Source organism: Anopheles cruzii, chromosome 2 (genome assembly GCF_943734635.1).
Source record: "Anopheles cruzii chromosome 2, idAnoCruzAS_RS32_06, whole genome shotgun sequence".
NCBI lineage: Eukaryota > Metazoa > Arthropoda > Insecta > Diptera > Culicidae > Anopheles > Anopheles cruzii.
The window spans coordinates 42,200,763-42,259,074 of record NC_069144.1 but is presented as its reverse complement, the minus strand read 5'-3'; the positions used below and the strand labels follow the sequence as shown (position 1 = coordinate 42,259,074).

The following is a 58,312-nucleotide window of genomic DNA, read 5'->3' as shown; positions in this document are numbered from 1 at the left end:
TCAGTTTTTCAACAGATCAAATGCTACCGGCATCCCTCCGTGAACCATATCGGTATGCGATGTTTGCAACGTGACAAACAGTTCGATAACAAGACAAATCTTATTTAGTTCGTACATTATAGTGTTTTCGCTAACAATTTTATTGGAATTGACTCAAAATGCGACCAAAGGTTGGGGCTAACACCAGCTTCTTGTATCTGACGGTAGTGCCTAGAAGCATACGACTAGCATTAACGGTCCGAATGGCTCCCCGGAGCATATGTACGGCCCACGGGCTGCCGGAGTAAGGATGTCGCGTATCCACTTCTTGGGGGGGCGTTGGTAATAAAATGATGGATTGATTTCTTGCTCCTGCAGCATTCCGCCCGCACCGGCCGCAGGATGTCTCTGCGGCATCCTCTCTGCGGCAGCGTGCGGCGTATCTTCGGCGTGCACGTATCCCCAAACACGCTCCCCGGCACTGCGCCATCCGCTGCGGGGACCCACCCCGCCCCGCGTGACCTGATCCCTGGCTTCGGTGAAGCTTGAAGCTCCGATAAGCTGCGCCCGTCCCGTCCGAGTCCTGGCGATGCATGCATGCTACATTATCAATCATAACGACCGACCGGTGCGGGCCGGCAGCGCGGCAACATAAAAGGGTTATTAAACTTTTATTCCATTTCATGCCCTTGATTAACCAGCTGGCAGAACAGCTCTGCCAAACGGGACGTGCTTACTGGGGGGGGGCCACCGATGATGATCGGCCGATGACGGTGATGGTGCCGACCGTTGACGCAGTCGATAATGTTACCGGCCAAAAGGGTCAAAAAGCTCGCACCCAGGGGGTGACGCCTTTTACCCATCGCCCACCGGTGATGGATTGGAGCTATGGGAAGATTATGGAGCCGTTATCAATGGGGGCCGTATTTATGCTCGGGGTGCTCCTGCATCGATTCATTAGAGATTTCGCCGCGCTGTTGCGTTATGTTCCGGGTGGCACCCGGTCAGCCGCCCGGTTTTACGGCCGGCACTCGTCGGCGCGCTGTGAAAGTTTTAAGCGCTTGGCCGGGCTTTACGACCTTCCGGGAGGCGGCCGCCCGAACTTTATGCGCTTTTATTAGATTGAATCAGCGGACGTGGCACATTTCACCAAACATTGTGCCCGTATACCATAGGGTGAGCTGGCACGCACGAGATGGCACAAAATGCACACACAATGTTTATACTCAATAAGAGTGTTTTATGTGCTACACACACTCTTTTCTAGTTTGCATAAATCTTCGTTAAAATTGTCACCAAAATGACGATGAGATTCAGAGAGCTATTCCGAGCTGGGAAATGAGGTTCTTAAGGAAGAGCTTCTTGGTGAGGAAGTTCTTGTGTCTGCATTAAATTGGGTCCCCAACAATATACAAGGTGTTTCGATACAGGGTGATACAGGGTACATTACGATCTAAAGACTGAAATGTCAAATATTTCCGACATTTGTGTGTGAAGTGAATTTTGACAAATTACTTAAATTCTAAAACGTCAATGTATTTAGTGCCATTTTAGTCATGGATCAATTTACGATAAAACAACGGACTGAATTTGTAGCGCTCTACATTGAAAATAATATTTCAACTGTTTAAACTGTGAAAACTGTGCGTGCTTATTGTTGCGCAATTTCTTCGGAATTCTTTCCGTGGGGCTATTTGAAGAGTAAGCCAACCGAAGACCATTGAAGAACTGAAAGCTAACATCACAGTGAAAATTGATGTTATTGAACCCGAAATGTTTTCAAAAACCATTAAAAACGCCCGAAAAAGGGCCACTTTTTGTATGTCTAATGGAGGCGGTCCCTAAACAAATCTTGTTCATTTGTCAAAATCGACCAAAATAAGGCGGAGTTATTTGACATTTCAATCTCTTGGTCGTAATGAAACACCCTGTATTTCCAAGCTTCCGATCAGATCAAAACCATTCGATCAGAATTCAGTCGATCGTTAGAGCTACTCTCTAACCGATCGTTTGAACTTATTGAGCCACGTATTAAATGGACCCTGTCCCTCAAGTGGAACCGTTTAATAAAACAATCTCCCGACATTACTTCACGAGACAATGGCAATCCCACAATCAACCAATCCGACCGCCCAAACGATGCCGGATCGGTTTATTGGCCACCGGGAAGCGGGAACAAAAACAGATCCTTCACGTGATAAACTCCCGCTCCCGCAGTGTGTAGGGTAATAAATATAATTATTCTATTTTATTACGCGTCTGCCGGCGGCGGTGGAATGCGCTTCTTTCTAGGCCACCGATTGCTTTCGGCACCGGCCACCCGGAATCGGTACCCGACTCGGTGGCCCCCAATCATTAATTCTCCGTCACTTAACGTCCAGAGGACCGAGCCCCACAACCGGATGGTAATCAAGCGCACAGACTCCACAGGAAACTGGTCCACAGCACGGTCCAACGGTTGCGCCCGACCCCGTCCCAAAAATGGGGGGCTCTTTTTTCATCACACGCAGAGAGACACAGAAACTAAACCCCACAAAGCGGATATTCCCCAATCTACGTGTGCGTTGGAACGATAAAGAAAAACGGCACGTTCCAGACCCCGGATCGTAAACGGCTTCAACGGCCCGAGAGAACCAGATCCAAGCTCATCTTAATTACAGACTCCAGACCCCCGAATACCCAGAATGGAAACCCCGGCCACCGATCGACCAACGACAAACCGACGGACGGCGTACATCCATTTCCAATTCCAAGGCGCATCCGTCTCGATTCTTCAAATCCCATTCTTCCCGATTCTTCGGTTGATCCGACAAAAACCGTACGCCGTAAAGCTGCCCGTGGCGTGACGTTACGCTACACCGCAATGGGTTCCAGAGGAAAAACACAACCCAACAAAAGCTGCAACAGCAAGAGCACTGTGCCTTCCTCAAACCATCAGCCATTGACGAGCGTCTGATCGAGGTAGAGTCCGACACACGAATGTGGATGCGTCGGATGGGTCGTATGAAGACAAAAAGCGGCCCGAGCAATCGAGCCACACAAGGACCCATCGTGCCGTGAAAAGTGGCGTGAAAAAGCGGTTAATTATGGTGCGGTCCACCTTGATCGTTCGGCTTTCGGGCTGGTCCGAAATCACGGACACCAGAAGGAAAGGTAGCCGCTGATTGGGAACCCTCCACAAGAGGGATGTTTGGGGGTTGAACTCAAAAATGTACCCATTACCTACCTCTCGAAATGTGGATTACGTCCGCTAGTTACTCTGGAACAGTTGGCAGTTACGGAGCGTGGAGAAAAGGGCATCTTCCTCGTGCGCCCGGCCTCGTGTAGCACGTGTAACACCACCCTCTAATTCCTGGGCGAACGCGCGTGTACGCTGGCCCCGACGCACGTTTCATACCGTGCCGCCATCTGGAACCACACCGCTGGACCCGGACTGGCGTCCAGTCCCGTCCCGGATTCTTCGGTATTTCGGTTGAATGCAAGTTAACGACCCGCAGGAACACTTGTTCCGCTCCTTCGGCAAGCGCTTTCAATTACAATGGCACACAACACTTCACGAACACTAGAATTCACGTCGCAAACCACGCACTTCCGGCCCCGTGGACGCCACTTCTCACGGTTTTCAACACAACAGCCACACACAGCCGTTGGATCAGCTTTTTCTTTCGCACCTTCAAGACCCGCACTTGCCGACTTCCGTGGCTTCAATCAGCCATCATTTCGGCACACTTTTTCGGGGAAGTAAAATCACCGCAAATAGCAACACAACAAATCTGGTAGAACCAGCATTCACAACGAAGCAATGGTCTTGAGCCACTCTCACTGCACACCGATGTGGCCCGGAGTAATTACGTAACCTCACTTTTTGTTGGGTACCAGCACCTGCACCACGGACGACGTTGAATGCTGCTCCGCTGAGGTAGTGCAACACAACGTCTACTAGATCACGTCATCACAGAGCAAACACCTCCAGGCGTAACGCGTAACTTTGAACTAAAATTAAACTCATCTCTCCGGCGCTCTTCTCTCCCGCTCTCTTTCTCTCTCTCTCTGTCTCGGTCAACAGCTGAAGGTGCAATGGACTTTCATTCGCGCACACACACACACACACACATGGGCACGTGCAGTCAGTATGCTGCCTGAAGTGCTAGGAACTACCTGGCCGGCCACCGCGGAACTTCCGCTATAAATAGCACCACCACGACCACCGTTCTTTATTTATCTGCCACTTGGCTTCCGTTCCGTTCCGTTCCGTTCCGTTCCGTTCCGCTAACGGAGGCTACTTCGGGGAGGGATGCGCCGTCGGTGTCGGTTGCCCTGGAAATGACATTGGAGAAAGGATTAAGAGATTTATAACGATGCTGGCCGAGCGGTAAGGGATTCCGTGCTCCAGAACCGTTCGTCCCCGCAATTGCAAGGGACGACCTTTATTTTTTGTGGGGAAGTTGGCAGCGTCCCCCACTATTTCCGATTCGGCTAAATTCATCCGAAACCGTTTGCGGATCGAATCCGGATTAAAACCGATACAGATCCGCGATCGGTCGGGATTATGGCGGTGCATCGGTGTCGGTGGATCGGACAATGGTGGAAAGTACCCCCCCTGGAAGAAACAATGATCGGGCTGAACTCTCCGGCCGCGGCCCCGGAATCATCATAAATCGTCCTCGGAAAGCTCGTCCTCACTTCGCATTTCTTCGTGCGTGCCTCTCGCGACTCTCGAACTTCCGATTGCTTATCGCCATCTGCAGACGATGGTCATTCCCTGCCGATGGCTTATACAGGACTATTCACACACACACACACACACACACACACATACACACACACCACGACACTCGGGCTCGGGATAAATACTTCTGCAGTGGCAGCGATATGGTCAGAGAGGGTTCACTTCCACAGCACAGTTGGCGATGAAATGGCTTCCTTGGCGTCTTTTGGTGCCAGCAAACCGACAAAATGGTTCCCAAGAGCGGAAACGGAGGCGTCCCGTTCCCCTCGAGTTGCAATCCACTCCAGACAAGGGGGGGAGCACCCACCAGATATTGCTGACACGCTCCGGTGGCACGCGTTTGCCACCGACTGACTGACTGACTGACTGGCACGGACTGGAAATGTCACCCGTCGTACGGATTCCGGCAACACACTGGCCGACATTGGCGACCGCCGACCGGGGAGGCCCTTGACACACATACAGCCACAGTGGTGAAGGACGCGCGCGTGCGGAGGTCCCGAGCTTGGCGCGTGGAAAACTCGCGCGAGCTTTCCCAGCATCCGAACCGACCGAACCGAACTCCAGCCGTGCGCCAACTGAGAGTGTGCTTCAATGGTTTCAAGTGATGGCGCTATTGGTGTGTGTGTGTGTGGGTGTGTTTGTGTGTGTGCAGGAGTCCCATCGCGATCCTCTCCCCATTACGCTCGCCTCGCCATTTCCAAATCCCTCTCTCATCGCAGCGCTCCGGTTTGATTTTTCTCCAAGAGAAAGAGAGAGAAAGAGAGCTACCACGCACACACACACAGTGATGGCACTTAAGGACGCGGTCGTGTAACAAACGAACACCACCGGCATGCGCCGGTGTGCGTGTCTAGCGAATCGGAACCGACCCGTCGCCACCAGCAAGCCAACATCCCCAACATGCTAAGGATCCCTGTCAGGTGGCCTGGAGCAGGAGCTTCTTCTTCTCCTTCTGGGGCCGTCTTCGGCCGGTGGTTGGCCGGTGTCACCGTGGCACCGTTATCACTCGCGAGCACACTCACGTTGCCGTGTCACCGGCTTCCGCCTGCTAATCCTTCCCCGGAAACGACCGAAACGTGTGTCAATTGCGTGCACAATGGCGAGTAGTCTGGTGACCTTGAAAGTTTCCTTTGAACCACGCTTCGCCGGTGTGCCGTTCCGGATCCGGCCACCTAGTGCGAGGACACGGAACAAATAATTAGACACCGTACTGGGTGAGCGATGGGCGATGATCCGAAAAGCATCGCATCCGGCTCGTGTTTGATGCATCTTTAATTCCCGGCCCGACATCTTCCTTCGGCCCGTTCCGAAAATAAAACGGCCCGAGCAGCGTGACGCCACGGCTGGGATGTGGAAAGTAAAAAACACGAGTCGTGGAAAATTGTGAAACGATAACCACGATGCGTGAAGCAGAAGTTGGTCACGAAAGGTTATCGCGTCTACGAGTGAGCGTGTGACATGGTAATCCACAGCCGAAAGAAAGGATAAAACAAGGCAAGTGTGAGTTTGAGCGCGTGTCAGTGTGCGTGAGAGAGAGAGAGAGTGGACGAAGAGAAACTCGCGCCATCCAACGGTGGCACGGATAAAGGATATTTGAGGGGCACGGGATCGGAGCGAAAGCGTAAACGCGCGACGATACCCTTTCTCTACGCTCTACGCTTTATGTTGGTCACTTGATGCCCGCTATATCGCCGTGAGCCGTCTGCCTGAGGTCCGCGATACGCATTGAGTGTTATGTTTGTGAAACATTGAGTCACACTGTTTTATTTTAAAAATAAAAAATTCATAAAAAGTAAGCAAAAACCAATCAAGGAGAGTGATGCCTTTTTACAGACTTCGCTCGGACGCCTTCCAGTCGAAGGTAGTCAGCAAAATATTGCACAACATATACAGTGGAAAGCACAAAAGAAGTTTAGCCACTAACTTTACTTAGTTAAATATTCGACTAAAATAAGGCAGCAATCAGTTAAATAATCAGGGATTATGGACACGATGGTCGTATTCATCATATTAAAACTGGTGCACGCAAGAAATCAACACCAAAAAGGAGTTGATTAATGTTTACTGAATATTTCTTCCACAAACTTTTCCGCCAATCCGCCTAAAATATTCACCAAAAACTAAAATCAGAAGATAAAAAACTGCATTCCGTTCCTGTCATTCGACGTAGTCAAAACGCACACAAATGTGACATTGTTTTCAAAAAAATTCTGCATCTAACCAAGGCCAATTCCAAAAGAGATCGGTATTTTACTATCGGATGCTTTAAAACCCCGCCTTTTTTGAAAAAAGCTGCTCTGGACCGATGAGCTTTGGATATGTTTCAACTATCGTTTGGAGGAGTTGAGAGAAGTTGAACTTTTCTGCTATGTAGGGTCTAAAGCAACATTACAAAACAAATTACAACGGTCATGCTGATTCGCTTTTCCTGGTCATGGTGATTGGAAAGCTGGCTAAAACTTAACGAAACAAAAAATCATTAAATAAGGAACAAGTCTTATTGGTGAAGAATTCATCGTCCAACAGGATAGCTCAGCAATCCATAAGCCATAAGTAGTCATGCAGTATCTCGTGGATGATTAAGGATATAAAGGATATAGGCTGCTAACCTCGTTGTCCAGACCAGTCAATTATTGAGAACATATGGCCATTTATGAACCCTGGAGTATGTGAAAAAACCCCACTCGATTTATCAGAATTAGCTAAATTAATCCAAACAATCTGGACCAAAATAATTCCTGACAACTGTAGAAAGGACCACATGACAAAAGCAGTTCGAAACAGTGTTGGTATTGGGTTTGGTTGGATTTCAACAGCATAGCAGAAGCATTCGTACCACTCGTTGTACAATATAAATAAACTCTATTATTAGAAGAGTGCCCGGCGATCCGCTCTTTCATCCAGCATCCGCGGGGCAAAAGCCATAAACTTGTGTTGGTTTAAAAATAGCGAAAACTTGCAAACTTTAACGCTGATGGAACCGCCAAACTTACTTATTGCTTGTCCGCGTTCCCCAGGATCGATTTGCAGAAAATAAATTGAGTCCGATTCCGATAACTCAAGCACCAAACACGCAAAGGCACCCGTCCGTGTGGCGGGTGGAAAACTTCGTCCCCGAAGAAGTTAAAGCGCCACCGGCGGTTTCTACCGGAACGTTTGTAATGGATCCACCAGCAATGCCTGCACAGGTTGGACACGCTTGGCCACTACCAATCGGACCCGTGCTGAGCTATCCTGAGTTTTGTGACTCTTCTTCTCGCCACTGTCCCTTCCTTTTTTCTTCGCTTCTGATACATTTGTGTTCTTCGTTTTCGGTGGCGATGTTGGCGCAACACCACCAAATGCCCGGTCAACAGGACCGACCGGGCAGAAACAGCAACAACGGCGGTCTGCAGCATTCTTCATGCAGATATCCGTCCGATGGGATTTTCTTTCGCCTTTCGCCACTCAAAACGAGCGGCCCCAAGGGGCGGCGCCGGCTAAGCGCAGCGAAGAAAGCGAAGGACGAGAAAATTGTTTCGCTTCTCCGTGCCGGCCGTTCCGCCGGCAGCCTCCAGCAGGTCACGAGCCGCTCGGACACGGACCCGTTCTCGGTGCAGTGCTAAGTGGACCACGACACGGCACGGCCAGCCCCGGACTCCCGGCGATAGAAGCGTGATCCTTTTCGGCTGGTTTTTTTTCTTTTCTTTCGGCACAAGAATTAGTGTATCGTGCGGTCACGCGTGTCTCGAGATTGAATAATGGCGAACGCGGGCGAACGAGAAGGCGATAGAATTAGCAACCGATACCGAGAAAACCACCCACTGGCCGAGAAATTTTGCCCCCAGTTTCGGTGAAACGGTGCAAGGAACGTGCCGTGTGGCCACAGCACCGACACTCGCACATTATCGCACACTAAACGAAGAAGGAAGGGGGCTACGGCGTATCGCCGGCCGGTCATACGTGAGCGAGTGTAAATTTTCGCCTAACAGGGCGCAATGCTCCACACACACACTGGGGTGGAAATTCTTTTCCTTGAACGAATCGAACGAATCGCTTCGTTCGATTTGCCCAAGAATCCGGACCGGAAAGTGTCCCACCGAAATCCTGCGCTGGCCTGGCGCCTTCGATACAGTTTCGACGTGTGCGTCGGCAGCTTGATTGATGGGTGGCCAGGCGCGTGGTGAAGAGGAATCCCTTTCCGACAAAGTGAGAAACCGCACCGAGGCGTGACGAAGACACGTTCCTTACACGGCTAATCATGCAGTGTGCCGTTTTTTGGGACGGTCGCAACGCGCTCCGGCTCCGAGGACGGCAACTTTATCACATTTCTCGTTTTTCGGTATTGCTGCATTCAGCCGAGGGAAAAACCGTCGATACGCTAGCGGAACGCTTAGTGAATGTTAACAACGAAACATTGCTGCAGAGGCCGAAGCAGCGCCCGTTATTAGATCGGTATCGATCAGTAGGCAGCTTATGCAAGTATGCTGCAGTACCATTATGCTGCACCCCGGCTTGGGCTCGAATTGGGGCCACAAAGTGCTCAAACACCGCGATGCTAACTTTCATCGTTGCATAACTTCTTAAAAGGGTTGGAAAATTTATCAACACGACGGAAGCTTCGTTGCAGAATCGTTCGTGCCAACAATCCCGTGTACGAAGCGGGAAGTTTTGTGAATGCCGACCAAAAAACCGTTCCCCCTGACTGGCGCGGTGTAAATGGAAAATAAACCCCCCTCTTTGGACGGGCGACTGGCCCACCGTGTCCGAGTGTCCTTCCATTTTCAGTCAGATTAAACCGTTTGAATAAACTGTGACGGGCATTGTTCTGCAAACCAACACCGGAGCGGGAAAAACGAAGCAAACGAAGCCTTCAACAGAACCGTTGTGAACTATATCACAATAAACTATCAGCGAGTGGCCGCGCACACACAAACACACACACCGCCACATCGAAAAGGACCTTCAGGGCGACCCCGCGCGATGCGAAAAGTTCGTCTCGGACTGGGCCCGTGAAGTGATGTTTTATTTTATGTTACTCCGGCCGTCTGTATTTCGGTATCCACCCGCCCGTCCTTGGAGATTGCAGTCCATGCGTAAAAGCCCTCGTCCTCGATGGTACGCACAGAGGGTCAGCGAGGCAGAGAGCGACCACCGGTTAAGGGTTCGCAGTGAAGCGGTTCGGATGTCCCGCACCGTCCGAAAGCACATAATTTGTGACCGTGGTCTTTCTGCTGCGGTTCCGGACACCGCGCACCGCACAGTTCGCACCTTTTGCGTCCTGTCCTTTCACTTTCGCTGCGCGGCGCCCAGGAAAAAAAGGAAACAAAAGGAAAACCGCTAAAGAAAATGCGGTAAGCAATTTGGGCAAATCCGGCAACTCCACGGTGCCGCAAAACAAAACTAAATCGAGCCAGCCCACCAGGGCTCCTTCACTCCCCACGCCCGGGGGCAACCCTCTTGGGTGGCTGCCGCAGACAATCGGGTTTTATTTTTATTTTTGCTTTGGGCTGGCAGCAAAAATTCAAACCAAAAATTGTTTTCCACAACGCGCGCGCTAAATTTCCATTTCGCCGTGCCGTGCGATGCATCAAAACGGCACGAAATTACTTACCAACTTCAGGGGAACCAAACTTATGGGGCGATTGAGCTGCTTAGCCCGAGGAGCCCGGAGCCCGGATTGTCAATCGCCACCCGGGGGGCGAGTCCAAGTTCATCCTTCGGGGCTCGCAAGTAAGCAGTAAATAGAATTACGGCACCCACTTGCCACAGAGTGGTGACAAAAAACCACCGGCACCGTCGGCGCGCAAAACTTCATCATCCCGGATCCCAGCCCAGCAGCCCAGGACGATCTTACGGGGCCATTTGTGCCGTTTGACGAAGGACGCACACCCACCGCTCGGTCGCTCGCTCCAAACTCCGAAAAGGGCCAAACTTTCGGTGACTTCGGTAGCTTTTTGTTAGTTAAATAATTTATGGTGCCACTGTGTGTGTGTCCGTGGGTCGTGCAGTGCGGTGTTTGCCGGAGTACATTCCGTAAACACACAGCACAAAAGCGAGCCCGAGGTCGGAGTTTATGCAGTACGGTGCGGTTATTTAGTTGGCGATTGAGTGAACAACCTGCCATCCTGATCCTGCAGTGGCTGCGCCCCCTATTGGGAACGTGGAGCTTCCGTGTTTTTTTGCTTTCCGCCTCAACACAAACCATGTATAAATGCGGCTGCGGCTTAATAAACAGTAATGTTCATAAACACAACCAATATGCTGGCGCTGACCGCTCGAGGCACACTTTCTAAAACAACAGCCAACATTGATACCGAAACCGCTCGCTCAGCGCCGAGCAAACATACGGGCCCTAGGCCGCCATCAGAAAGCCAAACATCAGACTCCGGTCCGGGTGCGTGGGTAGTATTTACGCACCGGAAATGATTTACCGTAATCGCTAATCCTGCAATTGCACCACGAGGGCACCCGACGGCCCACGAAACGGGGGACGGGCGGAGCCATAAAGCCGATTTAATAATGCCGGAAGCCGTGCCACGCCGCGAGAAGCTCGAATCGATTTAGAGTTGCAGCGCGGGCCGCGGATGAACGGTTGCGACAGGATAATTCCACGTCATTCAGCGCCCGTTCGTGGCGCTGTCTTGGCGCTTCCTTTTACGTGCGTCGCGTCGCGCGTAACGATATTTATGAGCCCCGAGCACCGAGCGCCACGCCGGGAGCCCCGAACCAAGGATGTAAAGAATGAGTTTCCAGCCGTGGGTTTTGCGAGCGGGCGCTAATTTAATCAAAGACAACGAGTTATCTACTGGAACGGGCGCTCCGGCACGGGGTTTCGAAGAAAAGCCCACTAGACGGAGGTGCCATAATCATCCCTCATTCAGGCCACTCGGCTTCAGTTCGCTCGCTCGCTCTCGGTCTCTCCTTGGCGTTGGTGCTTTCGTGGCGGGCTGAAGATTTATTCAACTCGTTTCCATAACTCACGCGCCATACATCATCGTGCGTAAGAGCCCATCGTGATACTGGCGCGCGATATAAATTCAGCGCCACCACCGGAAACTCCGCACCGACTGGGGGGCACGAAAGGATACCGGGCTTCCGAAAGGGCGCCCAGCCACGTCGGACATCTTTACGATGGCAACCTTTTCTTGGGCCGACCCCGGAACCCGGCGCGCAGAACAAAACCATCCGCCCGCAAGGATGTCGCCTCCGTCGTCGCACGCGGTACCGCGTACCGTTTCCGGCCCGGCCCGGCCCGGAAAACCACGCGCGAGTTCGACGGAAGCGTTTGATGAACAGATTCCGTCGGCGCTGAAAATGGGCTGCCGGTGTGGGGCTTTCCGGCCCGGACCCGGACAACGGGCACTGCAGATAAACCATCATCAAAGGGCCGAACCGGTGGTCGGCTGGGGGGGGAGCGGGGTGCGCCTTCGAGCGATAAGACGAAGCGAAAACATTCACCCCGAGCAATAAAACTTTTACAATGTGGTTTTCTTAATTGGGTGCGGAGTACACGGGATCTCTGCAATTTCCTCCCGCGCCACAGATCCCGCACACACACGTACACGCACACATGTGGAGCCCGGGGCTGAGAAAGTGTGTCTAATAAACTCGCCCATCGCTCGCGCACAGCTCGTATCTTCCACTTGTCCGTCCGATGCACGGCTCCATCGTAATCGGCTCCTCTAAAATACGGCGTGAAAAAGGAGCGCTTCGCTTCCATTTTCCCTCGTTCCCCTCGCACACACGCGCTGTAGACGCAAACTACGCAAACAGCTTATCCGGCAGGCCGGTGATCGATGGAGACGCATGGTGGCCCACACTTCCGATGGAGGCGCCTGGTGAGTCTGAAGCTTGCGGGAAACTTGTTAGAAATAAAATATCCTTTCCATCGCCCAAAAATTGAAGCACCGACTCTAGGCACCCGCCTTGCCCGCCGCCAGTGTGCCGTATAATGTCGTTACAGACACACACACAAGCACACCCGCACGCGTTCTATGCATGCCGAAGCCGAACCGTCCTACTTCTCGAAACTGGGTGCCTCTCAAACGCCCGATAAACGATGCGGCCTGTTTCAGCTTCCCCCCTTGCTCTCTATATCTCCCCCTGCATGTGTCTCGTTCCCTGAGGCCAAAGTAAGACGTGTGTCTTGCATAACGGCTCTTGTCCTTTTGCGCGTCTCGAAGATCGCGCCACGGAGGATGCCGAGCTAGGCTGGGCTGTGCCGCCACAAATTCTCTAGTAAAGGGCTAACGGCGGGGACCGGGGCTGTGTGAACATTGTGTTCACTTCCCGCAGCCAACCGAGCCGGGGATAGGGTGGCCGAACGGCGGTGGGAAAATCATTGCTCCGCTGATGAAAAAGCGTACAGAAAACAATAAAAAGGATATTAAAAATCCTGCTGCCGCTGCTGCTGCTACTGGTGCTGAAAAGTAGTAAAACAGGAAGACAGGCTGCCGGCTCGTCCACCGACCGCCGAGGAAGAAGCCGCTTACGTGCCGTTTCGCCGAGAGACGAAACAAGGAGGCCTGCGCCCTCCGCCAAAACAAGCCCCGAACGGAGCGCCAAAAGGAGCCGAAATTCCGGCTTCACCATCAGCTCCAGTGGAGCACTGGAGCAGCGAAAAGCTGACACATAAATCACAGGACTTTTAGTTCTTTAATTTATCTGTCCATCCTCGGCTAACCTCCACGGACCTCCACGCCCCCGAGGTTCTGGACGAGGATGGCACGACGGACACGTCCTGCCGAGCGAATTGCAATGCCCGTGCCCCGACCGTGGCGGAGGGAAAATTGAAATAGGTTCACGTAACAATCGTTACGGTTTTTCATCATCAACACGAGCACGGGATGGGCGGCCCGGCTTTTTCTGCCATCCCGCCCGCTGCCGAGGCCGTGGTCTAAGCCGGGGCATCGAATGGCTTTCTGGGTTGCCTATCAACAATCATCAGCTGGTTGGTCGGCTGGCGGCGCCTTTATGAACATTGACGTGAGACAAATAAATTTATTATTACTTGTTTCGCCGGCACCCGCCCCGTCCGCAAAGGACACATGCCACCCGGCGGCCGACAACGGCAACGACGACGATGGCGATGGGCAATAGATGCCATGTCTTGTGCGATTGTCTACGAAGCAATTGTGGGGCGCGCGCGCGCGATCACCACGTCTTATGAGGGAGAGTTTGACAATTTGGACGGCATGCTGACTTTCGTACGCCGTCGGTTCGGTTGAAAAGCCCAATTTGGTGACATAAATGTTGCTTGAGGGGCGAAACGGTTCCGTTCAAGCAGCAGCGTGAGGCAGTAAATGGTCGCCAGATATTTTATAAGAAGTAAAACAGTATACTAGGCTGTGTATAAAGTTTTGCGGGTCGATACCAGAGGGCGCTGCTACGGGCGTAATTTTTTTTTTGCTATATTGGTACACTCTTCATATGAACGTATGTGAAGTTTCATTACAATCGGTCACTTACTTTTATTTTTACAAGCCTTTTAGTGTCGACAGTATTTTTGTCACGTCACAGTATTTTTTACAGCTGCTATGACGTCATCATTTGATGAAAAACGCTTTCCGCGCCCGATTTTTTTAGGTCTGAAAACTGATGGAAGTCGCTAAGAGCCAAATCTGGTAAATACGGCGGATATTCCAACATTTCGAACTCGAATTCAAGGATTTTTGCCATTTTCAAAATGCTCTTGTGACACGGTGCATTGCCCTGATGAAAGAGGTTGTCTTTCTTCTGCAAACCGGGTCTTTTTTCACGAATTTTCGCTTTCAGTTGCTCTAAAATGTTACAAAAATAATCAAAATTTATTGTTTTATCAATTTGCAAGTAATTTGCTAGCAAAATTCCATTCGCATCTCTCAAAACTGATCCTAACATCTTTTTTGACAATTTCTGGACGAACTCGTTTCGGAACCGAAGAAAAAGGTTCAAACCACTCCTTAACCTCTTGTTTTGATTCAGGATCATAGTGATAGACTCAAGCCTCATCAATAGTGATGATTCAATGCACAAAATCCACTTTATCCTATCTAAAACACTCTAAATGTTGTCAAGAAAGATGCATTCGAATGCGTTTGTAGCAAATGCGGCACCCTTGTTGCAAACAGCTTTCTGAAACCCAAAACTTCAGTCAAAATATTGGTTATACTGCTCAATGTATTGGCTAGGGATTGTACTCAATTTCTATCAGTGATTGGACGATTTTCGAAAACGATATCTTATATTGTTTAACGATTTCTGGTTTTGTGTCTGTTTTTTTACGTTTTTGACATGGATCGTCTTAAAGGCTACTACGACCACATTTAAACTCATAACTACCCCTTTTAACCACCTAATTGAAGGTGAAGAGTCCTTACACACTTTCAACATTCGTTCATAATTTTCCTTCGCCTTTAAACCTTTCAAAAATAAAAAATTAATCACTGCATGACACTTGATTTTTTTCATTGTAAAAAATACTGTGACATGTCGATACTAAATGGCTTGTGAAAAAAAAATTGAGTGACCGATTGAAATGAAACTTCACATACGTTCATTTGAAGAGTGTACCAATATCACAAAAAAAAATCATGCTCGTAGCAGCGCCCTCTGGTATCGACCCGCAAAACTTTATACACAGCCTAGTAAAGTATTGGCTATTATGTTGTATCTGGACTTTGAAAAGGTAATGAAATGAGCATAATTATCGGAATGAACTTCATTCGCAGATTATGATTTCTCCCTTTTTATCTTAATATTCTAACAACATACACGTGGGTCCCACAAGGTGTCCATTACTTTTCCTATAGTCTCAGACGAAAGAATTCTTCGCCTTTTAAATAAACTCATTACTCATCCAATTTCGACTTCCTCGCAGGAAACGAAATGCTGCTCCGCCAATACGTGTCCCAACGATGAAAATGAAAGATATTCGGAAAGAGCCAAGTCTGGTGAATAAAGCGGGTAGGGATAGCAGCTCCCATCCAAGTTACTTGATAGTATCCTGAACCTGTTTTGCTTTATAGCTCATGGAGACGCCAGGTTTAGCTGTGCCCCACCAGGCGTCTCCATTTCGGACAAGAGAAACATTTTGGTCGTCAGGTTTTAGGAGCTTGTGATGCATCATCACTTTTTGGTGCATCAGAAAGTCCTTTTTTAAAGTCCTCCGACGCTCTTTCCTTGTTAACTCAAAATCGCGATTTTGAAATTTTTAAACCATTTAAAGCACTGCGATATTTAAAAAACTAGTCCCGACATAGTTGGTGCGATTCTTTTCTTCAAGAGGTAGCAGAGAAATAATAATCCCCGCAAAACGTCATTTTCAGGCACAAAAGTTGATATGGTCTAACCCTTTCAAAGATCGGTTGCAAACTGATTTATTTTATTTTTTTTGACCTGAACTCAATTACCTGATGTCAAAACAAGATAATGTTGCCAAAAAAGCAACACTACAAGGTCCAAATCGGCAGGACAAGCCATCTTTTTAACAGTCCGAATCTTAAGGAATACTCCTGTAATGCTTTTTCTATTGTATTGTTTGTCTGTTACAGCACTGTGTAGTATACTTTAGTTGCCCGCCAGGCAAGTGTTTCAATTCCCAAAGGTTGCACATTTATGAAAGATGTCTTGGAATCGGATTACCCCAAGTGTTAGACCCAGCAAATATTGTTGCTTTTTCGAAACACTAAACGTCACGCATACTCTTACGGTTGTGACTGTTTCACAAGCAACAGAATCGCAGGGCCAGCACATTGTAAGCATTACAATGAATATGCCCACCGATCTTTACTCGCGTGCCCTTAATGGACTTAGTCAATGGCCACTTTGGGCCGTAGCACAGAAGGAACCCTCTGCCACCGGAAATAGCAGCACAGCACAGACAGTACCAGTCAATGAGGCACACTAATCGTTGAAGTTTTCGGTTTCTTATTTTAATTCAATTGCTTCCACCATTAAGCAACCCTAAGGTCGGTTGGCGGCAGGCGGATGAAATGTGGCCGCCGGGAGTATTATCCATATTTCATGCCACTCTTAAAGCTGGCCAACAGTCGGCCAATGCGGCCATTAGAGGCTCATTAAAGTTGTAGCCCTCGTTGTAATAAACCGTGCAAACTTTAGAAGCCGACCCAAGCGGACCGGCAACCAACTATCAACAGCATCGGCACCATCTTCTGGTGGCGCGCAGGGTCATGATCGGAGAGGTCGGAAGGCTCGGTGCCGTGGCGTTAGAATGTGATTAATTACCGGTGGTGCGAGTCGGTCGGCGTTCGCGCTCACCCCGGTCCGGAAGGTCATCGCGATCAGCACCGGGCACGGGACGTGATCTTCCCGATGGACGGAGCAAAGCGCGGGCTAATGATTGATGTTCAGACGTGATAATTCTCAACACAGACACACACACACACATCAACACGCACACAGTATCGTTCGTGCTGATGAGGACAGTCCGAAGCACTTCCGGGAGAAAAAGTTGCTCCGTCGGCTGGGTAAGAAAACAGTCTCTAAAGGATCCACATCCTGTCGGACGGTGCGATAGTTTAAGGACGGAAATCATCGCTTAAGAACCACGACACGCAGCCGCCGTGCGGCAACAGTTTTCCCTGCGCAAGGATGCCATCAACCCATCAGACGGGGCGCTCATTCAATCTATGTTAATGGTTTGTTCTCGAGCATTTGGTGCGTTTTTTCCCGCTCCGTAGAGTGACAAAATTGATGGATGATGTCCAGCTCGGTTTCCAAATGTTCCTCTCCATTAGCTACAAGCCCACGGAGTGAGTTAAGCAGCGAACCCTCCGGGACAGGAAAAAAGCTTAATTGGCGAATCCGTTTACGTTTTGTCACCAGCTCGTAAGTAGCTGGTGGGACCGTTCGCACTAAGCTCTTACTGGCCGGCCGGACATGATTGACCATATGTTGAGCATATTCTAATACATCCGTGTCTCGTCGTAGGTTTCGCCCTGGGCTTCGCCTTACGCTATAAAACCCGCGAATGGCCAGCCACCATAATCATAAAGTCCAAAGCCACTCGAATCGAACCATAAACAATGGTTGTCACCGGCAGCCGCATAGCCTTGGGTTGGGTGTAAAATATTGTAACTTTGAAGAGATTTTTCTAACCGCAACACACGCCTCAACACATCAACACTTCAGCCCGGCTCAAGCTCAAGCACTGCTCCGGCGAGCGAGCGGCCGCTGTGAAGAGCACTCTAAAACATCATTTAACATAATACGTACCGGCGGCACTCCAGTGTGGAGCCGACACCACTCGGCGAAGTAAATGATACATTTTAATAAAGAGCCCAAGCCGGGGAAAGAGACAGAGAGTCGGGGCGCGTGCAGCGAGAGAATAAATTGTCATCGAATAATCCACGGCAACGGCGAGCGTGGAAGGAAGTGATTTAAAAATTACACCATGGAGGATATCCGCCGTAAGACTGTTCGTTCGCCGCCGCCGCCACCGTACCATGCGACCGTGAATGTGGAAAGTTTTTCAATTAAAACCATGGCCACCGTACGCCATGCTCGGTAGCTAGGAACCAGTTGGAACCATCGCCGCACTGATCATCATGAACCAGTGATGGAACAGAATCCAACAGCTTACGGGCCGCGTGATCCGGATCCGGTGTACCTTTGAAGACTTTTGTCGGTGAAACTTTCGCCACCAACCAACAGTACGGGAACGATGCTCGTGTGGGAATGTTGAAAACAAAAATTAAACTCACATCCTCGTAAGTGTCACCGCATTTGAGGCACGCAGTCCTAGAGCTCATTCCGAGGACATGCCGAATAACGGCGCACCGCTACGCACCGATTGGTGGAAAAGTTTCAAAGTCTCGCACGCCACCCAAGGGTATCACTCAATCACCCACCGCACACCTCAAGGACACCGCCCGGGGGAGGGGGTCTGGGGTAATCCGGAGTTAGCGGCAGCATTCCGGTGACTGTTCCGCCGCCCTTGGATTATTGAATTTTCTTTCCAGTGTGCTGGCCCGAGAGAGCGCGAGCTGTCGGAGAAGCCGTTTTACGCTGGTGTGACACGTTCCAGCAGACTCACGGTGGCACCGTGAGGACCTTATCGCGTTCCACACATCTGTTTCACCCCCGAAGCCGAGGCGCTGGACGGTGGCAGCGTAGCGCAAATGCTTTTGAATAAAACATCAGGTCACAGAGGCGAAAGCGAATGGTTTTCTAATTTTCGCTTACCACCATCCGGCCGACCGGAGCCCGACCCCCCGGGTGTGTCCGGGTTGATCCTGTCGGGACGGCGTCCTGGCACCGGGCGCCCGGGACACAATAAACGGCCCGTGTCTTTCTATTTTTTTTTTGCACTGTCTTAACTTCTGGAACTCTCATTTGAAGATGAAGCAAACGAAAAAAAACAGCAAACAAACGGCCGTCGTCACCGACGTAAACGATGTGCGCCGGGCACGGCCACGGTGCCCGATATCATCCGCCAACATCTGAAGGATGAACTGTGTGGCGGGTCGCCCGTCCCCGGATCAGCATAATTGCGCGCGGCACATTGTTGTGTAGCAGCACTTTCTGGAGACCCCCGGGAGTGAAGCACAATCCGATGACGGAAAATTGTTTCTCCATTCCTTTTACTCTCTCTCTCTCTCTGCTGCTCGGGCTTACATTGCGCCGTGGCAGATAGTGTTCCTGGAGGCGGATTAATGTACACCTTCAAGGTGGAACTTCCCTCTAAGACGGTGACCTTAAATCTTCAACAGACCGTGACGAAGAAAACTTTAGACCAGATTTGCCAATACTTAATGGACTCTTGCCTAGCGCCCAAGTAAGGTCTAACCCCCAATCGGTCGTTCGGGTTGATCCGGGGACACACCGTGGGGTTTGAGCTCCACGGTGTTTTGGTTGGTAATTAAATCGATTACTCCGCCCGTTCCGGCCACCGTTGTGCTCTGGTCCTTGGCGACCCAAAACAAAAAAAAAGAGAATAATACCGGAACCACAACGACCGCACGACGAGCACCGCCATTGAGAACGGTCGGACGCTATCGAGATAAAATCAATTAAGTGGTCCTCACGCCTTGCAGTGTCCTTGTTGCACACACTCACCCACAGAGACACTGCTTTTTGGCACCTCCAGAGTTCATCATCCTGTAGCCGCGGAGAAGGACGGGACGGCACGGCACAAGGGCACCCGGACACCCGGAAACGTCAACAAACACACACACACACACACGCGCGCACACGCACCCGCGCAACACACAGGCACACTTCAAATGGTAAGGTTGTTTGACATTAACGATGCGATGATGATACTTCATTATTCTTATTATCCTTTCCCTATCAAAATAATGGTCCAGGGTGTCGGGTCCCCGCCCGCCCGCCTGCCACTATAACCCTCGGTCACGGGGACATCCTTTGCTGTGGTGACAGACACGGTGCGCGGATGTTGATGTCCTTTTTACCGTCACTCTTTCTCTCCCTCTCTCGCTCTCTCGCTCCCTCTCTCTCTCTCGCTTTATGGTTCGCTTCACCAGCTCGCAGGTTCACCTTGGCCGAAGGGCTCTGTGGTCGTTATACCAACAATTCCAAACACAAACAATGAGCCACAATGTCCCCAACGCCAGCGCGCAAAACAGCGGGTTGGGCAAAGACGAAAATAAAAAAACACAGCCCAAGGAAGGCAAACGGATAACTCGATTACGTTCCGTCGACGACGGTCCCTGTGTGTGTGTGTGTGTTGGTGGACTCTGTTGAACAGAATACTTGTTGTATTTCGTTGGGCCGTGCTGCGTCGCCACTTTAGGTGGAAAAGAGTTGGAACCACCTCCGGCCGGAAGCTTCTATCCTTAGCGCCCAACGACCACCTGAAGGGTAACTACAAAGCGCTGCCGACACCAAATATTAATCACGGTCACCGGTTTTGGGCTACTGCAGCATGCGGGTGGCCACGGACACGATCCTCATCCGCCGTGAGCAATTCGCAGGGCGAAAGGTAGACTAGAAAGGATTCTCCGGCTCCTTGGACTGGCTACAGCCAGCCCGGACCCGGACTGCAGGGTTCCAGGACTGCACCAGACCAACAACCACCAGCCGTTTGCTGACCAATCGATAAAATAATTTAACGGAGAGATTAAGGAATATGGTACCGGGCGTGTGTGTATGTGTGTCCACCGGCGTCCTATTTCGTCTCACTTTACTGGCCATTGCTTACTTCGATTTATCGGCTCCATGCTTTGGCACTGTTTGAAGGTTAGCTCGGTTCACCTTTCTCACCAACAACTCACCATCGCACACGCTCCGTTTCAGGGTTTCAGCTTTGGTCAACGGCGGGGCACATACAAAGGACTGCCGTTCGATTGCACTGATTGGGGGGCGGAGGGGGGAGCCCAAGGATCCGTCACACGCGCGATTCGTCGACACTGGCCATCGTTTTGTTGGCCAATGTCAGACTGATGGAAACACACACACCGGATCCGTGCGATGGCCCGGATTTTGTTCTTCTTGCTTTTGTTGCCCAGCGCACGGTCAGCCAGAGCCAGCCACTAGCGTAACGGGGGGGGAGTCTGCAGAAATTAATCGCTGCAGCACTCTGGCAGCACTTCTTCGGTTCACCGTCGCACGGCGCTCGGAGAACGGGAACGCTTGCTCGCCACGCAGCCTCCACGATGGCGGAGAGACAAACCAGGACTAGCTGCCGCTTGGCCGAGTGGCAGGATCGCAGGCTCATCGCGTTCGCTTGCCCTCGTCTCCCCCTTTTTTGTTGGCTTGCTCCGCGCTCTCGCGCACGCACACACGCACCGGCACGGACACGGCTGGAGATGTTCCCCTTTGGTCGATGTTTTTCGGTATGTGGCGATGTTTTTTCCGCTTGCGCCAGGCGACGTTTTCGATGCCAACAAAGAGGCAGCACCGCGTTTGCCGTTTTGGACAAAGAAGAAGCGTTACGTTGCTGAGACGAGTTTAATGCTCCTCGTGGAGGGCACTTGGAGCAGCACAAAGCAATGGTCCGGTCCGGGGGAAAAAGGAATAATGCCTAAGCTATGCTTGCATTAGGTTTTTTTGCAAATTTTCCTCGCAAATATGAACCTTTACCTTCTGTTACTTCTTTACTTTGCAGAGGCTGAAGCTAGACCTCAAAACTCAAACGTGTATCACACACAGCATAAAAATATCTAAAAACGGAATGCAATAGTACAAGATAAATCATGAATATTTTACTTGTCCGCTTAAGGCCGTCGCAAACACGCTCACCATTAACCGGGAGCACAGCAGCACAATGCACACTGCTGCTGCTCCACATCATCCGCGGCAGAATGCGATTAATGCCGTGGCCGTGACTCATGCGCACCGTTTCGAACTCCACCAACCAACACTGCCAAAGAGGCACAACAATAATTTCCCCTTCATTGGTCGTTTCGCTCATCTCAGCAATCCTGGCCCCCCGAGAGAGAGATGCTCTTCCGACACCACTTTCTCTCTTACTTTCTCTCCTTTATTGGCACCAACACAGAGGGCGTCCGAATCGTTTTACGCGCTTTCAGTGGTGTGCGTCGACGGCTGCCCGTGTCCCGTATTGCAAGGAAGCTGGAACCTGCTTGGTTCGTCAGGAAAAAAAAGGACGGCCGCTTGAGACATCACGGTGGGAGGCAGAAAAAATACACGAACGAACTCCGCCGAAAGGTGCCAACCTCTTGGCTGGCTCTTGGAGGGCATCCCGTCTGGCTGCACCGCACCTGGTTCGCGACAGGATGCGTCCGGCGGAAGCGCAGGATTCAAATCTCGGCACACCATATTGTTGGCAGTCTGTTCCGTCCCGACACGTCGAGGGCCTATGCGATGAAGAGTTGGCCACATTACAGATTTTCCTCGATAACTATACAAAACGAATGTATACAATAGATTACAAGCATTTTAATAGTTACAACTTTGTAAAGATGCACAGTGTTCTTTCGACACCAACATTTCTGGTGGCTCAATTTCGTCCGGTCCGGTGGAAAAAAAACCCACCCGTGCTTGATTAGATGCAATTACTTCTCAGAAGCTCAACATGGCACATGGCAACTGACTTTGGGACACACAAAAAACTCGCATGGCAAAAAACTGCTGGTAAAACAGCTTAAAAAATTGCGCACCATATTTGAAAGCCATAATCCGTTTATGTTGAGTTCACCCAGGGAATTTGGGATCGCTTGGCTGCGGTGCTTTGTCTTGTGGTTCCCGCTGTCCGTCCCGTCACGTATCGTACGGGTTGTCACTGGACCGTGCTGGAGCGTGTAGCCGCCGGGAACTTGCTAGTTGCACTTCATCGGCATCGTCCGGCTCCGATTTTGGTTTTTTTGGTCGAATGCGAGTCACTTTTTATGGTCATCCATCTTTATCTGCAATTTTAGTTCGGCTCCTTTTTTTTGCCTCTTTACACTGCGAAGCACTATGAGCGCGATTTGAGGTCTCACTGACCTTCAATGGACGGGCTTCTATGGTTGGTAATGATTCTTTTCTTCCCATCTTGTACCCATCTTGTTGCTTGTTTTATATAAATAAATATTTGTAAAAATATTAAGCATAAATTTAGTAAAATAATGTAATATGATTTTTTTTCTCGCACCATACCGTAGAACCGAAACGAAGAATTTTATTTTAATTTTTTTATATTATTCAACGCAATTGTGAATTTAAGTTGCGCGCCCGTGGCTTATAGTAACTCATCGCCAAGGTTTTAGAGTGCCAATGCCATCAGCGAAACATTCGCGTCTCACTATCTGCACACCCCGAAGCGGTTAGATAGCGGCCTGCCAAACAGTGTCCGTCTCGATGCTGTCCATTTCAAGCGATATCATGATTCGCTAGACTACGGCCCTTTGGCATAACACTCCACTTGAAACGCATTTTTCCACCGGTTACGGTTTTGTGTGCCGCCCGGTTGGGACGTCTTCGCAGGGCTTAGTGCCCGACCAGAGGAATTGTCAAAGAGGTGGTATATTTCAAAATTTTACTACTCCCAAAACCCGACCTATTTGTCACCAACACGGCCCCCCGCGGGACAGGCTTTCCCCTGGAGTACTATGTTGAACAATGGAACCAGTAACCAGGCGCCTCCATCGGCCACAGAATTTCGTTTATTATGCGGTCAAGTGGTAGCATAACTAAATGTCGACTTCCCCTGCTAGGTTTTCCGAACCAATAGAAATGGTACGGCGCTCTGTGTTGACCACAGGCCAGCTCGCCGCACCCAACCGAGTGTCGCCTGGGAACCACCTGGAAAACGGCAAAAGGAAGGAACCGAATCGAAGCTCCCAGCATCGGCTTGGGACTTAACGTATGAGCAAGTCACCCGAAACGGGATCATACGAAATTAAACCGGCACGTATATCTTGCGCCCGGTGAGCGTTAAATGTTACCCCAAAACCCGCACAGCCGGACCATATGGCAAAAGGGTCCGGGATGTGGCCGTAGTCGGCGGCCTAGCGACACCGACCAACACCTCCGGCCCGGACTCGACCGAGCACCATCTTTGGCACGTCGCAGCATCTTTTTTAAAAGAAGCCAGAAGAAGCCCAAGAAATGGAACGAAAATAACTCGACAAACACTTGGCCGCATTAAAAATGAGACGAGCGGTGGCGGTGAGCGCGGAGACACGGAAGGCACAGATAGTGCGAGTGCGACGGAAGACTAAACAAAGCGGACGGTGGCTAGACGGAAGTAACGGAAGGACGCCAGGACGACAACAAAAAAGTAACTAAACAAGCACTTTATGAACGTAACGCACCTCTCTTCTTAATCCACGCCAGCGCCACACCAGTGCGACCGGACGAAGCAAGGAAGCCGAGCGATGGCCCATTCCGTGGCGGGCTGGTGGGCGGGCGGATGAGCCAAGAAGTGTGCTTATTTTATGTGACTGCAGGGACCGGGAACTTCGGCACAATGCTTGTGTACTTGTAATTTATTTCCGTACAATATTTATCTAACATTCCCGTGTAGGCAGATTATGCACATGTGTGTGCAGCAGCGCCGGCATGTTTGCTTTGCCCCGGTCTGGGGTTTGACTTCCTGGTGAGGTCTTGAAGCCGCCTTGGCTCGGTTTGCGTGCGCGTACGCCCGTTGTGGTGTTAAGACGTATGCGAGTCTTTATCATAAACGCGCGCGCGCGCGCCAAGGATCTTCCATGATTTGGTACAACTTTGTTCATACAACCGCACAAAATGCGGTGAAGGTTGACGCAGCAGAATGGTCCATAAAGTTTCCATTTAAAAGAAAGTCGTATGGGAATGACTTCGCGAAAGGTTTTTGACGAGGTTTTAAAATCAGACCAAACTCCTCCAGGGATATTTCTTACCAAGAAAGCCGTTCTCGTATTGCCTTAAAGGTACATTTTGTAGTCAACTTCGTCACGCGTAACGGCAGATGAGCCCACCACTCTTTCTATCAGTCGTTCGCTCTCTCTCTCTGTCAGTTCCTTTCATTCTTTTGGCCCGGCAATAAGGGTCGCCCTCATGCTAATGGCTGGGAGCATTGGCTGGGAGTCCTCGCCGGGGATGAGACACCTGATATGCATGTCGATCGTTACTGTCGTACCTAATCGCATTAGTGGCACACGCAATCAGACATCTACACTAATTGCAATTTATATCCCGATGCAAGTCATGCACGCGGGCCCGGAGTATTGAGTTACGGACCGGGAGCAACCGTTACACCCGCTCATTACACCACCCCTCCTGGAAATTGGCGTGAGTTCAGGTGCCGGCGAAGCGAGACGAAGCAATTTTCTTCGGCTTTGAACTCGAATCCCAAAGGCGATTCTACTGTTGGTCACTGTTTAAAATCGAGCTTTTACTCGTTTCAAACCTAATGGCATGCAGCATAACAGTATTATTGGTAGCCCACGTACGTTGTTTAACTAATTTATACACTCCACGGCTCATTTGAATTTATATCCTTCACGGCTTGTTTGCAAAATAAATAAAATAAAATTTAAAAAGTCCTTACCATTATTGCTTAAGCTTTTCATCCGCGCTGTTGGTCCATGTTTGGGACCACCGATTTAGTGACTATTGAAATGAAGTGCTGGCTGAAGTGAATCGAAATGCGGCCATTGTCGCCCGGATTTGCAAGCCTTCGCAAGCGAACTGAAAGCATCAATTGTCAGAAAATATAGTTATCCCACGACCGCGACAATGAATTATCCGGTGTGGCCAGAAAGCTGCGGCGGCGAGTCGAAGCAACGCCAATTTACTGCCACAATTTATGCTGGCCTCCGTTTCCATTCCCGCGCAGCCCGCTTTCCGGCGTTTGCAACTGCGATTCCGATGCACCGGAATGCGCATCTCGGACCGATGTGTCAATAGGGCGGCCCGGGCGCTTCATCAGATAATGATAATAATTCGATTTACGTAACCGTTTTCGGTGCGTCCGCCTGGGTCCGGCTGACAAAAACTACACCACCTTCCGTCCAGCTGCCAACCGCTGGCCCGTCTCTGGTTTCCGCCTGGTAGCAGTCGGGAGCAGGCTTCAGTCGAAAGCCACCCGGCGTGGTGCGTAATAACGGTTGGGCCGTTCGGTGTGTGCAATTCGATTTCGGGCACGGAAGCGCGCTGGCAAATATTTGCATAAAATAGCGCCGCCGAACCAAATCATACACACGACCGCGGATCCGCATTCCCGGTGCGACTGAGTTCATCACTTCTTCGCACTCGCAACACTAGCCGTTGCCATCCGGTAAGTGTCCGGCCAATGTAGCTACTTTGGTGCCCGCTCGGTACCCGTCTTACCGGAAGTCAAGGTCCACACGGCCGTCCCCGCAGGAAACCCAACCCATCGTCTGCACCGTCCCAACCCAACAGGCATTTGCATGGCAATTAGATATAAACTAATTCTACCACCGTGCCCTCGACTGCGCGGCGTTCGGCATATGGGAAATGACATTTGTCGGCACGCTGCAGTCCTTCGGCCGGGCCGTCACACGGTGTTGCGGTGCATCGGGTGCAGAAAGGCTGGATGGAGTTGCCGACCGACCGAGTCCGTAGCACGGAAGCGTAAAAGGATAAGTTGTTTACCATTCGGCGAAGGATCATCAAAACGGTAGTAAAGTCATCGCCGAGCACGTGCCACTCGGAGCCACCGCGACCGGGCGAATGCAAGCTTTGACGATGGGGACGATGGGACCCAATTTAAATGTTTGGTAAATGTTTTGCTAACCATCAGGCACTTTGAGCGTCGAGCTGCTAGGGATGGCATCGTTGCGCCAGTGATGATTTGAACGCTCTGTCTCTCTATCTCTCTCTGGCGTTTGATTTTGCGTTGCCGTTAGAAGCGTGGCTGAAAAATTAGCCAAATGTTGATGAAACCTAATGGCGCTTAACGATGCTTGAAAGCTTCGCGTGGGCGAGTGGCGGGTCATGAATTTCGTCACTGCCTTATGGACGACCAGACTCAATATTTCACCTTCAAACGCTCTAATGTTTTCCGGGTGGTGTTTCGTAGCTTTAAAATTGTCGTCGCGTGATATATTTTTAAAAAGGAGCGCGTACCCTTGCAAGTTTTGTGTTGGAGTTCTTATACACGGCCGATAGGATTAGATGCTGGATCTCCTTTACACTGATGTTTGTTGTTATTGTCTATGTATATTTACGTAATGATCCGGGAAATTCGCTGACGACTTAGTTGTTTATATTTGCTGCACAAATGCTTCGTTTCAGTTTATGTTGTGCAAATGTTACTGTTTCAACTGTTTCTAGTGATGACGTAAACTTTGTGCACAGTAGTGCGAATGGATATTGCATTTCAATTGACATCTGAGTGCCTAGTGACGACTATCGCTCGCTCAAAAAATCATTGAAAATCAATAACATGTATTTGATACGATACATGCACTTTTTTCATTTAACTTTTAAATGTATCTACATTCCCTTACAAATGGGCTTCGGTATTTGTACATTTCAAACGATGCACTATGTCCGATACCAAGGCTCAACTCATCTGGTGTGTCGTTTGAGTAGCCACAAACAAAAAACTTGTCCTGCGGCTATCCGCTAACTATCGTCACGAAGTCGATTGATTGATTTCGGTGACCAAAGAGCACCGAAACGCGTAATCAGAATTGTAATCGCCATTGGCGTAATGCTTGGCGCCCCGGAACAGGAATCCCATGACCTATCTCACACCGAACACCTGCCATCCTGCCATATCCTCATGCGGTCTGGCCGGGTGCGAAACAGTCCACCGAAATTGAACCGATTCCCGTTAATGAACCATTTGCTCTCCACTTCACGCCGGCCACGCCGAAAACATGGCCGCGGCCTCGGCCCCGGATCTGGACCCGAAATTAATTGCATCCGAATGATTCCCAAGTCGCGGATCGTGAAATCAGGTCGACCTCCATGTGGCCGCCGGGACTAGAGATTTATTGATCTCGTTCCCGCCCAGAAGCGGGAGTGGGGCCGCCGTGGGATCGATTACAACAGGTCACAACCGATTGAATTTCGCTCCGATACCGACCGACCGACCGGGCATTTGTGTCGCATTTGCATTTGCGGTGATTCTCCCCGAACGAACGAGATTGGCATTCCGTGTGCGGTTCCTTTTTGCCCCCTTCTTTTTCTTGCCATCATTTGTACGCAACGTCCGGAAGTTCGGGAACCGCCCGGCTGTGGAATGGTCTTTGCAGGGCACAGCAGTGGAACAACGGAACAAACGTCTAATTAATTTATCATCATAAATCCATCCCTTCCAGGACACGTAGTAACGCCGAGCACATTTCGCCCGTCCGATGCTGACAGACCTGAGCCAAGGTTCCGATGCATTTAGCGGGAGTGCGGAGCGTCCTAAACAACCGGCACAGTGTACAGGGTACGCGTATGTGGCTGCAATGTGGTCGCTCGGTGGCTTCAATTTCGTTCCCCAACGAATCCTCCTCCATTCCCGGATCATGTCCCGGTGCAACGGAAAACAACCCCAAAACCCATTAGTGGTGCAATGCGAGGATATTGAAATCTAATTTACTTCCCCACCCGCATGGCCAAAGGTGGACAACAGTAGAACACTCTACGGGACCGTCTCGTTTTATGTTTCGCTACATCAACCCAAACGCATAAAACACTAATAAGCTGTGGACTTCGATTAATTTATCATCATCGAACCCAATGCATCGACCATTCCATTATTAAATTAAAAGCATCCCACTCCTAGCTTCCACGTACTGGTTAGCTTGATGCACTTGATTGATTGATGAATTGATGATTGTTCGGTTGTTGGTTATCATTTACAATTATTATTTCCCGTGATTGAAATTTCTAAAAACAATTACCTCACAATCCGCTATTCACAATGTTTTTATTACGCTCTCGTATCCACCAATCCGGTCAATATAATAAATCCGGGAAATTGTTCATCGTCCTACGGGAGGCGGCGTTTTGTTAAATCGCCTTCTTACTTAAGCTCGAAGCAAATTGCACCCCCTGTTCCACTATGAATTCGGCCGGCCGTGTAACCGATTACGCAAAGTGCTCCGTGCGTGCGTTAATGGGAGTTTTCACTCGCGTTGGCAGCGCCTCTTCTCGCTGCGTTGGCCTCACGTGCGCACGCACTCACTAAATGGTTGTATCGTAAAGTGTGCAACTTTTCCCCATTAGGCGACACTTTTCCCAAAATGGCACGAATTCGGGCAGATTGGCAATCGGCATTTGGTGCAAAGTTTTGCCGAACTTCCAGCGGGAAACTCGAGCATTAGCCGCTTCGCAACGGTGGACCAATCCACGGTGAGCACCGCGCAAAGAGCCACGTTCACCAGCTGTGGTGGCAGGTTTAAGTTGCTATCTAAACGAAATTCAAGATTATATCTTTTTATATATAAATGCATTATTATAAAATAATTCTATAATAGCGCTCAACGAATGTATTGATATATTTATCGGTATTCAATGGGAATATTGTACTGATTTTCAACTACCATTCAATTTACGTTTTCAATCAAACGTATCAACGTATTTCACGGCACGGTTCGTGGAATAGTGCAGATTTACAACACAACTCCAACGGAGACAGCCGCCGTGGTAGAACCTGAATATGAAACCTTAATGCGATGGCTCTACCGTATAGCCTATCGGTCTAAGCCAGCAAAGCTTTCAGCCCTCCTCGAGTACTTTAATTAAAATTGCAAAACTAAACCGTGCTTCCCTCGACGGTCATAAAATGGAACCGATTACGGACTGCAAACGCTAACGCATCTTCACCGTGGGGCACCTCCACAAGCAAAGTGGGCTTCCGGGGCCAAAGGTACGTCAAAGGATGGACCGTGTAACGACCCCGGGTAGAGTAGCAGCTTTACGACGGGATACGACTCCACCGAACACACACACACACAGCTCATTGCCACTGCCATCAGCCGGTATGGCGGTTAATAAAATGATCGACATGCAGCCGACATCGGCAGAAGGGTGATTCAAAAACGAGCCAACCAACTTACGCCCATAACTAGGGGACCCGGAAATGGGATCATTTTGCTGATTGAATTATGCCGGTCCCCTGTACCGCCCCGGGCCCGAAGACTGGTGTCTGTTTAATGGTGCACCGTAAAAGCTCAAGTCCCTCGCACATTCGACCCACATTTCGACTGCGTCATGCGATGTCCTCACTTTATGTTCACGGCGGACCGGCACATTATCAATCGTGGTCGTGGTCATAAATTTATTTTGTCACATTTGGGAGTACCAGTCCTAATGTTGATAGATTATTCATAGTGTTGCAACCCGCTTCCTACCATATTAATTATCAGCAAAACATTACACACTCTCAGTCCTGTTGAAAAACGGAGAAACGGAACTCGATGAGAGTTGATGGTACCTAAAGGATTGTCACAATTTGCGAACAGAGACACTTTTTATGCAACAAATATTAAAAAACATACGATAATTTTTAAAATGATCTATTTGTTCATTTTTCGTCCTACTTTGGCAGAATTTACAAGAACGGTTTGCGATAAATTAAGGTCGAACGATCTCCTTCGCAGAGACGATCGTACACAGAGAATCTAGTACCCGAAGCGACGTCGATTATTACTTCCGCTGCTTGATGATTGGAAAGTAGCGGTGACAGGAAAAGTCAAACTCCGGAGGCTGCTTCGATTGGCGACTATGGCCGCTCGCCAGTAGGTTCATCATGACGTAGTTCATTTTGGCTACCTTGACCACATCATTCCACTGCGTGCGGTATGCAAAGAGTTAAGAAGGAACAATGAAATAACGAAAGAAACTCCTCGTGTACCTGCTTACCTCCTCATCTGGATTCGGGAACGTTTCGAGCAGCGTGCGCGCTTCGTGGAAGTGTTTGGCGGCTGCCGCGTATAGATCCTCGGCCGGCGATTGTAGCATAAACATCTTCATCTGCTTAAACTCACTGTACGGCATGGGCGGTGGGGTCGAGAGCGGCGCAAACGGTGCAAACCGATGCTCGAACCGTACCTGCTCATTGTCAAACATTGGTAGCGGCTCAGGGATGCGGTTCTCCTTGCAGAACCCGGCCAACGCTTTGTAGTACCCACCACACAGCGTTTGCATTGCCTGATTAAAGACGATCTCCTTGGCGTCACCGCGTGCTTTGCGTTTTTTTGTCTTTGGTTTCTTTTGGTTCGATTTGGCCGCCTTCAGATCGGCAATGTACTCCTGCTCGGCCAAGAACGTCTCGGCACGGGTCAACGCCGATACGATCCAGCTGAACAGGTACTGATAGAGATACCAGAAGATATAGAGATATTCGTGCACACTGTACAGTTCGAGTTCCAGTCCGGCCAACAGGTATAGGGACATCGCCCGGAGACAGTGATAGAACACCCATGTGCCGAAACAGGCCAAATGTTGCCGCGAGTTTTCAATTTTGAACGAAAGTGAGTGAAGGTACGCGTCCACCCCTTCTGCTTCTTCCTGCAGCAGCGAAAAATTGGCCATTATCATGCCCAACCGATCGCGCTGTCGAGCCCGATTATAGCCACAGATGGCGAACAGGGTGCTGAATGTTGCCTCATTGTATTCGAAGAACGAGTTGACACATTTGACGGCCTGTCAAATAGAGTTCACAGTGTAAGATTTCACGTAACATGTGGGGTTTTTTACTATTCAAGGGTGGCATAACCGAGAGTCACTTACATAGGGATTGCTGTAGAGCTGACTGTCTGATAGCAGCACCGGTGGCGCTATGAACGCCTTCGCCGACTCCTTCAGCACATCAGTCAGAGGCCGCACTCCGAAAACCTTTCCGTAGGCGGGCAGATAGAGTGTTTGGGGAATACTTCTCGACAGCAGACAGGGACCAAACTTTTTGCTAAAATCCATCAGAAAGTTCTGTTGCCACAGAAGTTTAGTATTGGAAGAAAGAAATGCACCATAAGCCACTTACCAGTGCGGCATGGAAGTTGCTACAGTTGACAATTTTGCACGCGTGCTTCATGCGCTGTATCAGTTCGATGAGATACTGAATACTCAAATGCCGATCCTTGATTTTTGTGCTTCGTGGGAAGGTAGGCGGCAGCAGCCGTTGATTGACCATCATCGAGAATCCCATCGGATTTGGAGCATCAGCTGCAAGTTATGACAGTAAAACGATAGTTTTGGGAAAATCAACCATCTTGATCCAATCATCCAGCGTCGAGCTTACATCCATCTTCGGGCTGCGTTCCCAGATCGATCGTTTTCTCCATCGTCTGTGCCAGCTCTAGGGCCCCATTGAGCGTCTTTACGATGTCGATCATTTCGTTCTTTGTCGGCGAAACGCTTTGCTGAAACAAAAGGACATGCATATGAACTCTATAAGACAGTGTTCCATAAGACGATCACAACAAGCCTTCAAATTACCACCGTAATTTCTTGTCCATGTTGCCACGATGTACTTTGCTAAAAAAAACAAAGAAAATGGTGGTCAAGGCAGACGCAAACATCCTTGTGAGATCCACCAATTATACCTTGACCGGGTACAACGCGACCAAACACTGCAGAAACAGCCTCGTGAAGCGAATACGTGCCAACAAGGCTTGGACGTCGTCCTTCTCGCGCTCTTCTTCCGTGTCCTTCGTTTTCTTAATTAGATCCTCTTCGGCGGCCTTCAGCATGTTGATCGCTTTCCCCTCCGTCACTTCTGCGCTGAAGCTGTAGTCGAAAGTGCTGTGCTGGAAGTCCTCCTCTTCGAATACGTGAGCCCTGTACAATGTGACAATAGTGAGTAGTGTTTCACCCAGTACATTACACTACAGTCCTACCTCAAGGTAAAGTTACGGATCAGATTAATGATCTTTTGTATGGATATAGAAAACGACTTCATAGTTTTACACTCAATGCGGTTCGGTTTGTGAAGGTAGAGGCACGTGAGGACCGTTTGAGCCATCGAGTGTCCCTCGAGCCACGATACCATGCACGAGTACACGGCGTCAATGATGCCGATCAGTTCCTTCGGATCGAAATTATTCAACTTCATCACGTCCGTCTATTGAATGAAACAAGAAGTGAGTTCGATACCTTCAATATCTTGCGCACCAACAACTACCTCAACTGCCGTGTCGAACGTGAGTGGTGTGGCTTCCCGGTTGCAACACATTCCTGCGTCCATCTTCGGGTCCATCATTTCGATAGCGGACATTGCTTCGAGCAAACCAAACATCGAGTCATGCACCAATTCGCCCAGCTTAAGATCTAACAATGATATTTGTTTCTACTTAGAAGTAAGCTGCTCAACGCCCAATACCAAGTGTACCGTTACCTTTTACACAGTCAAAAAACTCCGTCGTTATGTTGCGCCACTCGTCGGGTGAAGCATTCTTTTGTGCCGCCAGGTCCGTCCATGCTGTCTGCAGGGGATTTTCTGTCGGCGGAGGAACAGCACTCTCCGTCGTGCCTGTGCCGGAAATACTGAAACGAGCGACACATATTGAACGCATTATAGTTAAAGAAGGGAAAACAAACTTGTCAAGTCTCACGTTAAATCTTGCAGAGCGGATTCGGTTTGTGGCAACATTTTTTCACAAGAAGCAACAGCCAGAGATGGAAAATTGTACAATTTCCCTTCAGGAGGCCGAAAAACAAGTGTGAATCTTTCGAAGCTGTCATAACACGATTTGCACATCGGAAGCGTGTGTACAAGTGGTCAAAAAGTCTATCATTTTCCCACCATTCTACTTAATTCAAAAGCAAGAGTGTTCTATAAAAACGTTAATCTGCTCAGTTAATTATTCCTAGATTGAAAACATTTCGCAGAACAATATTAATCTACGAATAACGATTTACTGTTTCAATCAGTAAACATTCCTGGATCACCCTGTTGAATGTTTACATCCATGCTGTCAAAACCTTGTTGTTGGCCCATACGGTAGTGTGCGTGAAACCATCGCACGGCGGCGCTGAACTGTCAACGTCCTAAATTAAGAAGCCTTAAGAGAATTAAGAAGAAGCCGTAGAAGAATTAAGTGTCTTAAATTAAAACTATAAAAAAGATAAACGTTCCAGTGCAAACATGGACTACAAAACGAGATTCGTGCAAGATCTGTGCAAAACCCGTACCGAAAATTATGAAGAACTGCTACATTTTGCGTCCAATGAAGCACAATTTCTCCAAAATGTTCGCAATCTCCGTAAGCCGTCCGTAGAGGCGTTGTTGTACGTGTTGCTGATGAAACAGCGTGGTACGCTTCCCGGAAACTTGTTTGGCAGGAGCGAAAATTACACGCTGCGGCTCCTTTTACCTATCATCAACGAAAACCATTTACGGTTGCAGTCAGAAAGCGATACGTTCGGATGCCTCTTGAGTGCATTAGCGGTGATTGTATTGCTCGAACCCGATGCTGAAGTAATTCGTTCGCAAGCGGCAGCGTTTGTGACGGAGTTTGAAGAGAATCTGCACGAGCTGCCCCTCTACTACGATGTATTACGCACGCTGCTAATATTGGCCAAAGAACGCCCGGAGCTTGAAGGAATTTTTCACACATTAGATGCCCGGCAAATGGTTCGTCGACTAACGTCTGCTTCGAACGCGATACGAATGAAGAGTCTGGCCTGTCTGCAGTTATTGCTGCAATTCAACCCACGGATCTTCGACGAGTGGCTTTTGACCGTGACGGACGATGAACAGCGGCTAATGGTTGAGCAACGAGCGTTTATGGTATTTCAGTTGATGGAAACGTTGCTGCAAATAGATGACGATAGGAGCATGGAAATGTTGAAGATGTTGCAGTGTGATCACGTGTGGACCATCGTAATGGAAGGACTGCGCTCGAAGGATAACGTATGTCGCAAAGAGTCCCTCGCCGTTATACAATATGCCATCGGATATGCGAAGCAGTGCAATTCAGATATAAATGGCACGTTTTTCCACTGGCCGCAAAACCAATTGCTCTCCACGGGTTGGCAATCACTCGTGACGATCATCGAAGCACTGAGCGAAACACAAGCGCATCTCATTCTGCCCGCCATGGAGTTATTGAGCAAAGTTTCTGTACTTGACATCGCTTGGAGGAACGTGGTCTTGGGGCGCATACTGCTCCACGAAAGCCCTCACGTCGTCCAATATGGAATACAACATTTTCTGGAGCTACATTCATTCGATGCTGCTGACGTTACACTGGAAAAGCTATTTTTGGAAACATTCAACCGAGCCGCATTGTTCGAGCCAGTTCAGGATACGATTCATGACCTTACGCAGCACTATAACACACCCGCGGCGTTCGATTTCTTGCTGGACTACGCACAGGTTATTCCCTGGAATTCTGTGCAATATTATTGTGTAGCATGTGTAATGTACGAACAAGTAGACCTTGTGGAAAACGCCGATCGAGAAACTCTTAAGGCACTGGAAAAGTGTGTAAAATGTTGCCAACACTTAAAAAACGTTTCTCTGCGATACGTAACCGTCTTGCTGCTGCTGAAAACTATTGCCAAGTTTGTGAAACTTCATCAACCACCGAACAGCTCTAACACACTTCTATCGATCATGGTGGAAGTTGAGAAGATTTTACCAAAATTTTCGCTATCATTTGAACAATTGAAGGATGAATCGGGCTCACCATTTTGTGACATGATCGACGAAAAATCTCTTATAGAATTTGCTTCCAGCCTGAATGCAGAAAATGAATGTTTGATCCTCGATTCATTAATCATGGAAAAATTGAGATACATCGACCTAAATGAAACTTTTAGCATACTGGAACGAGCCAATCTAGGAATGTTACTGCACATCATCAAACTTCTCCCAGAATATGTTTCCTATCAGCATATTCCCAAGATCTGGCATCTGACGTTGGATGTTGCTAGAAAAGCTATTGAATCGGAAACATATATTGACGAGGAATCGTTTTGCGTTCTCCGTGATATGGCCTCAATAATTGGGTTGAATAGGTCGATATGTGAAGAATGGAAAGATCTTTTGAACAAGCTGTACGAGAAAATTGAACGTCGTTTGATCGTCTGCTTCGATTACTCACAATCCGTCGCTATTCATACCATTCAATTGGCGCATATTTGTGCGGTTCAACTCAAATGCACAGAAGTGCCTTTGTCATTTTACAATTGCGTATGCCTCCGTGAGCTAAGGAATGAGTTCCGGCGCCATGTGTCGACTGGTCCTTCGCTCGAAGAAGTTTATGTGATGATCTCTGAAATCTACCTTCAGCATGCTAAGATAGTTAACCATCCAATATTGGTAAGCGAGGATGATGACCCGAAACTAGTCAGCCTACTAGAAGTGGGAAACCACAAGGTGCTGAGTAACGTTATTTCGATTCTTTATTACTGTCCGCAACTACCATTTGATGATTATGATGTTCCAACTTTTGATATCATCCGGCGTTGCTACAAAGAGATACTAAACTATCGTAAATCGGATCACTTTATGTCGTTGCTGAAATCGTTCATCGAAATGCTGTTCAAACCGTATCAAAGGAATAAAATGTATTGGATAGACGAGTACGATGTTGACTGTCTGATTACCTGCGATGTCGCGGAGTACATTAATAAGTTTCTCGAACAAGCCAGCACCATTTCCGGATTGGCGAATATTGTGTTCGAAAATCTGTTGCATTCTCACATCGGTATTCTTCTGCAATACACACCATTCGGAAAACTGTTACTGCGCGGGATGATCTTCGGTGACGTTCAAAAGCGAGAACAGAGGTATGAAGGTGAAACCGTAAAAATTATTGTAATTTAAACAAACTATTTTGTTTTTTTTTTCAGGATTGAAAATGAGGCTTTGGAGCACTGTGGGATGAAAATAGAGTAAGTAAAAAGAAAAATGTTTCAAACTAGATTCGCTACTAACACATTTATTACAGCTTTTTGGATCAGAGCCGTTACGTCGCCCAGGCGGACGCTCGCGTCCGCGTGCTGTGCGTGCTGTTTCTGTATCAGATTGCGGAGACCAATCACCCCGATGCCATGCTGTTCCTACTCAAACTAGAGCGAATGCTTATTGAAAAATTTACGGAAATAACGAAAGCAAAGGAAAGATATTATGCAGACTCTATCACGCATCGGCAAAAGCTGCGCATCATTCAAGCCCTCTGCGTTGTTCTCAAACTGACCGGAACGAAACCTTACCCACTGTTAGAGGTGATGCTTTATGAAACGAATCAACCCAACATTAACTACCTCATCGAGTTGATCGTGGCCGACAGTGCGATCGACACGCTAACCATTGCGAACAAGCTGAAAGATAACGAGGTAAAGGTATCCGGCATACAGTCCATTTTCGTGATCCTGTGGCTCCGGTGCTGCCAAACTAAATCACTCGACAAACGGTATATCTATCTCCTGCTACCGTGGACAATGGCACAAAATTTCTCCACCCGACTGTACGCACAGATCGTGATCAAGAAGCTGATCGCAACCTTTTTTACTACCCACGGTCGTTTTAAGGATATCTATGCCGCTGTCGACAGCTACCTTCGGCAAGGAAACGTTGAGCGTAACATTGAAAAGTGCATGCAAGATTTTCGTTTTAATACCCTTTTCGATTATGCCAACCTCTTGACGCTCGAGAACATCTTTCACAACATCCCGAGAGTATCGGGCGCCCCGCCGGAAGACGTCGTTGGAACGCAAATACTGCGGGAGTGTTTTGCAAGTCTCCAGCTAGACGAAACGAACCTGGGCGAAGCGCTTGACTTCGGTGAGCTGAGTGCGCAGAAAAAGGAGAATCTCTTCCTTTCCCAGTCGGTAGGAGGTGCGGATTTCATTCAGCGTAAAATAGTGCCACTAAAAAGCCTGGAACCGAACCAAGAGCTGCTGTTTGGACTACCCGAAAACCTGTGCCTTCGAAAGATGGTAAAATGCAGTGTACGAATGTAGAAAACGACAATATTCTGTCATTTTAATCACCATTGCAGGACCACAAAGAGGGGCTAATTGTTGTAGCAAGTTTGGTCAACCGTGCTCCCAACCTCGGAGGTTTGGCCAGAACCTGCGAAATATTTGCTGTAAAACAACTTGTCATAAACTCGCTGCGAGACATCGATAACAAAGAATTTCAAGCCTTAAGGTGACGATCGATGCATAACACTCTCTCGCGATCGGATAGTATCGGTAAAGTATCTTGCTTGTTCTCTTTACTTCCTCTTTAGCATGACCGCCGAAAAATGGCTAAACGTTGGAGAACTGAAAGCTCACCAAATAGTCGAGTATCTACGAGAGATGAAAACCAAAGGATACGCCATCGTTGGGGCCGAGCAGACAACGGGCTGCAAACCCATTCAACAACTCGTGTTCCCCAAGAAATCAATCCTCGTGCTCGGGTGTGTGGAAATGATGATTCATGGCGTTTTTTTAGTCCGTTTTAATGTTTGATTCTTTTTCAGACACGAGAAGAATGGCTTACCGGCAAATATCATTCGGCATCTTGATCTGATTGGCGAAATACCGCAGTTCGGCGTGGTTCGTTCTCTCAACGTACACGTTACTGGTGCCATTTTCATTTGGGAATACGCAAAACAGCATCACCTCATTCAGGACTAGATAAGTTTGAATCGGAACATTGTGTAAAGATTGACCAATAAAATGGCTTATATTCTGCATGTAGATGAATCGATATTCTTACTTTAAGACGGTATTGCATGGTTTAGGTTCGTACCTCCTGCCTGTTCGTATTGATTAAATGTTATAACAGAAAGAAATTTGTAAATCTTTCAAAAAGATGAATAAATTAAAAGGTTGCCTTTAGGTATTGTATTGAAGTATTGGTTAAAGATTCAAATGGATACACAGAGATCAGCTCATGTATCGCGTGATCGTCGAGTTGATCGTCAAGAATGTAAATGAGCTTATCTCCGCATGGTTGGCCACGCCATCAACATTGTTCCCTAAGTTCTACCACTGTTCCCATGCGCGAAAACGGTTCCACGAATACGTTTGAAGCGCGTTAGAGACCGCGACCAATACGCACACAAACACGGAATAAAGCGGTCTGGAAGTAAACAACCTGCTGCTTCGCCGGGTTTGGGACCAGTTGCGACGCATTCTTCAAGTTAGTTATCTCCGGAGAACGCTAGCGCAAAGATTGTCCACCGGTGGTTACCGCTTATCGTGGGTGCGGTTTGTGTTTTTCTTTTCGCCTCACCACAGCAGACACCGGGCTTCGAGATGTCGTTCGTTTCCGTACCGCAGGGAAGTGATTTCCCAATCGAAAATCTTCCGTATGGTATCTTTAGTACCTCCGCCAAGGTAACACTTTGATTTATAGACACTGAGAGCAGGGTTGTCTAACGATGCTTTTCTGTTGCTAAATTCAGCCTACCGCCCGGATCGGAGTGGCGATCGGTGAGAAGATTCTCGACCTCGCGGAGGTTGCGAAATTTTATCCGGAAAATCTAAGGGTAAGCAAAAGCGGGCCCGGTCACAGTGCACTCACCGATTCACCGATTCTTTATTTTGTAAAGGCTGCTCTCGGTGCTACCGTGCTCAACGATCTGATGGCCTTGGGTTGCGAAGCGTGGGCCGAAGTACGACGCATTACCCGCGAACTGCTGCTCACTGGTTCACCGCTGCACAAGGATGCCGTCCTGCAGACTCGTGCCCTGGTGGCGCAGTCTGACGCCAAAATGCACCTTCCGGCCAACATCGGTGATTACACCGATTTCTACTCTTCGATACACCACGCCACCAACGTGGGCGTGATGTTCCGGGGCAAGGAGAACGCGCTGATGCCCAACTGGAAGCATATTCCGGTCGGTTACCATGGGCGTGCCAGTTCGGTCGTGGTGTCCGGTACCCCGATTCGTCGCCCGTACGGACAGACACTTCCGGTCGACGGGGCTGATCCCGCCTTCGGACCCTGCCGGTTGTTTGACTTTGAACTAGAAATGGCCTTCCTGATCGGTGGTCCACCGACGCAGCTCGGGGAAAGAGTTCCCGTCGGAGAGGCGGCCAAACGTGTGTTCGGTTTCGTTCTGATGAACGATTGGAGCGCCCGGGACATTCAAAAGTGGGAGTACGTGCCTCTGGGGCCGTTTACGGCGAAAAACCTCGGAACCAGCATCTCACCGTGGGTGGTGCCGGTGGCAGCGTTGGAACCATTCCTGGTCGACAACTACGCGCAGGATCCGCAACCGTTTCCGTATCTGCGCCACGAGCAAAAGTTTAACTTCGACATCAAACTGGAAGTCGACATCAAGCGTACGTTGCTCGAACCGGTCGAATTCTAGCCGGTCCTGCGCGAAAGTGAAACCTGTTTCAGAACACGTATTCTTCTTCACGCTTCCATTCTTGCAGCGAGTTCTACGGGCGTAGCGACAACGGTCTGTCGGTCGAACTATCGAAACCTGTACTGGACGGCGCTGCAGCAGATCGCTCACCACACGGTTACCGGGTGTAATCTGAAGCCGGGCGACCTGATGGCATCTGGAACGATCAGTGGCGATGCGTCCGACTCGTTCGGCTCGATGCTGGAGCTTAGCTGGAAGGGTACGAAACCGGTTCCGCTGGGTGGCGGCGAGACGCGCAAGTTTCTGCAGGACAACGACGAGGTGATCGTGCGCGGTTACTGTAGCAATGGCGATCTTCGCATCGGGTTCGGCTCTTGCCGCGGTCTGGTGCTACCTGCCACACCATTCGAGTAGACTCGGACACGGCAATGAATCTGTTATGCAAATGTGAAATAAAGTCATCAATGTTGCACTCAGCGAAAGCAAAACGATGTGTATTTCCATCTACAATTGCCAATAGATATTATACGCTTTATTTATTTCATTTGAATCCACCTGCAGGGGCTACTTCATCGGATTGCTGTAGTGATTTCTTCGTTGTCGCCTCTCGACTGCGGCGTGTGAAATATATTCGTTTTTTTTTGCATTCAACAACACACAACATCTAGGTAGGGATTTGTTCTCGTTTCATCGAATTTGTTTTACATTTTGCTGTTTCGCTACACCATTTGCGGTCCAATTCCTCGTGTCGGTCTTCGTACTTTACATGCTAATGTTGCAGTGTAGTGCATTGCATTGTAGTGCTGGAATGGAATGGAGCGGATTAAGAGTAGAGTAGCTGACACTACTCAACGTTCCCGGCTATGCCAGGGGCGAAAATAAAATGTTTTTTACAACGGTTACGATCGGTCGGCGACACGTTTACCAAAACCAATACGATGGGAAAGCTCATTCCCATTTATCTGCGTGTAAATGCGTTTATGGCAACTTCGAACCACTAAAGCAAACCGTTGGGGGTTAAAGTTGAGCAATTCATTTGTTTTGCGCTGCAGAAGAGTTTTTGGGTTTCGTGTGCTATATTGGATTCCTTTCCGCGCGCTCGACATTGTACAGCAATAAGGTTGTTTCGTATTTTTCTCCATTTTGATTTTTGCATATATATGTTTGTGTGTTTCATCTCTCGTCACCCAATACATTACGTAAACGATTCACATCACTTTTCAGATGAAATATACAAATAGGGCACTGGGACGACCAGGACCGACCGGGACGGCTCGGTCTCGCACGGGCAGTGTCGTGCCCGTGCACTTCCGGCTACCGAGGGGCCACCAGCCGTCCCGTGCCAACAAATGAGCGTATCTGAGAGTGAGCATGAATCGTTGATTAATTAACATTTCATTTGAAGGAAGACTTTGTGATTTTGTCGTTTCACTGTTCGCATCAGTTCCCTATCCTGGCGGGCTCCTGATGCCGATGCAGAGCGCGGTTCCGGAACTTGGTTCCGTCCACAGCTCCACATCGCGCTCCCTGAGCCCGACGGAGAGCAGACCGCCTCAAACAGTCGTCTTAAAATTAGGGTTCTACTAAAATCATACCCACTACGTGTTCGTTTACCATTCGTCTTGGCAAAGTTAAATTCCTAAGCACAGTACGATATAACCCACACCGTGTGCACACGTGGCCACTGCTCTAGTAACGTAGACCACGCGTTAAATGCTTTGCATTGTGTCCGTTGAACTCTTTGGCTGCAAGAATGAAGAACGTATTATATACAGAACCTAACCTCCTAACTGGCTGTGCCGAAATAAAATAAAAATCAACGAGCAGCAACTTAATTGTGGCCAGGATGGCAGGAAGGCAAAACAAATGGAGCTCTAGTCCCTTACCGTGCGTCCATGTTTGTCTAAACTCTGGCAAATTTAATATCCTGTCCACTGGCCGCCCCTAGAGCTGATCATCGACGATCTGTCTCCCGGTACTACCGCAGGCTATCTCGTCGTCTTGGAACACGTTCTCCATCCTAACCGGCTGGACTGCACAGTATCAACAATATTCGCGTGGCGATAACATTCTCAGTCAGGTTACAGGTTGCGCTTCGTTTCAGCCGCACCGTAGCGCACCGTTTTATACACTTCTTATGCTGCTTCGCACTACTTTCTCTAGCTCTGTCACACCCAATTCCTTTTACTCGACGGTAGGAGACATTAAGCGTTAACATACCTAGAAGCCTAATATTTACACATTGTTACAGTCTACGGTCCTTGCACTTGCTCTGGTCGAGCGCGCGATTGAGGACGAATCGGAACTAAGCGCCAAAATCAATCGCACAAAACTGACACACATACGCACAACACAACCTAGGATAGTTTCGTGGCCGTAGCCATAAATGCCTCCGTTTAGGATACGCTACCGGTCGATTATACTTGGCGAAAGCGGAAACGGACTGTAGGATGAACTTTCGCCAGAACGTTCCAGGTTCGATCTGAACCGGTTCCCGTGGCTGTTATTGCGACACTACACATAGACCAGTAGGTAATTTTGTTCAAATGACTTTTCAATCTTCACTCGGCCACCAGTTTCGCCACAGTATCCACTCAAAACCCCGTGAAAGGTCTGAGGTACCGAATGCAGGTTTTAAGGTACCTTGAAATGGACTACTTATCGCAATGATGTGCTACATGGTCGGCTGGCACACGGCCTATGACTGGGGGAGGGCCAGTGTGAGTTTGAATTAAAACACATCTACGTAAACGGCAGAATTCGCGGATTATGCTTGGACGCTCGACATCGCGAGTTCCTCGCGAAGCCATCTCGTAGTGCCTCGCAGGCCTACGTAGGCATTGTCGTCTGCCGGTTTAGTGTGTATTTTGCGGTCTTTAAGGTGTTACTGGGTGGCTGTGTATATACGTGTATATATAGTATATCTCTAGGGTTACCGTTTTGCGATTGTTGTATATATATAATTGGGTTTCCCGTGCCCGGCGGCTGGGATTCAACAGTCAAGGTTTAGGTAAATAGTTGTGTTAGGGGACGAACCTAGCAAAACGGGTCAGTTTTGGGAACTTAATTCACTACGGCTAGGTCTACCGATCGTCAAAGTGATTCTTTTCAGCAGAACACGTAAACTTAAAAAGAGAGATAAACCATCTGATATGTCCGTGACATGGATAACGAAAACGTTTTCTAGAAACGATGGTTCTAACTTCCTGCTCTAAGCCTTCCTAAGAAAAATCTCACAGACTGCGGTCAATAAAGCATTCGTATGTTTGTTCTTTTCGCTTTGGAATGTGAAACACAACAACTTGTTGAAGATATATTGATATGTCTTCATAACTGATACTCATTGGTTGATTAAAATGTCAGCTGCCCCCCGTCTGACAGTGAGCTCCCGGCAGCAGCTAGCGACAGGAACAGGGTGTCTGGGTCTCCCATCGGACTGCGCACGGAGGCACCTTACAAGTCTTGCCCCAGACGATCGATCTCGTTGAGCATGAAATCTACGTCGGCCTCGGTGACGGCGATCGACGAGATGATCGAGCGGAAAAAGTTCGGGCGACGATCGTCCGGTTGGTAGCCGACCATCAGCGTGCCGGATTGCATCATGCGCGACTTGATGATGGGACAGATCCGCGCCAGTTCCTGTTCCTTCTTCGCGTCGTGCGGCACTCCACGCAAACGCTTCGGAATGTACCAGAACGACACGTTCACCAGCTCCGGCTCCATGATCAGGTAGAACTTGTCCGGTTGCTGCCGGATGCGGCGCACCTCGTACTCGGCCAGCTCCATCAGATGGTCCATGTGCTTGGCGAAGCCCTCCGTACCCTTGGAGCGCCACTGCAGCCACAGCTTGAAGACGTCGTTGTGGCGACCGCATTGGATCACCTTGTCGCCGGTGTCGTAGCTGATGTCGTACAGTTTGTCGGTCATGAACAGGTACTCGGCCGACATCTGGTTGCAGCTAATCAGGAGGCCCTAGAATGCGAGAGAAGCCTTACTGTCTGATATCGAGAAGTTCAGAATTTCAGATCCCGTTTTCCCGACTCCTTTAACACTCATTTCTTCAAAAACGCAGCGTAGCTTCCCACGTTTCGTCACTCCCGCAAAAGTGTCCAAATCGCTTGATTGAGTTGTAACACTGTTTGAGCCGGGCAGCATCATGGAAACCGGCACATCTGCCACCGGAGGGCGCTCTCACACGGTGCACGGTGGGCAATCAATCGTAAAGTAAATAGCACCATCCTCCCGAACCGGCGTGCTCCGGCCCGAACATGGTTCATCAATTTGCCTGAGCGCTTTTCCCGCATCGGACAAGGCCCGACTTGTTTCCCGAGACTGGCTGGAGCGGTAATCGGAAAGCGGATTGAGGAGTTTTTCGGAGGATTTAAAGATTACGAGACTAAACTTTCATCATCGGAATGGGCAGTTCGCTGGCAGAAGCTGGCGCCATTTCTCACAGCACAACCTGCCGCTGGCCATCATACCGGACAGAGTGGACGACAGCAGTGCCATTTTATAGATTCTAGGTTGACCTCAGAAGTCAGTAAAAATTGTAATTTTATCGCAAAAAAACCACACGGCTGGCCGGGACCATATTGTTGATATTAAAATGTGCTTGATTTATGAGCTCATCACGTCAGAACCGGCGGTTCGTAAGTACACCTCCCGGCACCTCACGAGCTGAATGGCTAGCAAAATTCAATCACGGCAAGCCCACCAACCCTCTTCCTGAACTTACGTCCTCCTTGAAGTGAATCGATGAACACTGCAGCAGGGCTCCCATCAGTTTGTGCGGGTTCCACGTGATCGAGTCGCATCTGGAAGAAAAGCGGAAGGGGACATTGAACGGTCTGGTGGGTTAGCAACTGTAAGGGCGATGGGTTCGCTTGACAGAAGGGTGTGCCCGGCCCGACCCGAAAAGGGGTTCCTCCGGGTAACGTTCCAGTGTGGTGACAAATTTTTCCACAACATCCATCGTCGACGCTACCGCAATACCCGAAGGAGTGTTTAGGAATTAATTTAATGTACACAACGAGTGCCACTTTTTTCATGAGCTCGCCCAGTGCTGAAACGGCCGAACACAGATTGGCGCTCCCATTTGCATTCGAACCCGGAGTAGCTTATCGCTGTTTGTACAGATTCGGGGAAAATTTGAATGCAGTTTATCCGGTGAGTTGACACTGGCGTCGGAAGGAAGTACTGAAGTTGACGTTACGGATTAATGTCTTGTGGAGAAGCGAGAATGGAATTGAATCTTTGCGCACAACTAAACCCCTAGGAAGGAGCATAGTAAATTTAGGTTGAAGAATGTCTATGCTCAAAAGTTCTATAACTCAATGTCTGGCTATTTACAATGTCTGCTTTTGGAGCACGGACTTGGCCTGGAAACATTTGAAGCCCTGCTCACTCATCCTGGCTAGCAGAATTAAGGTGTCGCAGGTGTAACCATTTCACGAGCCAGGATTACACCAGTCACACTTTTGATAAACTGCGGCCCGTACTCTCAGCTTGGGCTAATTTTTAATGCCCAACGGAGCTCTCTACATAATCCGCCCGTAATTCATGCACAGTTTTTAAGCGCCATTTCCACCATTAATTTTAAACGCTAAACTACAGCGTCCATAGGGGCACTGTCGATTCCCTGCGTTGCTGTAACCCTCGCCGTAGTGCGCTGGGAAATGCGACGGTAGTGCGAGTGCTGGGAAATTAATGAAATATTTAGACACACTTCCGTGGTACTTTTCAATGGTAAAAACCCGAGAATTTTAATTAAATTTAACACCGCGGCCGTCGGCAATCGTTGCTATAAAACTGATCCGGAAAGCCCAGGAAAATCTTTCCAATCATATCTCTTAACGCTAATTGTTACTCAATTCCCGTTCCGGCATGGGTTTTCGTGGTTTCAGACAACAGCCGCACAAAAGGCACCAACAAGATTCGGTTTTTGCGGTCCACCGGAAGGATTATCATAAAATTACAATTCATTTTCCGTTAACTTTCTGGCGGCGCACTTTCACCAGTCGGCCCACTTTCAAAATCGGCCGGAAAGCTTTTAGCCTAATGACAGTTTCATGCTGCCGATGTGGTGCCGGCAGGCGCAGTGGCCGCCCCGTTAATGATTGGACAGATTTAGCGGATTCGGGACACCCGGGGCTGCCGGGCGGCTGTTATTAATTATGCAACGATCGAAAAGCGCGGCCGATTTTGAAGCACATGACATAAAAAATAGGCCACACACGGTTGGCCCGCGTAATTGGCATGATTTTCTATTATTCGTGTCATTCTTTTTATGATATTATTTTAAAGTGTAAAGGCCTTTTTTCGTTAAAGTTTTTCAAAATACAAGCAGCCAAAAGAAAACTCATTTCATTCTTCCCGCAAGGACGCCTAATGTTAACATCCTTCACGGTTCCAGCAAAATCGACCCCACCATCTATCGCAGGCAAATGTCGGCCAAGCTGTTGCCTAACCCCCGGGACCTCCGCCGAAGGAATTTAATTTCGGAACAATTAGTTACAGTAGCCTCCGATGCGTACCATTTCCGTCCTGCCGCTTTACTACCGGCAACAAGCCGGCACCCGACCAACGGAAATCAATAGCCGCGTGCTGCGAGAGGGATACGGAGGGAGCGAAAGAGAGAGAGAGAGAGAGAGAGCGATCCCGAAGAAAAAGGATTCCTGTGCAGCAGTTGGCAGTTGTGGGCCGCTTCCTGACTTTTCACGGTTCGGTATTTTAATTTTCCTCACTCTTTTATTACTTTCAGCCGTCTCCGACCCCGACCGATTTTTCCCGTTTGTCGTTAGTTTTCATTTTAAAGAAAATTCTTTTGCCAAACACACACACACACACTCACGAAGCGCAAGGCCAACCAGGGTTTCTTGCAGAGAAGGAAGCGAACGAAGAATGATTACACTTTTGTCCCACTTGCCAGCAGGTGCTGGAGGCCGTTTTAAGGGGCCTCTCGGTTGGTTCCGGAACCACGCCACGGAAAGGGACGGATGTGGTGCCCACCGACGACGGATTGACGGACAACTTCCCACATGGTGTCATGCTTCCCATCGGGGCCGGGCACCCCCTCAGAGAGGCCGTCATTGTGTGAGGCCGTTTTGACAGTCGGGTGAGTGATTAAAGCCGCCGATGCGAAGGCTCGTTCGGCGGAAACAGCTGAGCGGCGGAATGGCTCCTTGAGGCCGTGATTGTTTGACTCCAGCCGAGCGTTGCCATTTTTTTTCCTTTTTTTTTGTTAGCTAGCAAAGAGATTAAAGCGCGTTGTTTTCCTAATTGCAGCACTCGACTCGAACGAAGCGACTGCTCATGCTGGTCGGCGGGATGCGTACGTGGCCAGTGTATCGATTTTTGTCCCACAAAAAACGGGCGAATTGGAGTCGGAAAATAATGGCAAGGACTAGGGGTTAAGACCGATACATACCTCTCGATGCCATCGAAGCGCGGAGAGCGGTACTTGTTGGACAGCAGAAGTCCACCACCCCAGGCGGCCTAAAACAAAGGAACGGAAGCATGGATTAATGTTTGGAAGCAGAAAAATTGTGAGAAAGAAATAAACATTCGGAGAGTGCTGCATACTTACGTCAACATGGAACCAACAGTTGTACTTCTCGCAGATGTCGGCAATGGTGTTGATCGGATCGAATGCCCCGAGCACAGTGGTGCCGGCGGTCGCGTTCACGAAGAACGGGATCTGGCCGCGTGCCTTCCGCTCCACGATAAGCCGCTCGAGCTCGGCCGGAATCAGCTTGCCGTGCTCGTCGGACGGCACCATCACGCAGTTGTCCGTGCCGAGCCCGCAGACGGCGGCGCAGGACTTGACCGAGTAGTGGCACTGGTCGGAGGTGAACATCACCAGCTCACCGGGTAAGGCACGGGCGCCGTGTTCCTTGTAGTTCGGGAACATCTTGTGGCGGGCGGCCAGAAACGCGTACAGGTTCGAGATGGAACCGCCCGGCGCCAGGATCGAGTCGCCACCGTCCCAGCCGATGATCTTGCGCATCTTCGACAGGACGACGTTCTCCATCAGGATGAACACCGGTGCAATCTCGTACGTGAACATGTTGGTGTTGGCCGTCGCCGTCAGCCACTCGCCGGCCATCGAAACCACGTCCAGCCCGCACGACAGTTGGTTGAAGAAATGCGGATGGCCTAGCGGAAAGCGACTACCTTTAATAGACTCCTGTCCAATCCATCACCACGAGCGCCCCGAAATCCCAGCTTTAAGGCCTAATCTGGATCATTAATTATGAGCGTCGTCGAACTCATGCCGGGCCGGCAGCGCTAGACAATCACTTGCCGTGCGAAATGTAGCGTAATGATCCAACCTGCCATCCCGTGATCGGTCTTCCCTAACACCGAGCCCGCTCATCCCGCTCATAATCCCGCATCGGATTGCTCGGCACCGCGTGGCGAGCAGGAGGACTCCGAAAGACTGAAAGAACCGCGTTGCTCTTATCCGAGATCCGAGGGCTTATGTAAATGTCGCTCAACCACTATCGAACCTAAAACAGATGCTGACCGCACTCCAAACTCATCGGAGACATCGCGCTTGTGAAGCGCGTTGTTTGCGAAAAGGATTAAAATTTCACAAGCAACTTCCAGAAAGGGACATACAATAGGATGAAGAATGTCAACAATCAACACTCCGCACCCGAGTGATGTGAGGGTTTCGGAGGGGAACCTCGCCCCCGGGCCGATGAGGATTACGACGCGATACTGTTCGCTAACCCTTCGACCATGGATCGAATCGGGTCGAGCCATTTTCTATTCCATTACATCGATACACTCTGCCGGGTTTGCGGAATCCTGCAATCCTGATTGCGATTCTATTGAACCGGACCGAAATGGGGGCAGGTTGCCGGCGGCCGGCCGTCCGGCCGACACTTCCGGTCCGGAAGAGGCACGGAGCGTGTGGTTAGGGTAGCGCCGAGTTCGATTGCAATGTGTGCAGTAAAGCGGAATGGGGGATTGGGTGCAGAAATTGCGCTACCTCGAGGGTTTAGGTCACCGCAAGATAAACGGATTACGAGAGAGAGACAGCATGAGCAATAGATAAAGGATATGGGCTAGCCATTGTGTTGTAATGTGGCATAAAGCATCTTTTTCTATCGTAAAAAAGCAATTCCTAGCTCTCATGCTTTGCAACGCAAATTTATTAATTTAATATTTTTGGGAACAGATTTTGTAGAAAATAAGTAAACCAACTAAAGTAAAAAAAATAAAGTAAACTAGTAAAAGATTACATTGGAGAGTCTAGAATTTCAGTTGACCCGATGCTTAACGCACAAAAACGTTTCAAGATGCTTAAGGAGTTCCTTCCTTCCTTTAAGGAGAATCCTTAGCGGGCTCTAGCACCATTCAAGCCCTCAGTTGTCTAGGACGTGGGCCGCATTGGAAGCACATTGTGTGAAAGTTATTCTATTAAACACAGCACAATTGCCCTCATCGACATAACTTTTCACCGCCGACGGCTGCCCTAGGTGTGCCGCCTTACCACATTAATTAATGCTGAAGGGAATGCTGCTGAGGTGATAACAAAAAACCGCAATCAATCACAAGCCACACACCGCCCCGATGAATAGGCGACACAATTGATTCAACGCCAACGTCAGTCGCACCGCCTTATCCCTTTTTCGTCCTTCCGGCCGCGGATGGTTGGCCTTCGGAGCCCCTCCGCAGCCTGTTGGGCCTAAGCATAATGGAATTAGGTGGTAATAAAATGCACTCAATCTGCTACCTCTGCTCGGCTGAGAGTTTGAGCAAAGAAAAAACAGCTCTTACAACCGAAATTTAATCCTAATTCATCGTGCATTAACATATTTCACTTGCTCGCGGTGTCTGCTGTCTCACCGGCACACGCACCGTCGACAGAGAGGCTGCGGCTGACATCCTCGTCACACGCATCGCTGCAAATGGTCTCAGGACGCCCGGGTTCGCAGGAAATGTCGGTTTACGTCGGTCCCCTCGCTATTTATTGCTGTTTATTGATCTAATCTCAGCCACGTGTCCGAACGGGCGAAAAGTGCCTTTTGACGTCCGGAAGCACCGAACGAGGGGGCGGCCGCACGGTGGGAAACTGCCTCCCGCCAGCCCCTGAAAGTCTTGCAATTGATTCTTCTTCATTCTGCACACTGTTTTGTGGAAAGTTTCATTAAAAATCGTTTTGTGCAAGAGAGTTGCTTAAAAAAGGCTTCCAAAATTCATTAGGACCTTTGCTAGGGTGATTGATATCGGCGCTCCCCCCAGAAATTGCGGTCCTTTGCACACAGTGCACAATCAGATTAGGAGTCTTGTGGCGAGAGGCTGACTGGGCCGTTGAAGAGGGTGTCGAATTTCAGCCGCTCTTTCCAGGGACATCTTAAGCACCCACTGAAGAGGAGCCGATTTTATCTCGGACACCCGCCCGCCGGTTATGACAGGAAGCACCCGCCAGCCGTGGCATGATAAGGCCCGGTAATATCCGGCCAACAAACTCCATCCCGGATCCATCCTGTCGGCCATCTTGGAAAAATCTGGCGTCGCTTATTGAACGAATGCTCACAGGAATTATTGCGAGGTGAAGTTAATTGCTTCTAAATGGGCAACCTAATGAGAGGCAGCGTTCCCCCCGGGGGGTGCGGTCGGAAAATGGTTCCAAGTGTCGCTCGCAACGCCAGCCGAGTGATAAATGGTTCTTCTGCCAACCTGACGCTCCGTCCGTTCCAGATTGTGCTGCAGAAGCCAAAACGGTCCGCCCGTTCAATCAACGCACTGCGAACACTTGTAAGTAGGTTGCCACGGCTTTTCACGCCGACAGCATTAGCTACAGTCCGATGGCGGAAGGACGAAAAGGTAAAATGTTGCCCAATTTGTGGAACGCATTTGTTGCCATCCGTTGTGACTCGGCCGGTCCCCGGGACAAAACCGGGGCGGATGGGTTTGATGTTGATCCGGATATACGTCTACTTTTCGTTATTTTCCCATTTATGTGCCGCCATCTTGCAGCGAAGGGTTCCCAACCAACGGTTTGCCGTTGTCCTTTTTGGGTTCCGATTTCGGTTGCGTCCCCGTCACCAAAAGGGCCCCCAAACATCAACTTACCCGTCTTCACTTGGTACTTCAGCGTCATGGCGCAGTCCTTCACCAGCTGTTGCAGTGTGACCGCCTGCTCGGGGATGTCCAGCGAGAGCAGCTTCTTCATGTCCTCCGGGTGGTGGAAGTCGAGGATCTTCTCCTTCCGGTCGTTCTGTACGTTGACATAGTCGACCAGCAGCTCAGCGATTGTGTGCAGAAACTCGCGAGTCTCCGCCGAGTCGGACGACTGGACGACCGGGATGATGTCTGTGGAGCAACACGGCGGAGTGAATTTAATGAGCTTTGATACGAGTTTTAAAGCTATTTCGTTATCGGCAATCAGTACCCCACTGGGAGAATAGTTTGGATTGATAACGGATAATGACTTTAGTTTTGTCAAAAACATTAAGTAAATCTTTGTTTTTCGATTATCCCCGTTAAAATCACGACAATTAAACGCGTTTTCTCTATTTTTGCTCCTAGTGCTCCTGGATTAAACTCCTATCAAAAGTCTCGTTGAGGCTGTTTTAGGGGGCTTAAAAAAATAATCTAGTTACTTGGAGATGCCGGGTATCGATCCCGGTACCTCTCACATGCTAAGCGAGCGCTCTACCATCTGAGCTACACCCCCTGGTTGGGTGTAGCCCGGTGACGGCTCAACAAAACATACTACATTTAACCCACTTTTCGAACGGACCGCTCCACAGCATAAAGCAACGCCCCACCGTGGAGCGAACGTGATCTGGTTCGATCAATCCGATTAAACTGACCCCAGCACACGCTTTCGCGCACGTCAGCATATCGCGGCCACGTAGCGACAATCCCTCGATTGTGTCCCCACTCGCGTGGCGTGGCCTGTGAAAGGTATACTAAGAGCCAACGCCTTAGGAAACGGCAACGCTTAAAAATAGCCTGTGGTCCGTGATCTATAAATAAGGACTCCTACCTCAAAAAGAACGGTTATAGCACCGCACCAGAGCATATTTTACGAGCGTCCTTTGCAGAGACTACAGTCTAATGCAAATACGTTGATTTATGCTAACAAGAAAAAACAACATTTCTAGCCCGCTTGCAGAACTATTTCAAAAATCCTCAATTAGCAGTTATTTTTGCAATAAAATTTCCCGTACTGCAAGAGGGCGCCCTCGTTGTCGTTGGAATCAATTTGCCCGTGGTGTTCCCTCGATCCACCGCGCTCCGGAACCTGACGTAAATACCTTCAGCGCAGTGGCCACCCCTTGGGCAGGGCGAGTGGATTGCGTCCGACCGGTTGCCGCTCAAGCCGGTGCCGGTTCGAGTGTCGGTTTAATGCAACAATTCGTACTCGAAGGGATTTCAATATTAAAGCCCTCCCGTTTGGCGCACGCAGTCAGTGCGAGTGCCGGGCAACCCTTCGCGGGAACATTTCGATGCTATTTATTTCCCCATTTTCGTCCATCAGCGTCAGGCGGACGCTGCGGGAATCCCGACGGCTTAGGGGATGAAACATGAGCGCGCCCCTATTATTCTAGCCACCCGGAGCAGGAGCAGCAGTGAACCAGGAATCACGAAAGAATGTGTTTCATTTGAACAATTAGCGTTGATATCGTTTTAATTAAGGATTCTCGGCGAATGCCTCTATTGGCCGCCGTGGAGAAGGTTAAACCAGAACTTCAGAAACTCTTTTTGGCGCTGGTGGTATGGAGTAGTAAACATTGGCCAACCCTCGCTGCCGCCGACAGGCTGCGATGTGGCAAACATAATCCCCCGTTCGCCAAACACCGAGAATCCCCCACGGGACCCATCACCGTCGGCGTTGATCAGGTGGCCCATGACGCTGATAAAAAATGGACCATATTGACAGGTATTAGGGCCTCCTCGGCGGTCGGTCGGTCGGTCGTCTGGGGAGAATGGTGAAAAACGATTTTTATAGACTAGACCTCTCGTGGAACCGCAGCCGAAGAGCTGTAGCCAATCTATCTATTCATCATTGGCCTAATCCTTCGGCGAATGAATAGGAAATTGATTTTCTCCCCTCGCGTAGAACACAGACGGAGTAAGGACATCGCCCGTCCGGGTTTGTGGTGGAACCTGGTTGGGCAAGGAGCTCGTCGTTCGAACGGGGCGCATCTTCTTGCGAGTATGATAACCTTGCGGTGACCCGTGAAAAAGAATGGTCCAAGAAGGCCCAACCGTGTTCGTTTCTTTGGCCTTCTGTGCATTGTGGACCCACACAACAAAAGGATCACATTTCGGCAGCTATCGTAACCCGCGAGATAAGAATGAGAATGATAAATCTATTATGTCTTTTACAGAATGTACACTTTATGTTCTCTGGAAAGTGACAAAAGGCGAAGGAATGCTTTTTAGGAGCAAAATAGAAGGATGGACAAAAACCAACGAGAAGTCATGAACGGCACCGAGCCAGATGTCGAAATGTGAATTTCGAGCGAAGAAAGTTTTCTTATTAAGTTTGGCTCACCTTATCGGGCGACCGAGCAGCTTTTTGTGATGTTTCTCAGTTCTTGATAACATGCCTCGCTGCACTCATTCAGAAATGACAAGCCAAACACGCAAAGATACATCTTGTTTCCTATTTTCCCAAGAGCTGTCAGAAACGTAAGGCACCTTTCTTGGGAAAGTTTTCCCCTCTACAGAATGGCATCTCAGCTTATCGGGCATCTCAAGATATTGCGGCTCGCGCCAATAGCCCTCGCACACGGTGTCATGATGCGTGTCGTGCATTTTCCTGACAGGTCAAAGCGCACCACTCCACTGTAGGACCTTCTGCAGGACCAAACAGCATACAGCGCAGCTTTGGCAGAGTGAGTAGGTTCTGGAAAGTAGCCACCCCGGCACGGCAGGACAGGGTGACCTGAACCAGGTCCCGGGCACCAGAAGCACGCCACCCTGGCCGTCCCTGGCCGTCGGTCGGGTTGCGCACGAGTGATTTCAATTATGTCTGCAACTAACGATCCGTTAAAGTGTAGATAATCGGTTTTATATCGGTAGCCAAATATTTGCGCCCTCCGCGCGGCCCGAATGACACGTCGCCGGTGGCCCTCGCCGATGTCCTTCCAGGGGTTGGAATTTTACTCTGCCGCACGAACACACACGCAGGCAGGCAGGCAGGCAGGACATGGAATTTGTGTTCGATCTGTTTTTCTTTCCTCTGTCTCTGGGGCACGGGAAAATTTAATAAACGACCACATTCTTCGAATTCCTCTGCGCCGTCCGAACTGCAGTGAAGCATTACATTCTTTTACCGTTGCCGTCGGCTCACGGTGGCCTTACAGAATGATAAATAGTTGGTGCAAAATTCAAACTTTCAACAAAAAGGGGAAAAACTGGGAAGTTCCCCATTTCCCAGACGAGTCCCTGCTTTGTGTCAATAGCATATCGTGTCATATCTGGCAGAAGTGCGTCCCCTTGGCTCACAATGGTGTGTGCCCGGGTAGGGCAAACATTTTCATATCACAAAACATATTGTAGTACCCAAATGGGGTCGGGATGGCGAACGAGGAAGTAACACTTGCCGCAGACTGCTTGTCGCCGACGGAAGTTGGCCTTTTGGTGGCTGTCACACGGCCCAAGTGGCACACACACGGTACGGTGCGTCGTTTTGTGCAGAGATTGTTGAAGGGAAGAGCACAGGGACAACAATGAGACCACCGAATTCATATTTGCAGACATCTTCTGCTATCCGCTGTACGTTAGGTACGTTCTGAATTTGCTCAAATTATGAGGGGGAAAACAGATTTCCGGAAAGACCTTATTGCTGAATTCCGATTTTAATATTCCAAAAAATAATCAGAAATAGTGACCTTCAAGAATGAAGCCAAATCATTGAAAATTAGCTTCTATGTTGGGCTCCAATTGGGCACCCAACTCAAATCCTTAATATAAAACTCAGACAAAATGTTGCCCTGGGTTACACATGCGCAGTCCGGATCCAGGACTCCAAGTGTTACGTAACAGTAGTAAACACCTGGCAAAAAAAATGTAAACATTTAGGACAATTCCGAGGCCCACGAGCTAGAAAGTGTCTCTGACGTCAACAGCCTCCGGTATAGCCGTTTCGCTGCAATTTAGGGCAAACCCGGCCCCCGAGTGTCCTCCCGAGTTGTGTAACGATCGATCGGGTCGACCATTTACCCAGGCAACCAAAGCCCTGTAGTGGCTCCTCTCTAGAACACCCCCCGGGGCAGCGTATGGCGCATGAACCTGCGCTCGTCAGAACCTGCGCAACGTGAAGTGCACGCCAGGGGGTCTCTAGCACAGGGAGGCAGAAAAAAAAACCAGTGTCCTGTTCGCTCCTGTGGCCATTTTGGCCACCTTCTCCATTGCGTTCCGATTCCCACCGTTACAAATTGGCGTACTTTGTAACGGGCTTCTGCCCTAATGAAGGTCATTTTATGCCAACGATGCTTGGGTTGTTAAAATTAATGGAAGATCACACAGCGCCCAGGCGTTTGGGCGAAGGCATCAAACGCCTTGCTGCTGCGCACTTCTCTGATGGAACCCATTTCATGAAGGATCAACCGAAATGATGGTTTTCCATTCGGCCATTCAAGAGACCCTAAGCTGGGAGGGCGAAAATTAAACGAGATCCATTTCGTTCCGTTTCGATTACGGTTCGCTGGAGTGTAATTAAATTGTCTTATCAAATCTTATCGTTCAGATCTTCTATTCGCAATTTACATTCCGATCCGGTTCCAATGCCCGCGAGCGATCACTCCCAACTACGCAAGTACACGTTACGTAACCTACCTTTGGCCGTCAGCTTTGCCGTTTTGTCGGACAGTTTGTATTTGTCCACGTTTATCGACGTCATTTTGCCTTCGTGCCCTGGTTAAGGAGAGAATATTACGGAAAATTTGTACATTTTACCGTCCACGGACGTCCGCAGTCTCTCAATGACTTACCTTACGACGAGTTGGTGTCTCACTGACGGATGTGTTAGCAGAACGTACGAGAGGGGCTACGTTTTCCGAAGCTTTTCACTCTTAATCCACGCTTACGGGTAGCAAGTCACAGCTTATGTAACACAGCCTCACAGAACAATCGATCGGCTAGAGCGATGGTGGGAAAATGGCGCTCGATTCAGTGCGTTTCTCCTGGTGATGAAGGTTTTCCTAGGGGTTTGCTGAATTTTCACAACCAAAAACCGTCACACCCGAGACGAGCGAGCCACTTGCCACGACGTTCACGCACGTTCTGCACACACCGATGCACCGATGACCCCGACACGGGCTACCGAAGAACTGGTTCTCGAGACAAAACCGTACTGTCCGACGTTCTCACTAGCTGTGACCGCTGGGAAGCGTTGCTCGACCTACAAAACGGCGTTCTAGAGCCGTTCCCGCACACATCGGACGCCAGCGCATCCGAAGGCTTCTTCGGGTTCGGCAAGGACCGCGCCAGGATCTCTCCTCCTACGCCTAGCGCCGAGAGTACGATTCCGAACTCTGTGTGGGTTGGCGCGATTACGTCATCGTTTGGGAGCACGAGAACCCACTCCACCGCTTGCAGGAGTTTTCCCGGAAAATTCTCAAACCGGCCGCCATCATGGTTCGGGGCGGAGCCAAACGGTACCGCTGGCCGTGGGTTGTGTGTAACCCGAACTGGGCCTGGCTTTCGGTTGGGGAAAACTGAATATTTTATGTATTATCCCCACCCTGCCAGGCCGTGGCCAACGAAATGGGGGGATTGTGGAGGATTTTGTGTGGGATTTGCGTGGGGACAGACTTGTGGGCGGTGGCGTGGCGGCCAGGAGCAAGGTGACATAGCTTTAGCATTCCGGCGGAGTGCACGCGAACGTGTCCGGCGTTGCTGGAAGACATCGTAAAGTGGAAAATGTTACAATGCTTGCAGGCTAAAAAAGGACCTTACTTCACACTTCTGGTGGTTTGAAGAAGGGGGCCTTGCTGCAGGTGCTTCTGGCACCGGTGACGCTCATGGCCCCAGGGAGGAGGCCGACCATAAACTTATGCAAAAATGCCACACACTAATCAAAAGAAAAGAAGGAACGATTCCGAGAAGAACGACGATTTGTTTGCCAAATAACACACCGAAAGGGCAAACAAATTCGCCTATTTTGGCCGAACCGTTGTTTGTGGTTTATGCTTGTGGCAGCAAAGCGGACAGGAGTTTTCAGAGCAGAACAAATTGCCTGTCGTTGTTGCTGTCGCACTTTGCGTGACAATTGCGGGCCTCCCGAAGCTCTGCAAGGATGACGTCAGTCGGGGACGGGACGCACAAACGAAACGCCACTTCCACGCTAAGCTGAGTCCGGTGACGGTTTTATTGTTTTGCAATTGTGAAAATATTTGTGCGTAAATAAAAGCTTCTCTTTCTACAGACGAAACAGAGCATAATATTGGAAAGAAATGATAAGGTGAATAGATGGAAAAGTGCTCAAATGTCCGTTTGTTTCGATCCATCATTTGAAGCATATTAATGTTCCATTCATGTTGAACCGGTCATCGAAAATATTATCGCTCATTAATACCCCATTAAGTGCGTTTGACTCTTAAAAACACTTTGCTGTTGGTAATGAGCTCTTGATTTGCGTTTGATTGGAAATACGCGCAGATATTCGTTGTGCGCAGTTAATGGGAAGTTTGAAGTGGAAATGTCTGACGTCAATGTTTTCAACACTTTCCAAGTAATAAAAAGTTGTTATAGCCGTTTCAAACGATGCATCAAAACGCTCCATGTTGCATTCGTATTTAAATGATAAAAGCAGGACATTGTTGGTAATTTGGGACACAAAAATCTCTACTCAAAGCAGCTTAAAACTGTGCACAACAACCTTCATAACAAATCATGCCTCCATTATCGCGCTGCGCCACGAGCATCGCTAATGTTGCCTCATTTCAGACACCACTTCCTGGTGTTCGCCCACCACAAGTGTCGCCCATTAATTTTCGAACAAACAACAAACTGCTAACAGATGGTCGGCGAAGAG

General features: G+C 49.3%; 4 protein-coding genes and 1 non-coding gene across 5 annotated transcripts; 2 read left to right on the top strand and 3 right to left on the bottom strand.

The window, feature by feature from the left end:
- Nucleotides 1-30,580: 30,580 nt before the first annotated feature.
- On the bottom strand, nucleotides 30,581-33,709 carry LOC128277970 (N-alpha-acetyltransferase 35, NatC auxiliary subunit). The gene is made up of 11 exons (XM_053016589.1): nucleotides 33,598-33,709; nucleotides 33,381-33,529; nucleotides 33,168-33,313; nucleotides 32,884-33,107; nucleotides 32,590-32,824; nucleotides 32,483-32,521; nucleotides 32,286-32,406; nucleotides 32,028-32,209; nucleotides 31,778-31,972; nucleotides 30,908-31,690; nucleotides 30,581-30,835 (listed from the first exon to the last, which is right to left on the bottom strand). Exons 1-11 carry the CDS (start codon nucleotides 33,633-33,635, stop codon nucleotides 30,692-30,694), a joined length of 2,256 nt encoding a protein of 751 aa, XP_052872549.1. The 5' UTR covers nucleotides 33,636-33,709; the 3' UTR covers nucleotides 30,581-30,691.
- Nucleotides 33,710-34,130: 421 nt separating this feature from the next.
- On the top strand, nucleotides 34,131-38,620 carry LOC128279088 (uncharacterized). The gene is made up of 6 exons (XM_053017810.1): nucleotides 34,131-36,781; nucleotides 36,845-36,886; nucleotides 36,943-37,933; nucleotides 37,996-38,147; nucleotides 38,230-38,400; nucleotides 38,464-38,620. The coding sequence occupies exons 1-6, from the start codon at nucleotides 34,131-34,133 to the stop codon at nucleotides 38,618-38,620; spliced, it is 4,164 nt and encodes a 1,387-aa protein (XP_052873770.1).
- Nucleotides 38,621-39,144: 524 nt separating this feature from the next.
- Nucleotides 39,145-40,783, top strand: LOC128268814 (fumarylacetoacetase). The gene is made up of 4 exons (XM_053006058.1): nucleotides 39,145-39,325; nucleotides 39,394-39,477; nucleotides 39,541-40,276; nucleotides 40,373-40,783. Exons 1-4 carry the CDS (start codon nucleotides 39,245-39,247, stop codon nucleotides 40,717-40,719), a joined length of 1,248 nt encoding a protein of 415 aa, XP_052862018.1. The 5' UTR covers nucleotides 39,145-39,244; the 3' UTR covers nucleotides 40,720-40,783.
- A 28-nt stretch (nucleotides 40,784-40,811) lies between these two features.
- On the bottom strand, nucleotides 40,812-56,386 carry LOC128268813 (glutamate decarboxylase). The gene is made up of 7 exons (XM_053006057.1): nucleotides 56,268-56,386; nucleotides 56,113-56,190; nucleotides 51,391-51,630; nucleotides 47,891-48,459; nucleotides 47,732-47,799; nucleotides 45,041-45,119; nucleotides 40,812-44,277 (listed from the first exon to the last, which is right to left on the bottom strand). The coding sequence occupies exons 2-7, from the start codon at nucleotides 56,174-56,176 to the stop codon at nucleotides 43,759-43,761; spliced, it is 1,539 nt and encodes a 512-aa protein (XP_052862017.1). The 5' UTR covers nucleotides 56,177-56,190; nucleotides 56,268-56,386; the 3' UTR covers nucleotides 40,812-43,758.
- Nucleotides 51,922-51,994, bottom strand: Trnaa-agc (transfer RNA alanine (anticodon AGC)). The gene has a single exon. It is a non-coding gene; the product is annotated as a tRNA-Ala (tRNA).
- Nucleotides 56,387-58,312: the final 1,926 nt, after the last annotated feature.

Excerpts from the sequence above, each read along its gene's own strand:
- LOC128277970 (XM_053016589.1), bottom strand. The coding sequence starts at position 33,635 with ATGTTGCCACAAACCGAATCCGCTCTGCAAGATTTAAC. Across the intron at positions 33,314-33,380 it reads GTTTTTTGACTGTGTAAAAG|ATCTTAAGCTGGGCGAATTG; the intron begins GTAACGGTACAC and ends TATCATTGTTAG. Across the intron at positions 31,973-32,027 it reads GCAACTTCCATGCCGCACTG|AACTTTCTGATGGATTTTAG; the intron begins GTAAGTGGCTTA and ends CTGTGGCAACAG.
- LOC128279088 (XM_053017810.1), top strand. The coding sequence starts at position 34,131 with ATGGACTACAAAACGAGATTCGTGCAAGATCTGTGCAAAACCCGTACC. Across the intron at positions 37,934-37,995 it reads ACCTGTGCCTTCGAAAGATG|GACCACAAAGAGGGGCTAAT; the intron begins GTAAAATGCAGT and ends TCACCATTGCAG. Across the intron at positions 38,148-38,229 it reads AAAGAATTTCAAGCCTTAAG|CATGACCGCCGAAAAATGGC; the intron begins GTGACGATCGAT and ends CTTCCTCTTTAG.
- LOC128268814 (XM_053006058.1), top strand. The coding sequence starts at position 39,245 with ATGTCGTTCGTTTCCGTACCGCAGGGAAGTGATTTCCCAATCGAAAAT. Across the intron at positions 39,326-39,393 it reads TCTTTAGTACCTCCGCCAAG|CCTACCGCCCGGATCGGAGT; the intron begins GTAACACTTTGA and ends TGCTAAATTCAG. Across the intron at positions 40,277-40,372 it reads ACTGGAAGTCGACATCAAGC|CGAGTTCTACGGGCGTAGCG; the intron begins GTACGTTGCTCG and ends CCATTCTTGCAG.
- LOC128268813 (XM_053006057.1), bottom strand. The coding sequence starts at position 56,176 with ATGACGTCGATAAACGTGGACAAATACAAACTGTCCGACAAAACGGCA. Across the intron at positions 51,631-56,112 it reads GGCAAAGCTGACGGCCAAAG|ACATCATCCCGGTCGTCCAG; the intron begins GTAGGTTACGTA and ends GTTGCTCCACAG. Across the intron at positions 47,800-47,890 it reads ACTGTTGGTTCCATGTTGAC|GCCGCCTGGGGTGGTGGACT; the intron begins GTAAGTATGCAG and ends CCTTTGTTTTAG.